Source organism: Pseudorca crassidens, chromosome 16, assembly GCF_039906515.1.
Source record: "Pseudorca crassidens isolate mPseCra1 chromosome 16, mPseCra1.hap1, whole genome shotgun sequence".
Taxonomy (NCBI): Eukaryota; Metazoa; Chordata; class Mammalia; order Artiodactyla; family Delphinidae; genus Pseudorca; species Pseudorca crassidens.
This window is the reverse complement of record NC_090311.1, coordinates 82619156-82690418: the sequence shown is the minus strand read 5'-3', so window position 1 is coordinate 82690418 and position 71263 is coordinate 82619156. Positions and strand designations below refer to the sequence as shown.

Here is a 71263-nt window from a genome sequence, read left to right as displayed (position 1 = left end):
TAGCTGACTTAGTGAGCAGTCTTAAGTCACTGAGCTATAAACATGAGGCCACTTTTATACCAGCCCTATAGCCTCCCTAGTTTTGCCTTACTTTCCATTTCATTCACCATACGGAAGCGAAAGGGAAGGACCAAGTTTCTCTCCAGCCGGACACCCTTCAGTGGCACCGCATTGCCCTTATAATAAAACCCAAACTTCTTCCCCTGACTCCGTAGGTCCTGCATGATCTGGCCCCTGTCTATTCAACTTCATCCTAAGTCACCCCCCCCTTTGCTCTCATCAGCCATTTCTTCCTGCTCACTCAGGGCCTTTGCACCTGCTGCACCCTCCCTTCCCGACTCCCGCCCACCTCTCATTTGCACGGCGAGTGCCTTCTCCTCTCTCCTTCACAACCCTTCAGAGGTGTCTAAGAAGACTACCCCACCCCCTTCTCCACTCTGTGCCCTGTTTATTTCCTTCACAGCCTACCACGACTTGTCATTATTTAGCGCACTTGTTTATTTTGTTTGGGAAGCAAGGAGTCCCCCCGACATGGGGACCCCATGGGGTGGCCGCCAGGACATTCCGCTGCCTGGCACACTTTGTGGCACGCAGAGGTCGCTCCATCGCTGTTTGTTGAGTGATGGAGTCACAGCACGGCCCCGCCGGTGTTTCCTCCAACTCCAGCCCCTCCCCTTGGCATAGAACAACGGCTGAGGAGAAGAGGATGAGGGGCCCCTCCGGTCCCCAGGTGTAACTTGTGCTGACACTGTCCTCCCCTGTGGACCGTGCCTCTTGGTCTCCCAGGTGACGGATGTGCTGGTGAATCTCGACAGCTGGTGGGCGCCGGGGCCTCTGCTCCTGCTTGGAAGTACCGGAGCCGGGCTCTGGCCCTCCCTGCCTGCCGCCCTTGACGCGGCAGCACCTGGACTCCTCTGTCTTGGACAAATAGCTCCTCTTCTGGCTCAACATGGCCTCCTTTCACCTTCTGCCCATCGAAATGTGGGGAGTGAAGGGAACGTTCCCCAGAGGCATTTTGTCTCCCTTCGGAAATGGACTTAAAGCCCCAATAGAAGGCAGGTGTGGTCCCCCCTCGATTTTTCCATTTCCGTCACCACATATCTAGGAAGACTCTAGGACAGTTCAAAGGATCCAGATGCCAGATCTTCACTCTGGTCTTTTCAGAAGCTTTAGACCCAGCAAGGGGAGGGGCGGGGCTCGTGGTCTCAGGGGGAGACACCCCACGGTGCTGTGTTATGGGCACAGGGTCTGCTCAGCATTGGAGTGCTATCATCCTGTCACTTCAGGTGGTTTAACATGCCCGCCTTGACTGCAACAAGTTGTCACATCTCTTTACAGTGACAGCCTGCAGCCCGTCCGTCTGGAAAACGGGAATTTTACATCCAGGTGGATGCTGAGAAGATTGACCACCAAGCACTGCTGGCCACACCTGGCCCGGCGGGAGTTCTTGACTAGGAGATGGCATTGGTGGGCGGTTCTACGCGCCGCTTCCAGGGGACCACAGACAAGGTTGTGGGTACGATGACTGGGAATTTGTCCCTTGACCTGAGGCTTTTCCTGTTCAATCCTGGGTCTTCTGAGAAGGGCATACATATGAGAGAGCCAAGGTTTGCCCTTTGGGATGTAACCTCTGAAACTTAATCATTCCCCTTTTACTGAAACCCAGTAGATTTCCTGGTATAACCCACAAGGCTCCCTAGTCCCCAGGGGACAAGATGTTGATTGCCTGGAGAGGCCCTTGGGAATATGGCCTTTGTACAGCAGTGATTAGTATCAGTCACTTCAGCTTTTTTCCAATTCTAAACTGTCACACAGCCTTAGGGGAGCACAAAAGAAGTGTCACCAACACACCCTGTCCCTCCTACGCTCCTATACCACCACCTGCTTAAACCTCCCTTAGATTAGCTAACTCTACAGCCCTTCACTGGGGCTCTGGAGAGGGTCCTAGCTCGACCTTCATTTATCCTGTGCCCCACTGTGAATGATGGCATCACTCCCAGGCCCCTGCCCCCCAATTCCTGGGCTCCAGCGGGTCATGGAATTTATTGTTTTAAGCCTAGATTCAGTGCTCTGGCTTAAGGCTGAAAAAAATTTTTTACATCCAAAATAAAAATAACTTTACGTGAGCCTCCTAAAATGCATATCATTTCAATTGAATTACCTATCTTATTGAATAAAGGGATTGAAGGAGAAATCTGGGAATGCTCATTAGCCACTAAAATGTCAAAGTTCTGCTTTCCGTGAGAAGCAATAACGAGGAAGCAGTTTTTCTGGGTTTCGTACAGAAATTAGATCTGGACTCTCCCAACACTAGGCTGACTGGTGATAGCCCTTTACTGCTTTCCCTGTTCTCTCTTTTTTTTACTTGTATTCTTATAGTCTTTACTTTTTATTTTTTTTACATCTTTATTGGAGTATAATTGCTTTACAATGGTATGTTAGTTTCTGCTTTATACCAAAGTGAATCAGTTATACATATACATATGTTCCCATATCTCTCCTCTCTTGCGTCTCCCTCCCTCCCACCCTCCCTATCCCACCCCTCTAGGTGGTCACAAAGCACCGAGCTGATCTCCCTGTGCTATGCGGCTGCTTCCCACTAGCTATCCATTTTACATTTGGTAGCGTATATATGTCCATGCTACTCTCTCGCTTTGTCCCAGCTTACCCTTCCCCCTCCCCGTGTCCTCAAGTCCATTCTCTAGCAGGTCTGTGTCTTTATTCCTATCTTGCCGCTAGGTTCTTCATGACATTTTTTTTCTTAGATTCCATATATATGTGTTAACATGCGGTATTTGTCTTTCTCTTTCTGACTTACTTCACTTTCCCTGTTCTCTTGGCAATTACATCCACCCCCGTGGAGTCAGCTGTTAACTGACGATGATGGCTGTGATAACTCCAGTTCCTCAGCTTCAGCCCAAACCTTTCCAGATCTCCACGTGGATGTCCTGTGGAAACAACTGCTCAGCACGTCCAAGTGACCTCATCCCCTAAGCCTTTGGAATCTGCCACCATTACAGCTGCTGCCTGGGTTCAGACTCTCTACCCTGGCATCCTTAATATCTCTCTTACCCCCCCATACGGCATTCTAGCCCCTCGATTCCGCAGCATGGTGGGTGTCTGTGTCCTCCCTGTTGTCTCCTCTTCTGCCAGGAGCCCCTCCAGGCTGCCCAGGACCCCCATGCTCCCACGTCTCTGCCCTGGGTCACAGTTCACTTGTCCAGGGTGGGCACACAAGGCAAGCTGGACCACCTGGACTCCTACTCCAGGATCCAAACTGGGTCACAGAAAGATGATTTCTGGTGGAGGGAGGTGTAAGGATGAAACTCTAGAGAATTTCGCTGCCATGAGGAGGAAATGAAGCCAACACACAGAGTCAGGAGGTGGAAAATCATCTTGGGGATAGTTGTATTTTTGAGGCATCCCCGCCCTTCCTTGGTGTTTGTAGGTTTGTGTGTTTGCTTGCTTTGGGGAGGAGAGTTTGTTGTTACAACAAAAAGAGGAGAGAAATGTCTTATTGGTCCCCCGTCTGCCCCCTGCCCCCGCACCTAACACAGAGCCTGGCACGTATTAAGTACTTGAGTAGCATTCTCAACTGCTTGTCTCTCCCTCTAGGATAAATCTTTGAAGACATAAAGCCATGTCCTGTTTGTACGCCCTGCACCAAGCACACTGCCTGATACGTAGACAATGCTCAAGAATGTTTACTGCCCTTGTCTTAAGGGCAGGAAGAAACAGCTGATGTAGAGTAGCGGGGGGCCGTGATAGAAAAGAGGGTTGACCTGGAGCAGTATTTGATGGTAGAATCAACCCACCCCAATGGGACAACATGGGTGGTCCAAACAGAGAAAAATCAGCAGATCTTCTGGTTTCTGGCCGCCTGGCTTTGGTAGCTGTGTGGATGGTAGCACCCTGCAGTGTGTAGAAAACACAGGGGAGAAGCATGTTTCTTCTTCTTCTCTCAAGGTCGCCTGTGCTTCTCTTTGAGCCCAAGGAATTTTCCAACACTTCCCACTGTGCCCCAGGGACGTAACTGCAGCCATCCTCGTGACAAACACCCATGAATACCTGCTGTTTACAACACAAGTAGCTATTTTTGGATTCCTGTTGGTTAAAAAATATAGCCCTCACATTCTAAATTATCAAAATTCTAAAACTGAATAAAGTCTTCTTATTTAACTAAAATTTTTACTGGGAAATAATGGTTTTTAATGTGAAAGTTCAAATTTTTATCAAATGAATAAGTTCAATTAATTTCATGCACTTGAGATGCAGACTCAGTCCCTGAGAGATGGGGTTAGAGATGGGACTGCAGGCACGTGAGGGTGTGGACAAGTTCCTGCCACCGCATGGCTATGATTGAAACCCACAATTTTCCTGCTTTTAGAGAATAATGAATCTCCCTGGGTGTGTTTTCTATCTTTGTTTCCATCTGTCATTTGGGGTTCTTTGGAGATAAGTCAAGCTACCGTCTCATATGGACAGTATCAATGCTAAACTGAAAAATAATCATAGGCTGAAAGGAAATTAAGACTGTGTCAAGGTGTGTGTGTGTGCGTGCGTGCCTCTGTGTGGTGAGAAAGAAAGAGTGGACCAAGGAGAGACATCCTAAAGAGAGACTCCCATTTCCCAGCCACTTGTGGAAATCTACTTCAGGTCACCTGGGACCAGTTGTGAGTCATGGCCTTGGGCAAAATTCCTGTGTGCAGTCAACAAATGAATGGGTGGCACCTTGAGATGGGCTGGCCTTAGCTGAGTCAATGTCTGATATGGCAATCTCTCCTCAGACCAAATTCCCACTGAGGTTCCTAGGTGGGACCTGACCGAAGGAATGGATGGATCCTTGAACGTCTCAGTCCTCTCATGTGTTCATTAAATGTTCATTTAGTTAAAGAAAAGACAATATTCTCACAGAGTAGCTCTTTGCATTATGATGAAAGTCTTGGTTTGTAGGTGTTTTCATATAAATACGAAATGGCTGTGACTTTTTATTCCTGAAATGCATATTTAACATGCAAGCTACAAAAGTTAGAAAGAATATTAAAGTCATATTTGGGGGGGTTAATGCCATGCTTTGCTAAGGTTAAAGAGTAACTCTCTCCTTCCCTCCAATTTTGAGGCAATTTTTAAAACCCTCTATGGCATGTAGCTAAACTCAAGCTGCCCTTCTAAGACCTGGAGACCCAGAGGCTAGAAACCAAATTATTTTTACCTTAGAGAAATGAACCATCACATAGGTGCACAAGGAGCTTCGTATAAGGATGGTCTTTGCAGCACTTATTTACAGTAGCTAAAACAAACAGCAACCTGAAAGCCACATAAGTGTGGCTTTAGGGGAATGGCTAAATAAACTTTGACTTATCTGTGCCATAGAACACAACAAAACAGTTAAGAAGAACGAGGTGAGCTCAGGCACTTGTTAACAAGGACCCACCTCTAAGGCACAGCAATAATAAAAAAATAATAATAAAAAAACCCATACTGAACTCGTTTACACTGTTGGTGGGAATGTAACTGATTCCTCCTTGTGCACCTCTGTGATAAGGAAAACAGCATGGAGGTTCCTCAAAATATTAAGATCTACCATGCAATCCCTCAACTCCACCTCCGGGTATACCCTCCAAAAAACGAAAGCGGGGTGTTGATGAGATGTGTGCATGACCATGCCCATCACAGCATTATTCACAATGCCCAAGATATGGAAACAACCCAAATACCCATCATCGGATGAATGAATGAAAATGAGGTGGGTTATATATACAATGGAATATTATTCAACCCTGAGAAAGGAGGATATCCTTAGGACAGCATGGATGGGCCTTGAGCGTACTATACAAAGAGAAATAAGCCAGATGGAGAAAGACAAGGAGTGGATGATATCACTTATATGTGGAATCTAAAACAGTTAAACCTGTAAAGAACCGAGAGGAAAATGCTGGATACCAGGAGATGGTGGGGAGAGGAATTAGAGTGATGCTGTTTAAGGTCACAAACTTATAACGAGCAGTAGATAAAACATAGAGATCTAATGCACAGTATAATAAACATAGTACTCTTGTACTATAATTATGTAATGTGATAAATACCCCTATATCAGCCACCATACTACAATATATAAATGTATCAGAGTAACACCGTACACCTTAACCTTACACAATGTTACATGTCAAATTTATTCAATAGTAAAACATTAAAATAATGCATACTATTTACATTAAAAACACACTTACACACGTAAAACAATACTTTATAGTTTCTACGTAGAAGAAGGTCTGTAAAGGAAACTTGATAAGCTGATAAAAGACTCCCTTGGAAAGGGCAGGGGCAGAATTGGGATTGAGAATGGTGGTGACGGGGAGCTTAGCCTTTTATGCAATGTTTTCGTTTTTCACAAAGAAACTGTATCCATGTATTATTTATATAGTTCAAATTTAAGCCCTTGTAAACAATCACAGTATTACGAGGTTAAAACATTTATTTCCTGCCTTGGTCTATTTAGCCAACCCTTAATATTGTCCTGAAACTCAGCGAATCTTCTCCCTGAGGCTTATTTACTCCAGAGGTTCTGTTCTAGCAGAGCAATGGGGGAGGAAGGGTAAGCAAACTAGAATCTGAACTAACTTTCCACGTGGAATAAAACAGTTCAGGAGGGCTTCCCTGGTGGCGCAGTGGCTGAGAGTCCGCCTGCCGATGCAGGGGACGCGGGTTCGTGCCCCGGGAGGATCCCACATGCCGCGGAGCGGCTGGGCCCGTGAGCCATGGCCGCTGAGCCTGCGCGTCCGGAGCCTGTGGTCCGCAACGGGAGAGGCCACAACAGTGAGAGGCCCTCGTACCGCAAAAAAAAAAAAAAAAAAAAGCAGTTCAGGAGAAGCCAAGTCATCTTCAAGGCTGGGTCTTCCCTCCCACAAGACTTCCGTAAGGTGACACGGGAGACAGCTTCTTCGTAGCAGGTAAACATTTCAAGTTCTGATCTTTTGTATATTTCAAATCTCCAGACGGAGGAACAATTGGCCACATTACAGCAGAATGGAAAATGCAGAGACATCCTCCTGGATGTGGGAAGCAAAGGAGGGAATGGAAGTGAGCTTTGCAGCACCGGGTGCCAAGCTGGGGGAACGCCCTCAAACACCTCGGGCCCCAGAACAAGGTGCCGCTGTGTAAGCTTTCACTCCTCACCAAGAAGAGGGGGCCCCAAACCAAGGCCCCTTCTTTATGAGAAATCTGACCCCTTAAAGGTAACCCTATGTGACTTTTAAAGTAAACAGATCCGTTGGAAAAAGTTTCTCTGCTGGATTTGCGACTTTTCACCTTGTTTTCATCAGAGCTTGTCAGGAGAGTTCAAGAAATGCCGAGAAGGCAATAGAATTGAATTTTCTGTGACAAGCACGGAGGACAATACCTGTCTCAAAACCTTGAGTGACAGTAGGTGATGATGTGGTGGAAGACAGGGCATTGCTGTTAGCCAGGCCACTGTACAGATGTGAAGGCTGACCTGGCTGGAGCAGGGCGTGCTTCGAGGAGAGGCAGAGGCAGCCATTGGTAGCCCTCCCCTCACTGCTTCAAGCTCTTCTCCATTTGGCTGAAGTGACTTCTGGGGGATTTTAAGGGCCCTTCCTTTTCTCCCTTCATTTTTCTCTATTTTCCCGTTTGGGAGCCATACATTAAAGACTAGGACATTCAAAAACAACTCCGTATCTGGGGGGGAAAAAAAAAGAAAGAAAGAGAAAAGAAAAGAAAACAAACAAAACTCAAGACAAATAATGAGAACAAAAACAAGTAAAAAACAAAGAAAGCAAAAAACAAGAAAACAACCAACCAAAAAAAGGCCCCCAAACCGAAACAAATAATAAAAACAAAACTAACAACAACAAAAAAAGAAAAACAAAAAATAAATGAAAAATAGCAAAGAGAACAGGAAGCGAACACACAAAAATGACAAAAAAAGAAGATAAAAATGAAACAAAACATCAAAGAAACCAAAACAAAAGATAACAGCAAAAAAGAAAATACAAAACAAAGAAACAAGCTAAAAAGAACACATAATAAAATAAAAATAGAAAAATAAAAATATATTTAAAACTAAAACAACAAAACAAAAAAAAACACAACAACAACAAAAATTCCCTGGAGCCTCCACGATCAGTGTCCTTGACCCCATGGTGAGCTACAGCTAACCACCACCTCCCCAAGAGGCCCTCCAAGGCCTCTACGTAGGTCTCTGGACCCTCTGTGTCAGCCCCACCTCTGTGTGCGTTCCTCCCACCATCGTCTGCTTCTGAAGCCATCCCGGAGTGCACGTGCCTGAGCAGGCGGCAGGGGCGCAGGCATCACTGGGCATGGCTGCCGGGGCTGGAGCAGCTGGAGGAGGCTTTCATGGGGGCTGCTCATGGGCCTACCTGGGCTTGTGCAGAGGGAGCTTTGGTGGGGACAGTGCTCAGGCCCCCTGGGGCCTAGGTGGACAGGAGAGGCTTTGGCTTGAGGGGCAGGTGAGGCCGCTCAGGCACGCACCCCTGCTATTGCCCATGGGGGCCAGGGCTAGCGGGTTGGGAAGGGCATCACAATGGTGGCCCTGCCTCTCGCGCACCACTCAACCATGGCGCCTTGCTTCTATGGTGGCCCGGGCTTCCTCCACATACCTTCCTGGCTGTGGAGCTCCTCACTCCCGTTCTCTCAGGCTGTCTCTTCACCACCAGCAGCTGACCCCTCCCTGTGTCCACTCTCTAAACCCCACTTTCCAGAACCCAGCCCTCCTTCACACCAAGAGACACAAGAATCAGGCTGGGTGCACAGGGCTGCAGCAGGGACCATGCACATGGTCCTTCCACAGACCAGTTGCTGCATTCCCCTCTGATCCCTTCCACAGACCAGTTGCTGCATTCCCCTCTGATCCCCCAAAGGTCTCTCTCTGTCCCAGCTGATACTTGCACCATGAGGGGGCTTTTCTGAATGTGGAAACCTTTCCTCTCCTTCAGCTCCTCCCCAGAGGTGCTGGTTCCATCCCATTTCCTCTTTTCTTTTTTTTCTTTCTTTCTCCTACCTAGTTGCACGGGGATTTTTCTTGTCCCTTTAGGTGTCAGAGGTCTTCTGCTAGTGTTCAGTACGTGCTCTGTGACAATTGTTCCATTTGTAGATATATTCTTGATGTACGTGTGAGGAGAGGCAAACTGCATGTCCTCCTATTCTGCTATCTTGACTCCATGCATGAAGCATTAGCTGTAAATCCTCATTCCAAGTTTTGATCAAGATGTAGCAATGAGATTTTGGACCACATATTGCAACATGTGCAATCATTAAAGGTACTAGGATCAGCTCATTTTGAATTTAATAAATCTTTTAATAGTTCAGTGCCAGAGTTTTTCTACATGCAATGCCCACCCAATGTTACTCAGCAAGCAGAAGGCAAAGCCAGGATTCAAACTCAGGACCTCTGATTCTCCCCCTCGGGATTTTGCCATCAGCCTTTCCATGAAATATGTGACAGCAAAGATTTAGAGGCTAGGAAGTCCAAGAGCAGAGTGCCAGCATGGTCAGGTTCTGGTGAGAGCCCTCTTCCGGTTGCCGACCATTGACATGGTGGAAAGAGTCGTGTCTACTTTTTGTATCAGGATAATGTTAGCCTTGTAAAATGAATTTGGAAGACTTCCCTCTTTTTCTATTTTTTGAAGAGTTCTAAAAGAATTGATATTAATTCTTCTTCAAATGTTTGGTAGAATTCACCTGTGAAACTGTTCCTGGACATTTGTTTGTTGGGAGGTTTTTGATTACTGACTCAATTTTCTTACTATTAATAGGTCTGTTCAGATTTTCTATTTCATCATGATTCAGTCTTGGTAGGTTCTATGTTTCTAGGAATTTTTCCATTTCTTCTAGGTTGTCCACTTTGTCAGGATATGATTGTTAATAGTAGTCTCATGATTCTTTATATTTCTATATTTCCATAGTATCCGTTGTAACATCTCTTTTGTTTTGGACTTTGAGTCCTCTCTCTTTTTTTCTTGGTAAGTCTAGCTAAAGTTTTGTAAATTTTGTTTATCTTTTCAAAGAACCAGCTCTTAGTTTTATTGATCTTTTATGTTTCTAGTCTCTATTTCATTTATTTCTGCTCTAAATAATTTTTGTTATTTCCTTTTTTGTACTAACTTTGGGTTTCTGTATTTGAGACCTTTTTTGTTTCCTGAGGTAAACATTTACTGCTGTGAATTTCCCTCTTAGGACTGCTTTTGCTGCATTCTGTATATTTTGGTATGTCACATCTCTATTTTCATTTGTTTCAATGTATTTTTTAATTTCTATTTTGATTTCTTCTTTGAACCACTGGTTATTCAGTGGCGTGCTGTTTAATCTCCACATATTTATAAATTTTCCAATTTTCTTCTTGTAATTGATTTCTAGTTTCATACCGTTGTGGTTGGAAAAGATGCCTGATAGATTTCAATCCTCCAGTTTAAATTTATTAAGACTTGTTTTGTGGTCTAACATATGGTCTATCTTGGAAAGTGTTGCATGCGTATCTGAGGAGAATGTTTATTCTGTTGCTTTTGGATGGAATGTTCTGTAAATATCTGTTAAGTCCACCTTGTCTAATGTATCATTTAAGGCCAAAGTTTCTTTGTTGATTTTCTGTCTGGATGATCTATCCATTGGTGTAAGTGGGGTACTAAAGTCCCCTACTATATTGCTGTATATCTCTCCCTTTAGGTCTATTAATATTTGCTTTTTATATTTAGGTGCTCCTCTGTTGGTTGCAAAATATTTATAAATGTCATATCCTTTTGCTGGATTGACCCCTTTACAACAAGTAATGCCCTTCTTTGTCTCTTATGACGGTTTTTATTTTAAAGTCATTTTGTCTGGTATAAGTATAGCTGCTCCAGCTTTCTTTTGGTTTCCATTTGCATGGAATAACTTTTTTCGTCATTTCCCTTTCAGTCTTTGTGTGTCCTTTCATCTAAATGGGTTTCTTGTAGGCAGCATATAGATGGGTTTTGGGCTATTCTTTCATATGTATTCTTGTTACTAATTAGCATCCTTTCTTTTCAGCTTAATGAAGGATCGTTAACATTTCTTGTAAGACCAGTTTAGTGGTGATGAACTCATTTAGCTTTTGCTTGTCTGGAAAACTATTTAACTATTCTTCATTTCTGAATGATAACTTTGCTGAGTAGAGTATTCTTTAATGGAATGTTTTCCTTTAGCACTTTGAATATTTCATGCTACTCCCTTCTAACCTACAAAGTTTTTACTGAAAAATACGCTTGTAGCCTGGCTGCTTTTAATCCTCTTTTCTTTTTCCTTGAATTTTGAAATTTTCATTATAATGTGTCTTGGTGTGGATATCCTTGGATTCCTCTTATTTGGAGCTCTGTGGGCTTTCTAGATCTGGATGTCCATTTCCTTTCCCAGCTTAGGGAGTATTTTCATCCATTTTTTCTTCAAGTAAGATTTCTTCCCCTTTCTCTATCTCTTCTTTTTATGGGAGCCCTATGATGTGAATGTTAATCCATTTGATGTTGTTGCATAAATCCCTTTAGCTATCTTCACGTTTTTCATTTTTTTTCTTTTTGCTGCTCTGAGTGAGTTCCACTGCCTCATCTTCAAGCTGACTGATCCTTTCTTCTGCTTCATCTAGTCTGTTGTTGAATCCCTCTAGTGTATTTTTCAGTTAAGTTATTGTATTCTTCAGCTCTGTGACTTCTATTAGATACTTTTAAAAATATTTTCCATACCTTTTTTGAAGTTCTTACTGTGTTCATCCATTCTTCTCCTCAGTTCAGTGAACAACATCTTTATGTCTGTTACTTTGAACTCTATCAGGTAAATTACTTATTTCTATTTCATTAAGGTTTTTTTCTGAGGTTTTATCTTATTCTTTCATTTGGAACATATTCCTCTATTTCTTCACTTTGTTTGACTCTCTGTGCTGGTTTCTATACAATAGATGAAACAGTTACTTCTCCTAGATGTGAAAGTGTGGCACCATTTAAGAGGTGAACCTTGTTGTTCAACCTTGCCCCAGCTCTTGGTTGTCTCTCAAACCTTTGTGTTTTTCCAACCAGCCTATTATATTTTTAATAGCTCCCAGTAGTTGAGGATGTGCTAAACCTGTCAGTGTCCTAAACGGGAGGACCTCAGCACCTAGATTCAGGCTGACTAGAAAGCAGACTCTTAGGCATCAGCTTTTAAAGGTATGTAAGTATATACAGTCTTGTGGGACCACAAGCTTAAGCCCTATTGGCCACTGGAGCCAGGCAATCTGCCTTGGGCAGCAGTTACAGAAATTGGGGCTCTAGATGAGTATATAATCTCTTTTCTGGGTAATACTGGTGAGCTGGGGCAAGGCAGAGAGATGGCACCAAAAGAGCATCCACAGACTATGTTCCTGGAGAGCAGCTCCATATGTCCCTAAATGTGTGCCAAATCTGAAGCCTGCCCCTCCAGCTGAAGCTCCAAGATAAGCAAAGAGACCTCCTTCACAGAAAAACTGTGTAGTATGCTTCATTCCACTGTCTGTGCAGTACTCTGGGGGCATATCCTGCCAAGAACTGTCTCTTCAATTGCCACAGTCTTGTGGGACCCCAAGGAATGCAAGCCCCACCTAACCACTATAGCCAGGTGATCAAGGGGTGTCATTTGGGCTGCAGCTACAAACACTGGGGCACCAGACACATAAAAACCAGGACACTAGACACATAGAAAGCTTCTGCCCCATCCCCCAGAAGACAGTGGTGCTCTGGAGTGTGGCAGAGAATGAGTGCAAAGATAACACCCACCCCCCAAGGTTTCTGGAAAGGATTTCAGTAAGCCCCTAAATGTGTGTTTAATTATAATCCTGCCCCTCAGGCCACAGTCATGGTGATCAGCTAATAGACCTCCTTCAAAGAAAGACCCAGCTCCTGGGTCTGCTGCCTCTTTCTGTGCCCTGGGGATGATAGTTGTTTAAGAACTCTTTCTCCATTGGTTACAGCCCTGGTGACCCATTAGTACAAACCCTGCTATCCACTAGAGCTAGATGTACAGGTGTCCCCTGACAACAGTCATAAAATCAGGGCACCAGACAAGGGTATGAGTGCCTTTCAGGTGACACCAGTTATTAAAGTTCCATGGGACCAGGAACACAAGCACCCCCAGCCTCCAGAGCCAGGAAATAAAGTGGTGTCCCCTAGGACACAGCCACAAGAATTGGGGCACCAGATAATACAATAATAAACTATCAGAAAGAGAAATTAAGGAAACAATCCCATCTATAATTGCATCAAAAGTAATTAAATACGTAGGAATAAATTTAATAACTACATGACATTAACGAAAGAGACTGAAGAAGACACAAATAAATGGAAAGGTATTCCATGATCATGGGTTGGAAAATTAATATTGTTAAAATGTCCATGCTACCCAAAGCAATATACAGATTAAATGCAATCTTTTTTTTTTTTTTTTTGCAGTACACGGGCCTCTCACTGTTGTGGCCTCTCCCATTGCGGAGCACAGGCTCTGGACGCACAGGCTCAGCAGCCATGGCTCACAGGCTCAGCCACTCCGTGGCATGTGGGATCTTCCCGGACCGGGATACGAACCCATGTCCCCTGCATTGGCAGGCAGACTCTCAACAACTGCACCACCAGGGAAGCCCTAAATGCAATCTTTATCAAAATTTCAATGGCATTTTTCATGGAAATATAACCAAAAAATCCTAAAATTGTATGAAACCATAAAAGACCACTAATAGCAAAAGCAATCTTGAGAAAGAAGAACAAAGCTGGAGGTAGTACACTCCCTGATTTCAAACTATATCACAAAGCTATAGTATTTAAAACAGTATGGTATTGACATAAAAACAGACACATAGATCAAGGGAAAAAGGTAGAGAGGCCAGAAATTAACACACACTTAAATGGTCAACTAATCTATGACGAAGGAGTCAAGAATATATAACAGGGAAAAGACAGCCTCTTCAATAAATGGTGCTGGGAAAACCGGACAACTACATGTGAAAGAATCACACTGGACCACTTTCTCTCACCCTATATAAAAATAAACTCAAAATGGATTAAAGACTTAAACATATGACCTGAAACCATTAAACTCCTAGAAGAAAACATAGGCAGTATGCTCTTCGACATCAGTCTTAGCAATATTTTTTGGATATGTCTCCTTAGGCAAGGGAAACAGAAGCAAAAATAAACAAATGGGACTACATCAAACTGAAAAGCTTTTGCACAATTAAGTATTGGGAAAATGAAAAGGCCATCTAATGAAAGGGAGAAGATATTTGCAAATCATATTCCTGATAAAGGGTTAATATTCAAAATACACATCAATACATACAAATAAACATCATAAAAACAAACAACCCCATTAAAAAATGGGCAGAGGACCTGATAAGCCACTTTTCCAAAGAAGATGTATGGATGGTGAACAGACACATGAAAAGATGCTCAACATCACTAATCATCAGGGGAATGCAAATCAAAACTACAATGAGATATCACCTCACATCTGTTGGAATGGTTATCAGCAAAAAGACAACAAATAACAGGTGTTGGTTAGGATGCGGAGAAAAGGAATACTTGTGCAGTGTTGGTGGGAATGTAAATTGGTGCAGCCACTGTGGAAAGCAGTATGGAGTTTCCCCAAAAAAGTTAAAAATAGAACTACCATATGATGCAACAATTCCACTTCTGGGTATTTTTCTGAAGAAAAAAGACCACTAATTCAAAAAGATATATACACCCCAATGTTCATTGCAACATTATTCACAATAGCCAGGACATGGAAGCAATCTAAGTGCCCATCAATAGATGAATGGATAAAGAAGATATATATATATGTATATCTTCTAGTTACAAAATTTCTAGTTACAAAATAAATGAGTCACAGGGATGAAGTGTAAGCATGGGGAATATAGTCAATTGTATAACATTTTATGATGACAGGTGATTACTAGACTTATCATGGTGATCATTTTGTAATTTATAGAAATATTGAATCACTATGTTGTACACCTGGAACTAATGAAATATTGTAGGTCAATTATACTTCAATTTTAAAAAACTGACAAAGTCACCTAAAGCAAGGAAAGTTTGAGAAACTGTCACAGCCAAAAGGAGGCCAAGGGGACATGACTACTAAATGCAATGTGGTGTCCTGGACGGGGTCCTGGAACAGAAGAGGGGCATTAGTCAAAACTAAGGAAATCTGAATAAAGCACGGAGTGAGGATTAAGGGTACAGGAGAGAGGGAAGAAATCTGAAGGGGATGGCTGGCCCCTGCAACCCAGGGACAGGTGTTCAGTCTTTATTCTTCAGTTTTCCTGCTAGTGAAGTGGATGTAGTACTACCTACTTCAAAGGATTTTTGTAAGGACTAAATAACATGAAAGTGCCGCGTACTCCACGAATATTAGTTTCTCTCCTCTCAGAATCTTGTTCAGTTAGTCCTTCTTTGTACCTCTCAGGCCTGATTTATTCGTATCAGAGTTTGGGATCAAGTCTTCATTTCATTCATTCATTCAGCATATTTGAGTGCTTACTGTTAGTTACTAGCCCTGTGCTCGGCTGTGGAGGTACAGGGGCAAGCATCTGGAGGGTGTGCAGACCCAAGTGGGATGTGCACTGCGCTGTAAGGGGGGACAGGGGGCTGGGGGAGCACCTGCACAGACCTCCACGTCTCGGACCCCACAGGACGGGAGGAGTGCGCAGGCCAGGTGAGGGAGGCCAGCACAGCCAGAGTGGGAAGATGCTGGATCCGGTGGAGGTGCAGAGGGAGGGGTCCGCTTCAGGCAGGGCCTCCGTGAGGCTTTTCAGGGAGGTCAGCCCCACAGTCCCCAGTTCAGCGGTGGTGTGGCCACACTGAGACAGCTCAGTGCACGTGGAGTCTGGGCTCTGTCCACAGGCCCTGGGGAGATGCTGCGGGTTTCTCAGCAGAACGTGTGTGACCATATTGGTGTGTGGTGGATGCAGTGTGAGGACTTGGTCACGCAGGCTGCGGCGGGGGCGAGCAGTCAGGACGCTACTGTAATGACCTCGGTGCGCTTCCACGTGACCTGCCCTGGGTGACAGCATGGAGGTGGAAGAGGAGGAGGAGGAGGCAGACTGGACAGGTGTGCGGAGGAGAGAAACACCAGCGGTTGTGATGGATTAGATGGGACAGACGAACACCGGGGAAGTGACCTGGGCCGCCAGGGCGGCCATGGATGAAAGAATGGATAAGGAATTGTGTCATATATTTATAAAGCAACGGGATATTCCTCAACCATAAAAAAGAAATCTTACCTTTTGCAACAACGTGGGTGGCCCTTGAAGGCACTATGCTAAGTGAGATAGGTCAGGCACAGACAAATTACATACGACCTTTTATATGTGGAATATATATACACGTATATGTATGTGTGTATATACATATACGTGTGTATATATATATATTTATATATATATACATGAAAACCAAACTCATAGATGCAGAGAACAGATGAACAGATTGGTGGTTACGAGAAGCAGGGAGTAGGGGATGGGAAAATGGATAAGCTTTCGTTTTTTTTACTTTAAATAAATTGCATCTTAAAAGGGGGGAGGGGACATTATCGACCACTTACTCTCATGGTTTTCACTGCAAATCTTGCAATTTTGGGTCCAGTTAGATAGATGAGAGAGAGAGAGCTAGAGATAGAGACATTAATGCACACACATATATATTTACCAAAGAGAGACAGAGAGATTGATTTATTATAAGGAACTGAGTCATGCGAGTAGGGGGGCTGAGAAGTCCCAGGCTCTGCCATCTGCAGGCTAGAGACCAGGAGAGCTGGTGGTGTGATTCAGCCCGAGCCCAAAGGCTTTAGAACCAGGGGATTTACCACACTATAAATCCCAGTTTGAGGGCAGGAAAAAATGAGATGAGATGCCTTGGCTTGAGCAGTGAGGAGAAAAGGGGTGAATGCCTCCTTCCTCCACCTTTTGTTCCGTTCAGGCCCTCAACGGATTAGATGGTGCCCACTTGCACTGGGGAGGGCCGTCTGCTTTACTGAGTGCACAGATTCAAATGCTCATCACATCCAGAAATACCCTCACAGACACACCCAGAAATAACGTTTGATCTGGGCACCCCATGGCCAGTCAAGTTGACGCATACAATTAGCTACTGCAGTATAAGTATATATGTATGTGTGTAAATATATATATATACCTATCTCTACCTACATGTACACACACAATATGAATACATGTACTGGGTCTCAAAGTAAAACTTATTTCTTACTGTGGATCGAGTTAAAAAACAGAAAGCTGAGGAAATCCTGACATAGCCCCGGACAAGAGGGGCCAGGTTTTTCTGTAGCTCCCATGACACGAAGTCCACAGCCTGGACTAGGTAGCACCCTCTTGTGTCCCTTGGGGAGGGAATAAAGAAGAAAAGAAAGGTCACGGAAAGGGTTTACACTGGGTCAGTGGATGGTGGTAAGATACATTTCACATTTTAAAAGATCCCTTTGGTTGCTATGTAGAGAACAAATAGAAGGAAGGCAAAAATAGAAACAAATTATTCTTTAGTATTTATGCAACACCTGCCCTGTGCCAGGAGATGGAATAAAGAAGAAAAAGTTGCTGCCCCCCGTGAAGTTCCATTTTAAGAGGAGAGCCAGACAATGAGCAAAGCAATGTACATATCTATCAGAGAAGGTGTGTTAGGGAGCATTCTAAGACAGCCTTGTGACAACTCTCCCCTTCTGTTATAGGTCTTTTGAGAGTGGACAGAATCTAGGACTTCCTTCTAACCAGTAGAATTTGGCACAGTAAGGGGCTGTCACTTCTGTGATTACATTCTATTATATAAGACTGTGTTTTTGCTGATTGGAGGGAGAGGCCCTCTTGCTGGACTTGAAGAAGCAAAGAGATGTGTTTCAAACCACCTGTGGAGTGAGCTGTGTGGCAGAGAACTGCAGGCAGCCTCTAGGAGCTGAGGACGGCCTCCACTTAAGAGCCAGAAGAAGGCCCCCTCCGCCTCAAATCATACAGGTCCAAGGAAATGAATTCTACCAACACCCCAAGTGAGTTTGGAAGAAGACTCTTCCCTAGTCGAGCCTTCAAATGAGAATGCAGTCTGGTCAACATCTCCATTTCTGCCTTGAGTGAGACCCTGAGCTGAGGACCCAGTTAAGTGTGCCCTGACTCCTGGCATACAGAAATTATGAGACGCTACACGTCTGCTGTTCAAAGCTACGAAGTTTGTAGTCATTTGTTATGAAGTAACTGTTAAAAACAGGACAGTAGGCCCCCAATGGAGTCGCTTATGCTAAGCCCCATGTCACCAAACCAAAACAACGGAATTACAACTTCTGCTCTCCCTGAAACGGAATCTTAAACCAGTCAGTCAGGAATCACGTGGTCAGCACTAGTGAGGTCATCTGTCCGATAGACCCCTACCCTCCCCTAAAGGAAAGCCACCTTGCAATAACCGATCTCATTTTTACTTAGAATAACTTCCTTGTTCCTGCTCCCTTCTGCCTATAAAAGTCTTTTACTTTGTACAGCTCCTCGGAGCTCCTTTCTATCTGCCTGGTTGGATGCTGTCCGACTCGCAAATTGTTGAATAAAGCCAACAAGAGCTCTAAAACTTACTCCGTTGAATTTTGTTTTTTAACACCACAGAAAACTAAACCTGAAGGCCCTCATCCAGGGCACACCGATGTTTAAAGACCAGGAAGACCAACAAAGAAGACTGAAAGGGACAAAATGGACACAAAGGGAGGGTCAGAAGTGCCAGGTGCACACAATATAATCACATATAGCAAGTTTAAATGAATGGACTGCCTGTCGTTTAGGACCGACAGGTGGAGTCATATGAGACCTGAGAATTAGATCCAGGACCACTGGATTTGGCCCTGTGGTGGTTATTAGTGACCTTGTGAAACACCTGTGTAAGCGTGGTAGCAGGGCCAGAGCCTGACGGCAGTATCTGAGTTTAAAAAATATTTGAACGGGAGCAGTGGCTATGAAGAGCAGTGGCAGAGTCTGAGTTCTGTTTTGGAGGCAAAATCAAGATAAGGGAAAGGGAGGAATCGTCCCGGGGGCTGGGGCTTTGGCCACTAAGCAGGTGGGGGTACCAGGGAGACTGGGAGAAGGCCAGGAGGAGGAGGAAGCAGGTTAGAAATTATGTTGAAGGTAAGATGGCTATTGTGTATTCACATGGAGCCGCGCTGTGGGCAGTGGGGCATACGGGTCTCAGCTCCAAGGAAAGGCTAGGGTTTGAAGTACTAACTTCAGTTTATAGAAAGTACTTCAATCAACGACACTGGGTGGAATCGTCTAGAGCTCAACGACACTGGAAGGAATCGTCTAGAGCAGTGGTTCTTAAACTGGGGGCTGAGGGTAGGGGGGTTGTTGCAGGGCACGTGCAGAGACACTTTGGGATGTCATAGCTGAGGGAAAAGGTGCTAGAGGCATCTGGTGGGTGGAGGCCAGGGACGTTGCTCAACACCCTACAGGGCACAGGATGGCCCCATAACAAAGAACAATCCAGTCCCAGGTGTCAACAGTGCCCAGGTTGTGCAACCCTGATCCAGAGAGAGCACGGCTACAGGAGAAGACCCAGGATCAAGCTCTAGGGTATTTAAGAGTGTAGAGGCCAGTTAGAGAAGAAGGGTGAGAATGAAGGTCCAGATGGTGGGAAGAGAAACCCAGGACAAGAGGGCACTAAGGAGAGAAGGGGACGTGAGTGCCTGGAGCCCCGAGTGCCTCCCTGTGCTTGCTAAGAGACTCTGTGCACCACTGCAAACAGTTCTAGGTTGACGCCTGAAATTTTTCATCACAAACTTTTCATCGTAAGTTTACATATTCTTATTGATTAGAGGTTGAAATATTAAACATTAAAAAATGAAATAGGAAAGGATTGACTTAATTGAAATAAAATTTTCCTGTTACAATTTGAGTTTTTAAAAATACCAACAACCTAGTTTTCTACTGTATCATGTACTAAGCCACACTGAATCTGAAAGAAATCAGTTGAAATGCTTGTTTGGGTTTTTTCCTATTGTATCTGGAAACATCTTAATCCCTCAAAACAATAGAGTTGAAAAGAATCAGTGTCACTGACCCAAACTGAGTCTGCTTTTCTGATTTCACAGCCTTTCAACATCGGCCCAAATGCCCTTTTTCTAATGCTAACTTTCAACCTTAACTAGAAGGAGAGGAAGCCCTAAGGGTGGGAGTCACCAAGATTAACCACTGAAGGAGGTTAGTTGAGATGAAACCAATATTTCAAATTTGGGGTCACCCCAAGGCACACGCTGTAATAAGATTTGGGAGGAAGGGGGTGTACTGCTCTCTTGTAAAGTGAGAGGAGAATTGTGATGGCTGACTTGGGCATATCAGGTTTACTAAAGAGCGTTAGAGGAGTAGAGGATCTGGAAATGGACTCCCTTAAAATGGTCTGTGCACAGGATTCTTTCTTTTTCAGTTGAAGTATAGTTGATTTACAATGTCATATAAGTTTCAGGTGTACAACAGTGATTCAGTTATACACACACGCACACACACATATATATTACATATACATTCTTTTTCAGATTCTTTTTCCTTATAGGTTATTAAAAATATTGAGTATAGTTCCCTGTGCTATACAGTAGGTCCTTGTTGGTTATCTATGTTATACATCGTAGTGGGTATGTGTTCATCCCAAACTCCTAATATATCCACCCCCCCTTTTCCCCTTTGTTAACCATAAGGTTTTTTTTTTCTATGTCTGTGGGTCTATTTCTGTTTTGTAAATAAGTTCATTTATCAGATGCCACATATAAGTGATATCATATCATATGATATTTGCGTTTCTCTGTCTGACTTCACTTAGTACGATAATCTCTAGGTCCATCCATGTTGCTGCAAATGGCATTATTTCTTTTTTATGGCTGAGTAGTATTTCATTGTATATATGTACCACATCTTTTTTTCTTTTTGTCTGCCCTGGGTCTTAGCTGCAGCACGTGGGATCTTTGTTGCCATGTACAGGATCTTCAGTTGCGGCATGTGGGATCTTTAGTTGTGGCATGCGAACTCTTAGTTGCAGCACATGGGATCTAGTTCCCTGACCAGGGATTGAACTCGGGCCCCCTGCATTGGGAGCACAGATAGCCACTGGACCACCAGGGAAGTCCCTGTACCACATCTTCTTTATGCATTCCTCTGGCGATGGGCACTTAGGTTACTTCCATGTCTTGGCTATTGTAAATAGTGCTGCTATGAACATTGGGGTGCAAGTATCTTTTTGAATTGTAGCTTTCTCTGAACATATGCCCAGGAGTGGGATTGCAGGATCATATGGTAGCTCTAATTTTAGTTTTTAAAAGAACATCCATACTGTTCTCCATAGTGGCTGTACATTCCCACCAACGGTGTAGGAGGGTTCCTTTTTCTCCACACCCTCTTCAGCATTTATTAATTGTAGGCTTTTTAATGATGGCCGTTCTGTCTGGAGTGAGGTGATACCTCTTGTAGCTCTGATTTGCATTTCTCTAATAGTTAGCAATGTTGAGCGTTTTTTTCATGTGCCTGTTGGCCATCTGTATGTCTTCTTTGGAGAAATGTCTATTTAGATCTTCTGCCCATTTTTATTAGGTTGTTTGTTTTTTTTGCTATTGAGACTGTATGAGCTTTTCCTATATTTTGGAAATTAATCCCTTTTCAGTTGCATAGTTTGCAAATATTTTTTCCCAGTCTGTAGGTTGTCTTTTTGTTTTGTTGATAGTTTCCTTTGCTGTGTTCACAGGATTCTTTAGAGAGTTTTCAAGTGCATGTTACCCTAGTTGGGCAACCACAGGTATAGGCAAACATTTTAGAAGTTATACTGTGAATGAGAAGATGTTGGGTCAAAGGAAGCTTTTTGGTTTTTTTTAAAGATGGAAGCTGGTTTGTATGCTGATGGGAATGCTCCCTTAGGAAGGAGATGTTGATGCTAACTCTGGGCGTGGAAGCCTTGAAAGGGTTGGAAGGAATGAATCCTAAACACAAGGAGGGCCCCCCTGGTGACAGCTGGGAAACATGCTCCCCCATAATAGTCTATCATGGCTCTTCTCCATCAACCTGCTTTATCTTTAGCAAACACCCTCTTTTTCTTTGATTATGGTACATTTCTCTGATTACAACGTAAACCCATGATGACAGGGACTTTTCCGTATTGTTCATCCCTGAATTACCAACACTCAGGGCAGTACCCAGCACACAGTGGGTGCTTAATAAATATTTCTTGAATAAATGTTAAAAAAACAGACTAAAATGGGTACAGATGCCGCTATAGATTTTATCTGATGGTGAGGATAAGGGAATTCCTGCCTAATTTGCTTTTATTTTCTCAAAGTTGACACTAGGCATGAGCTGAGAGTGAGGGGGTGTTGTTCAGAAGGGGCGGGGTTAGGTGTTGAGGCAAACCCCTAGGTGGGAAATGGTCATTTCCATTGGAAAGGAAGCAAACCACTGGAGAGACAGGGGAGTCTACAGTCAGGGCTGAGCATCCATTTGAGGTCGTGGTACAGCAGGTTGGCTCAGTTGTGTGAATGATTCCTGGGTGTCTGGCCTATGCAGCTGGCATCTGGTGAAGCCATTTATCAAGAAACAAAATGAAGGAGGATAAGCAGGTCTTTCCGAAAAGATGATGAATCAAGGTTTGAACGTGCTGAGTTTGAGGCACCGGTGGGACATCACCATGAAATAGCACAAGTAGGTGGTCCGTTACTTGGCCATGGTGGGGAAGAAAGAAGTGGATAGTGGGGAGGCAATAGGAGAGGAGCTGCCTTGTGGGTGGGAGCTGAAACCAAAGGCATAGTTAAGATCACTACAGGAGAGGGTAGCACAGAAGAGGAAGGTTAACTGAGCCTGGAGGAACTCTGGTGGGAAAGTCACATCATTGGTCATGCACGACAATGACAAAGCAGGTCACAGCTTCCCAGGGCCAGATGCCAGGTCTGGAGCCTCATTCATTCCCCACCTCTGGCGCAGTGCTGGCCACACAGAAGTTAATTCTAAAATTCACCCTGATTTGATTTCTCCGCACTTTCATTTGCTAGAATCCTATCACAGCTTATTATTTGAAATGCTGCTAGGGGAAAATTTTTTTGAAGGTAAAATTATGACTTTCATACAAATATAAAATGAACACTTGTAAAGATATTATTTAATTCATTAATTAACAAGGAAGTCAGTAAGACATTACCACGACTCCAAGGGAGAATCCAAAGAGTAGACACATAAACAAACAGGAATGCTTAAAAGAATTTGCTTTTATAGATGCAAATGGATGCAAAACTGGATTCCTCCAAAGGAAAGAGGGGGTCAGTTGTACTTCCCATGGACAAAATTCATTTGTATAGCTGCAGATAAGAATAATTTGCATGATATCAATTATCTACCGTTTACAGGATTGTCCATAGCTCAAAGACAAGAAAGGCACACAACACTCCCACAGAATCGGCCCAGAAGGGTGTGCTAGAAAACACCTATGTTTCCTTTGAAGACTCTATTTTCTTCCACGTTTATTTCAAAGTCTTTCATGTTTTTCCCTATAATGTTAAAAACAAAAAAAAAGAGTTATCCTTACCACTTTTATTAGTTGGGTCTGTTATAAAATACACATGGAATAATACTCCAGTACTACCATACCCAAACATGGGTACTAATTGATTAGGGAGATGAGGCTAAATTTGGGATACCTTAGGATTAATCTGTCTCTTAGTTGGAATGGGAAATTCTAAGATTCAAACCAAACCACCTCAAATCTACTCTGGAACGTAGTGGGATATCAATCAAATACAGAAGATGTTGAAATGGTCCTGTGAGCTCACTGCGAGCTTGCCAAGTTGGTTGGAGGCCTGGAGCGTGATGCTGGTTCCACCCGCGCCCCTGCCCCAGCCCATGCCTGCCTTCCTCTTGGAATGAAAGAGTGTCAGACTATATACGTAGCCTTCAGTTCAAGCGTATGATCCATATAAAAATGGAAACCCTCCTCTCCTGCGGTAGCGAACAAGGATGACTCCGGTTGCTGTTGGAAGCTTTCGCTGCTCTAGCACAACAGTTCAGGAGGGATCAGAAAGAAAGCACGTTGATGATTACTGGAGAAAATGCTCATATGAATTCCCTGAGCACAGTATTTCTCTTTGCAAGTTTTAAGTGTTCCATGGCAAGTCTGCCAAAAGTGTGAGAAGTATAAATAGGGAAGAGTGGGAAGGAAAAATGGGGACCTGTCACGACGCCACTGAAAATAGGGAACTAAGAACTTTCCTGAGATCCAAAGTCAAAGGGGGCTAATATTTACTTAGAAATGGAGTAGCAGGCATGAGCTTTAGCATGAAATGAAAGGCAGAAGAGTGAAATTAGGGAATAGAAGAGAGAAACTTGAAGATAGAAAAATGTGTCAAATTGAAGTCCTGCTCTTACGAAAAGTACAGATCAAAGAATGAGGGAAAAGGGGACTTCCCTGGTGGCACAGTGGTTAAGACTCCATTCTCCCAAGGCAGGGGGCCCGGGTTTGATCTCTGGTCAGGGAACTAGATCCCACATGCATGCCGCAACTAAGAGTTCATGTGCCACAACTAAGGAGCCCTCGAGCCGCAACTAAAGAGCCTGCCTGCTGCAACTAAGACCCAGTGCAACCAAATAAATAAATAAATATTTTTAAATAAAGGAGAATGAGAGAAGAAAATTAGGATACGCTGACTGCTTATTATGTCTTGCACTGATTAGGAACTTTATATCTACTTTTAATTTAATCTTTCAGTTCCTATTTCCTATGAAATAGCTATCTCACTAAAGACGATATTCAAATGTTTAGCAGCACAGACAATGAACCAATCAGAAGCTGGCCAGAGGACCCCTGCTGAGCTAGACCTTAACCCTTCATCAATCGACTCCCCAGGCCACAGTAGGGATCTTGGGAAGGGCTCAAGGCAGCAAGGGGACAGGAAGCAGGCTCTAGACAGAGGCCACGCACCCACATTTGCGTGAGTGAAATGATGTGTACCGACTGAACATCAGCTCTGAGTGACACCTGTCCTCTGGGCAGGTTCAGGCTTAATCTCCGTCTTCACTTTGTCCTTTCCATGATGCTCCACTAGCATCAGGGGTCTTCCCTGCTGCTCCTGCAGAGGCCGGAGAAAGATGGGCTCCAGACTAGTCATTTACAACCGGCCTCCAGGTCACACCTCCTGGGGTGAGAAGAAGATGGGCCGCAGGCCTACTGTTCACTACCAGCCTCTTATTTACATTTCCTGAGACAAGAGACAAATGGGCTCCTGGCTACGTATTTATGACCAGGCTCCTGTCTGCATTTAAAGATCTGCACTTTGATATAAGAAACAACAACAGGAATAGGGTAGGTAACTGGACATTGGACACTTTTATGGCAGGAGGAGAGAGGGGCTAAAGCCTGTTAAGAGATCAAGAGATCACACATTTCCCGTCCTTGAGGCAAGGGAGACACTACTCATGCCCTAACGGCCTCATGGGGTCAAAAAGGCAGGGGTGCCAGCCCATAATAAGTGTTGCCTTTGCCCATGCCAGACGCCTGTGCGAGGAAATCCTCTTGACTGAGGGGTGCATGCTCACCTAGGGGAGGGTCCCAGGACAAAGTAGCCATGGGGTCAAAGCAAGATGATTAGCCAAGAAGGCAAAGACCCAGAAGACTGACCCCTTAGAAAGGATTTAAACTTCCCAAAGGCATGACTCTCCTGACTCTCTCGCTGAGTTCGCCCGTGCGTCTTTCCGCATGTACTCTGCTTTTCTAATAAACGCTTTACTTTCCTCTATACCTTCCGTCTCCTTGTCAGATTCTTCCTTTCAAGGTAGACAAGGACTGGGGGTTTAAATTCTAGCCGCTGGCCCCTGTGGTCTAGCGCTTAGGATTCCTGGTTTCCACCCAGGCGACCAGGGTTCAATCCCCTGGTCAGGGAACTAAGGTCTCGCTTCAAGCCGCTGCTCGCTCACTGTTGCATGCGTCCAGAATCACGGCGGGCAGTAGCAGGGACCCTTGTTCTCCTTTACCCCCTAATCCCTTCAGCATCCCCATGATTAGCATGCCAGCCTGTATAAATTTAGGTACATTTCTTTACTAAAGGCCTGGGAACAATTGCAGAAGGCAATTATAATGAAGGAAGGAAAGAGTTCAAGTTCTAGTTCATTTAGACTTCTAGAAAAGGCAGGGTTTCTCAGACATTTTTACTTGGTCTACCCAGCACCTTCCCCACAACCCCCCATCTTGGCGCCTTGGTTAAGGGTGGGCTTTGCAGTCTGTGCTTTCTGGGTTTGCAACTGTCACTCAGTAACCTCGTGGCATTGGGCTAAAAGTCACACCTCTCAGAGCCAGTATTAGAACTGGTGATTTTTATTAGGTGTGATGATGGCATTGGGGGCTTGTAAGGAAGTATCTTTTTTCTTCTTTTTCTTTGATGTGTAAACAGAGGTATTTGGGGAGCAGGAAATGATGTGGTGTTTGCAATTTGTCTCAAAATACATTCCAGATGAAAAAACGGGAGTGGTAGTGCCGTGGTAGGAGAAGACAGATGATTGTTGAAGCAAGGTGATGAATACGTGGAAGGGGGTGAGGTATCCTGTGCTCTCCAGACTTTTGTGTGCGCTTGAAAATTTTCATAATAAGAGTAAACAAACCAAAACAAATAATGAGCCTTTCTGGCTCCACATTTTAAAAAGAATAGCAGGATGTACTTTTCATGATTGTAATTTATTTTGATTTTCCAGATAGATCCCACCTCTCATCCTATCCATCAGCTTCTCTAGACATTAGCAGGGAACATTCCCTTTGACAAGACTTGCCAGTCCCAGTGGTGGGGAGTATATTGTTTTGGATTCTATACCTACATTTTAAAAATGTCACCAGTTTCCTATTTGGAGTAACTTGAATGCAAGTGTCTTATCTTAAGGTGTTGCTTTCCTCTGTCCCACTCCCTTTTTTTTTTTTTTTCCCGGTAGGCTTGCCATTTCTTTTTTTTTCATTTTCATACACCTTTATTGGAGTATAATTGCTTTACAATGTTGTGTTAGTTTCTGCTGTATAACGAAGTGAATCAGCTATATGTATACACACATCCCCATATCCCCTCCCTCTGGAGCCTCCCTCCCACCCTCCCTATCCCATCCCTCTAGGTGGTCACGAAGCACTGAGCTGATCTCCTTTTTAAGGACTCTTAGGGGTTAGCATTATCTCCGAGGAGAAAACAGCCTTGGGAGGAACAGCCTACACCCTGGTGTATAAAGGCAACGGGCTGCAGGAAGGAAAGACGTGGCAGGGTGAAGAGTGTTTACTGAGGTTCGTGGTTAGGGTTATCAGGGTCTTAAGGAGAAAAAAAGAGAAATGAATCATCATCATTTGATCATGGTATTCACAGCCAGAGGGAGGGACGATGGGAAAAAGAGAAACACAAAGAAACCGTCAAAATAAAAGTGGGATGTGCAGGAGGAGGGAAAAAGTCTGAGAAATGGGGGAGGGGGATGTAATCGCACCGATACTGGCCACAAACACAAAAATTTGCCCATTCCTGGTTTACATTAAAAATGAATATGTATGCACATGTATTTGCCGGCTGTGTCCCGACTAGGCAGGTGATGAGGCGCTCCTTTAAGAACCTTGAAGACCCAAAGTTGCACTCAGACCGCCCACCTGGATCTGAGCCCAACCCTGGACCTGAGAACCGAATGGCCGACTGCGGCCGTGGCTGTTCCCTCCGCCCTGGAAGAGCTTGCAGGTCGATTTTTGCCAGCGGGTCGAGAGGGAGCCCCGGAGTCCTCCAGCCCGTGCTCTTAGCGCTCAGCCCCCGCCTGGACCGCCCGGTCGGAGCCGGCCCGAGCTGCAGGGCCGCCCTCCGCCGCACGGGGGCAGCAGCACCTGCAGCGCGGCGGCGGCGGCGGCGGCCGTCCCGGCGCCCCTCTTGGCGGCGGCGGGTGGAGGCCGGCCCGCGGCGCGCTCGCTGATTGGCCGCGGCGCGGACGCTGCCATGTTGGCGGAAGCGGCGCCTTCTGTACCTTGGCTGCGGCCGCCGAGTCCGTGCGCGCGGCGTCCTGCTTCCTCGCCTCGTCCGGGTCTCGGCGCTGAGAGGCGGCGGCGGCCGGCGGGATGGAGAAAAGTAGGATGAACCTACCTAAGGGGCCGGACACGCTCTGCTTCGACAAGGACGAGTTCATGAAGGTGCGCGCTGGGGCTCCGCTTCCCGAGCCGGCGGCGGGGGGCCTGCCCTCCTTTCGCTCCGGGGCCTCCTCGGGCCGCGCCCGCTCCGGGCCGGCCCCCGGCGGGACCTCGCTGTTCCTCGCAGTGGGTCTCTTGGCTTCAGGTGTGGCCGGGGCAGCCTGGAGAAAGCACCACTGTGAAATCGTGCGTAGTGAGCGAAAAGGCCTTGAAGTTGTGTGCAAGTGGTTTTGAGCTAAGTATAAAAAGCCCCTATTATTACCCGACCCCGTTAGCATGCAGTGCAGTAGGATTGCCAGTCCCCTGGCCAGACAGAAGCTTGTTGACCAGCGCCTTGCACCTAAAAGCTCAGTACTAATGCATTGACCAGATCTCTGAACCCACGCCCATACCGAGGGATCAGGTGGGGGGAAAAGGCACTAAATCGAAAGTTTTTCCTTAACGTTCATCTAAAGCTTCTGAATGAGATATTTAAAAGATGAGAATCTTCTCATTTTGTTGCGATACAACAAAGCAAGCTATTCTCCTTTTCTAAAGTTGCTCTACTGCTCTTTATAAGGTGACCTCGAAGTTGGTCTGCAGGTCATTGTAGGACATAAACTTACATAAGCAGAATAGCAATATAAACCGAAAACGTTTTATGGATAATAAAGGTTCATCAGGCACAGCCTTGAAAATATCCAAGATTTGAATCAGAGCTAGGAGGAACTTTGCATACCTATTTGGTGTAACCCTCTCGGTCTGTACTTAAACTACCAAGAAACATATTTATGTTTTATATCTAAGGATTGGGGGGTTTGATACCACTAAGTGGCTGTTTTCAGTGTTAAAAAGGTAAACGTTTTGGCTCAGTAGACGCTAAACTTTTAAGGAAGTGAGTGTAAGTCCCTTACTGTTCTTTTTTGATGACTTTAAGTCATACTATGCTTTTTCTTATTTTAGGTTCATCAGTCTCTCTCTCTTTTTGTTATTTGCATTCAGATCACATCTCTGGTTTTTAAAAGTATTTATATCTCATTTCTTTATGGCTGAGTAATATTCCATTGTATATATGTACCACACCTTCTTTATCCATTCCTGTGTTGATGGACATTTAGGTTGCTTCCATGTCCTGGCTATTGTAAATAGTGCTGCAGTGAACATTGGGGTGCACATAACTTTTCAAATTATGGTTTTCTTCAGATACATGCCCAGGAGTGGGATTGCTGGATCATATAGTAGTTCTATATTCAGCTTTTTAAGGCGCCTCTATACTGTTCCTAAAAAAGAACGAAATAATGCCATTTGTAGCAACATGGATGGACCTAGAGATTATCATGCTAAGTGAAGTAAGTCAGACAGAGAGACACAAATATCATATGACATCACTTATATGTGGAATCTAATTTTAAAAAATGATACAAATGAACTTATTTACAAAACAGAAACACACTCACAGATCTTAAAAGCATACTTATGGTTACCAAAGGGGAAACGTGCCGGGGAAGTGATAAGATGGGAGATTGGGATTGACATATACTTACTACTGTGTATAAAATAGGTAACTAATAAGGACCTACTGTATAGCACAGGGAACTCTACTCAATATTCTGTAATAAACTATATGGGAAAAGAATCCAAAAGAGTGGATATAAGTATAACTGATTCACTTTGCTGTACACCTGAAACTAACACAACATTGTAAGTCAACTATACTCCAATAAAAAATTTTTTTTAATGTGGTAAAAAACAGTATTTCCATCTGGATTCTCTCCAGTGTGGCCATATCATTTTTAGTATGCGGGGCTGTCTAGACCCAGGAATAACTTACTCTTGTTCTCGTACAGTGGTGTTTCTGCTAAACCACCGCAAGGAAGAGCATAACTTGTCAGGGATGTGTGAAAGGGACCGCAGAGTGAACTTGCTGATCCAGGAACGCTTTGTTCCACCCCCTGGCTGAGAGCTGCCCTGGAGCGAGGGTAGAAAGAAAGACCATGATGAGAAGAGGCGCACTGGAAGAAGAAAAGGCACAAGCAGAGATCAGGGGCTTTGTTCTGACTTCTGATTTCAGGAGTCTCAATACAGAAAACTTAACTTGTCCAACTTTTGCCTTCTTCAAGGCTTCCTTCAGGCTCAGTACCAGCATTCTTTCGGACTTGCTAGCCCCACCATGTTTCTTGCTCTGAGATGGCAGAATGCCTTTGGCAAGAGCAGCTGCAGAAAGCAGAAACCTCAGAATACAAGTTCTAAAGTAGAGCCTGCAGTAAGGAGAGGGCAAACTGGGAAGGTGGCTGGAATGGCCCTGTTCTGTCACGGCTCCTAAGCCTCTGAACGTGCCCTACAGTTTGTAGTGCTAATAAATGTGACCACTTCACACGTAGAAGAAAGATACCTAGGACAGCTATCCTGTGTTAAACGTTGATTTTCTAGGTGAGACCTGGAGATAAAGGTTATTTGCAATTTGTGTTTCCTTCAAAGAGACATTTTATAAGTTTTAGTTCCATGGCAGAAATGGTGGGTGGAGAGCTTGCTGTCGGGGTTATATTTCTACCTCTGTGTCTCATTCAGCACATTTTGTAATTTGTTCCTGTGGGAAAGTTAGGGAATGTCCTATTTGCATTAGGAGAGTTGAGATTCCTTGAAATCCAGTCGTTGGGTTGGGAACTGTGTCATTAGTCTGCCAGACATGACGAGGGCCTGTTAGGACAGTGGTAGCAGTTGCTCACTTAATAAACAGTCATTCATTGATCACCTGCTTTGTGTCAACCAGCAATCTAGACGGGATAGTACAAGGGTACATAAGATATGGTTTGGGCTGTTGAGTATGGTCACAGGAAGACCACCGTGTGTGCTGAGAAACTGGACCTAGTCCAAAGAGGCTGGAAGGCTGGCCAGGAGTGAGACCGCAAAGGTAGGAGGGCAGCTGGGAGGGTTGCAAGTTGGACGGGGCCCTGTGTGCTACACCGAGGGCCTTGTGCTCGATGAGCTGCCTTCACGGTTAAAGCAGATGACATGGGCATGTCTGTTGCATTGGAGCAGCGTTAGAGGGCGCTGTGCCACTGGTTCCTTCAGGTTGATATCGGGTTCCAGCTCAAGGGAAAATTGTGTTGGATTTGAACTGATGAGCTAATATTTTGATATGGACCGTTCTTGCACATGTGTTTCAGTCCCAACTCAGTGTCTTAGTGGTACCTCAGACCTTTAGGAAAGTATTTAATAAATTCTTAATAAATAGCAAACTACCTTTCTGAACACAGAAAAAAAAGAGACTACTAAAAAGTTATTTCAGTGGTCCTTGTGAGATCTAATGAGAAAGAGGAGGGGACAGATTTGTGGAAGATGGAGGTGATCAAAAGACAGGAGTGGCAGATGGAAGAATCACTTGGGGCAGAGGTGGTGGTGACATCATACCGTTAGCTTCGTCACCTTGCAGAAATCTTTAGCGTGCGTTGATAGCCAGCTATCAGATGAAATAGGACCTAAGATCTTGGTATCAGGGAGAGAAAGCGGCCTGCTAACAGAGATAAATTAGATCCCTTTACCTAGGAGTGCTATTGGAATCGTAGCTTTCCCCTTCTAGCCCAGCGTACGACTTCGCTTCCTGTTTTATAGCAAAAATAGTGCCATCGAATGGGAACTCCTTCATCTTGCTGACGATGACGGCTCATTCTTGTATTTGTGCCCGTTCTCTTTCTCCTCCTCGCCTGTTACGTAGAGGGGTTTTCCTTCCTTCCTTCCTTCCGCCCGTGCTTGGAGCCCAGGCCCTCCTGCACTCTCCCCACTGGCTTTCAAACACGCTTGCTTTGGTCTCTTCCCCTTGACCCTGCTGCCTCTACTCTGTCCTGTCACACTCTTCCACATTACAGCCAAATGGTCCAGTTGTTGTTACTTCCTTCTGCGCTTTTTGGCCATTTGTGTGTCTTCTTTGGAGAAGTGTCTGTTCAGATCCTTCGCTCATTTTTTAATTGGGTTGTTTGTCTTTTTATTGTTGAGTTGTAAGAGTTTTTGTATATTCTGGATATTAGACCCTCATCACATATATGACTTGCAGATATTTTCTCCAATTCAGTGGGTTGTCTTTTCACTTTTTTAATAGTGTCTTTTGACACATAAAAGTTCTTATTTTGATCGCATTCAATTTTTCTATTATCTTGATGCTTTTTGTGTCATATCTAAGAAATGACTGTCTAATTCAAGGTCACACGGACTTTCACCTGTTTTCTTCTAAGAGTTTTATAGTTTTAGCTCTTCTGTTGAAGTCTTTTGATCTATCTTGACTTAAATTTTCGTTTATGGTGTGAGGTTGGTGTCCAAATTCATTCTCTTCCGTGTAGATATTCTCTTGTCTTAACGTCAGTTGTTGAAGAGACTCTTCTTTCCCCATTGAATGGTCTTGGCGCCCTTGTAAGAAATCAGTTGACTATAAATGTATGGGTTTTAAGTTCTTTCTTTTTAAATGTTTAGGAAATCTACAGTGTAAAGTAAAACTATTTCTGAGAAATGAAATGTGGCAGTTGTTACATACCACTGAGTTTGGGGTTGTTTGCTGTCATAGCAAAAGCTTCCTAATCCAGTATTCACAGATGTTCTAAGTAATTTAGTCTTGTGCAATGCAACGCTTGTTTAAGAACAAATATATAAATGGCAAGTTGAGCGCTAATGTTACCTAATAGCATTTGTTTGTGAGAGTTGAGTTATATGATTTAGAATGTCACCATGAAGTTCATACCTGAACTTCATCCATCTGAATTTCATACCTTCAAAGATTATGTACCTGAGGCAAGCAGAGTGCTCTGCACAGTCATACAGCTGGTTAATAGCAAGGCCAGGATGTCAGGCTGAGGCCTGCCCACACGTTCTTGCTGCGATTGCTGTGTAACTATGAATATAAGGTGTTACCTGGGGTCCTCTCAAGCAGCAAGATGTCTGGGCTAATTCTGGCTCTAGGTAAAGAAGCAGATGGTTTTCACTCAGTGGCTGTGAAATTACAGTTTGGTAAGAAATCCTCTTATCTGACACTATCAGAGCAGGTGTCTGGGTGATTAATTAAGAAAGTCAGTTTTTACAAGTACTCGAGGGATGGTGCTCGAGTCCTTAACGTTCTATTTTCACTCATACATGTGTACATTTATTCTCCATTGATGTGGCGCCAAGCACTTCTCTCTGAAAATTCGTCTGCTGATTCGATTTCTAGATTGTCCTTTAAGTCGGTGAGAACCCTAAGGCATCTGCAAAGAATCTGGTATAGAATCCTTCAGGATTTGTATGACCCTCCTTCCAGCTGCCCTACCTGGTTCATGGTCATGTGATACATAATTGAGGAAAAATTGTCTTATCAATTTCTCAGCATCGGGTCTTCACAGAGCATCATAGTTTTCATGAGAACAGTTATCTTCTTGCACTTATATTTTGTTGGTTTATATAATGTTTAATAAAATTCTGTAATTTTGATGATAAGTACAAGTGACCTTAACAAGTTCGGCAATCATCACATCTGATTCTTGATGACTAAACAGCTCAGCTAGTAGCAGAGTCATAGGTGCAATAGACAGTAACCTGCTGGCTGTATGCATGTCTGCCTACCAGGGGCATCAGAATGTTACAAAGGGAGATGGCATAGCGAACCTGTGAGACCAGTACTTGGAAGTTGGTTTTGAAAGATTCTGAACATCTGTTCAGTGGAATACTCACATCCATATAAAATGTCAGTACAAATTTATATGTATTATGAAAAGACATTGAAGTTATATTTCTATATGGGGAAAAGTAGCTTAGAAAAGGCTTATTAAGATTGTGTGTGTGTGTGAACACAGGAAGAGGTCTGGGGTTTCGTGGAACATGGTGACGTAGGAGGATCCTGAACTCACCTCCTCGCATGGACACACGAAATCGACAGCTACTTAATGGAACAACCTCCTCTGAGAAAACCCCCCAAAACTAGCTGAGCAACTCCTGCACATCTGGCAAACAAGAAAAAACCCACATCAGAGTGGGTAGGAGAGGCTGAGACACAGTCTTACCATACACCCCTCCGCCAGCGTGGTGACCCACAATCAGGGGAAACTCCCATCCCAGGCTGCTCCCCGAGGAGCGAAGGGTGTGAACCCCACCCCTGGCACCCCTACTTTCAAGACTTGCACCTGGGAGATGAGCCCCCAAAACATCTAGCTTTGAAAGTCGATGGAGCTGGCATCTGGAAGACCCATGAGGCTACAGTGACCTGAGAAACAGTTCTTGAAGGGGCAGCATGAACTTACCCTCCCCAGGGCCTGACACAGACACAGCAACTGAAAAGGGCCCAGACTTGCTGTGAAAGAGGCTTGTTTATCTTAAAGCATCGGCCTGAGGGGCAGGCTTCTAACTTTGCCCACGTCTGGGGGCTTGGAGGCCGGCGGGGCCATCTGTGCTCTCTCTCTCCTTGCTCCACTCAACAGTATCTCCTGGAAAGGAACGTGTGTACTTGGTCTGGCGCCCTGATTTTTGCAGCTGCTGCCTGGGGACACCTCTTAGGTCACCTGGCTCTGGTGGCCAGTGAGGTTTACGCTTGTAGGTCCCCAGTGTTCATTGCAGTATTATTTGCAATAGTCAAGACGTGGAAGCAGCCTAAGTGTCCATGGATGGATGAATGGATAAAGAAACTGATACACACACCACACACTGGGATGTTATTCAGCCACGAAAAAGAAAGAACTCTTGCCCTCTGTGGTGGCAACGTGGATGGACCTTGAGGGCATTAGTGCTCAGTGACATAAGTTAGAGAAAAGATGATCATGGTCTCACTTGTGTGTGGGATCTAAAAAGCAAAGCAAGAAAAAATGGACCCACAGGTACTGTTCACATGGGTGGTTACCAGAGGCAGCCGGTGGGGAGTGGGCAAAATGGGCGAAGGGGGGCAGATGGTACAGACTTGCAGTTAATTAGGTAAGTAAGCCTGGGCAGGTGGTGTACAGCATGGTGACTGTAGTTAATACCGTGTTGTGTATATGAAAGTTGAAGGGAGTGAACCTTTTTTTTTTTTTCAGTCTGTTTAGAAAAGCCATTAAACAATAACAACTACGATAAGCAGCAACAGCAACAAATCCTAGGCAGCGGAGAGTTGGTACAATTATTATCACCCAAAGTGCATAATTTACATTAAGATTCATTCCTGGTGTTGTACATTCTATGAGTTTTGACAATGGATAGTGACCTGTATGTACAGTCACAGTGTTGTGTGTAATAGCCCTAAAGCCCCTCTGTGCTCTGCCTGTCCATCCTTTTCTCCCTCCGACCCCAGGCAGCCGCTCATCTTTTTACTGCGTCCATAGTCTTGCCTTTTCCAGAATGCCATATAGTTGGAATCCTATAGGATATACCCTTTCCAGATTAGCTTTTTTCACTTTGTAATCTTAAAAGTTCTCATAGCGAGAAAAGGAAATGTGTAATGGTGTGTGATGGATTTTAACTAGACGTACTGTGGTGATCATTTTATAATAGATACAAATGTGGAATCATTATGTTGTGCACCTAAGAGCCATATAATGTTATATGTCAACTGTATCTCAATTTAAAATATAATTTATATTTTAAAGAGAAAGTCAAAAAAATTCTGGAAGGATGTGAATCATGGTGTTAAATAGTGAGAAAAACATTAATAGTGCCTATCTGTAGAGCATCAGGACTGAGTGATTTTTTTTTTTTTTTACTCTCTGTCTTCTGTGTAATTATAGCCCACCCTCCTTCTCCTCGGGTTCCACATCTGTGGATTCAACCAACCATGCATCAGAAATATTTGGGAAAAAAAATTCCAGAAAGTTTCAAAATGCAAAACTTGAATTTGCTGAATTGGCAACTATTTACCTAGTATTAACATTGTATTTACAATTATCTGCATAACATTTACATCTTATTAGGTATTATGTAATCTAGAGATGATTTAAAGTATATGCAAATACTGCGCCATTTTATGTTAGGGACTTGGGCATCCCCGGATCTTGGTGTCCTAGGGGGTCCTGGAACCAGGCCCCCGTGGATGCTGCGGGATGGCTGTATTTCTTTGTTGGTTGAAAGTTTCACAGTGAACATTTGTTACTTTTAAAACTAAGGGAAAAGGAGCAATTTCTGTTTTGTGAGGAGCCTATTTAACGTGTGTAGTTAAAAAAAATTAAATCCCTTGTAGAATGTAGGCGACAGGAGAGAATGCTCTTGGTCAGGGGCCCCCTCTTGGCGCCTCGATAGTGCACAAGCACCTTTATGTCGCGTGTACTGAAAAGGACTTTCTCCCAACGGCAGTAGCCTTTCAAATGAGTAGAATGGCGTTTATCTCTTATTCTTTCTCTCCTTTTATTTCTGTGTGTAAAATGTGATATCGTTGCAGTAATTCTTTTTTCTGGTTTTATTTTCAGGAAGACTTCGATGTCGATCACTTTGTGTCCGACTGTCGGAAGCGGGTCCAGCTGGAAGCACTGAGAGATGACCTGGAGCTCTACTATAAGCTGCTTAAAACGGCCATGGTCGAGCTCATCAACAAGGACTATGCAGACTTCGTCAACCTGTCAACGAACCTGGTAAACTTTAAATCCAGAGTTCCTACCAGTCAGTGTGTTTACATGCGTACTACACACTCTCTTTCTCACTCATGTTTACTCTTAAAAGTGCTGAGTGTTTTTAGAAACCTTTTAGTTGATTTTTCCCCCAGAAACTTGGAGAGATTACTAATCTTATTAATAAAAGAACTAAACTTTCTTGATACACATTTTTTGTTTTGAGTTTAGTTTGATTATATTTTGAATGACTTATTAAGAAGTAGTGAAAAGTAAAGGATAACCATCTCAAGAGTGGTTGTTTTTGTTAGTTGCTAAGTGATTACCGTGAAATCTCACTGGTTTAGACTAATTTGCTAGAGCAGATACCAACGATTCTTAAGGAAGTGCTTAATTTACTTTCAGGTACTGTGCTAGCCAGACATAGGTTGAGGAAACGTTGGCCAATATTGACCTTTAGGTGGCCTGGTTTTATAAAAACATAGGAATGGTTTGTGAGAAGCGCATCAGTTACTTGGAAAAGTTGTTTAGAAATGCTTGAGTTTTAATACTTGGAAAAGTCTTCTTGTTCATACTTTATTTTTTGTTAAATCTGTTTATCCAAAGAAGTATAGAAAGTCGCCATCTCCATGGGAATTTCAGGAAGCACTAAGAATAACGAGCTGTGTTTGCTTTTGGGAAGTACACCAGTAAGATAAATGTTCCAGTAGGATTAGAAACCCTGAAAATTTTATTTCCATTCTATTTAATTTGTATTTTTCTCAAAGGCTCTAATAATACTTAGGAGAGATATAGCTCATCAGACTTTCACATCAGCTGGCTGAACATCATAAGTACAGAGATAGCTATTTTTCCTGTTAAAGTTTTTTTAGTTCATTTAAAATTTCATCCAGAGGCAAACTGTACACGAGGAATCTTTGATTTATTACGACTTTCCCTATTTGCATAGTTTCATGTATATCAACAGATTTTTTCACTTTCTGTGAGCAATATTTGTGGTAAGATAGCATTTCTGTTATTTATCTAGTTATTAGCAATATGTGATTGTACGGAAAGAATAACCTAAGTCTAGTACTGCTTTGCTCGTTAAACAGAAGCTTCAGTGTCACTCCTGACTGACATGCTTGTGCCAACATGATTTTGCCTTTAGGTTGGCATGGACAGAGCCCTCAGCCAGCTTTCTGTGCCTTTGGGACAGTTACGAGAAGAGGTTCTGGTAAGTCCCCAGGTGCCAGTAAACAGTCTATATGTATAAAGCACGTTACGCTCGTTTGCCTTCTCCAAGAAGAACTCCTTTAATGTGTTAGGTTGTTGTGGTGGTGGTTTAATGGTCCATGATTATAGTACTCACCTTCAAAACTGGTGAAAATGATTCTCTACTTTTTGCATGTGATATTACAGACTAAAAACGTGTTTGGTTTGAAGACGACAGATCGTCAAAGAGTAGACACTTTTAAATGTCAGGGCGGAAAAGAAGGGTATTTCAAAATTTAACTTGTTAATACCACCTCCCCCATCTGTAAGTGGTCTCCAACTTAGAACTGGCTGACGTATAGTTTAAAATTTGTAATTTTACAAGTGTTTTCCCAGACAGTGTTTTACATGTGGTTAGGTTCCTGGACCAGTCTACAAAAGCTGTTCAACCCCTGTATGTAACTGAAGGATAATATAAATATCATGTAACGCCTAGTTTCTGGGAGAAACTCTCTCCCGTGGGAATGGGAGTGTCTGCCTGTAAGCCTTGAGGACAGGGACCCCATCTGGATGAACAGTGGAGCGGGAGTTTTGGCATCACCTCTGACAGGAGACCGTGTGGCCTGCCCTCCCCTCACCCACTCGTCTGTGCTAGGCACCCCGGCCTCCATTGTCCCTTAGTTGTGATGCACTGCACATCGCTTCCTGTGTGTGTCACCACTGGACCACGCCAGACCAAGTGGCCTCACGCACCTTGCCCCCGAGACCGCGCCTGGCACGTGCGAGGCTCTCAGTAGGTAACGTCGGTAAAGAGGCCCTGCCTGCAGAGAACTGAAGGAAATGCAGGGTAATGGGAGTGTCAGAGCTGAGAAGTCCTGAGGAGGGGAGGGGTAGGCGGGAAAGACTTCATAAGAGAGATAAGTGTTGAGCTGTGCCTTGAACTAGCAGATGTGTTTGAAAGTGTATGTTTTTGAATTTTACAAAAGCTCATTACAGTGCTTTTCCTTGGAGTGGAAGGAAAGGGGTTTGTGGCCCGCTGCTGGGCTGTGCGGCAACTTCTGCGTGGCTCTCCTGCCTCCTCCTCGGTGCTCCCTCACCTCCCAGCCTCGTGGCTGGCGTCTCCTGGGCCTCAGCCTGTGGTAACCTCCCACTCTTCTCTGTGCGCTCTCTCCGCTCTGCTGACCTGTGCTTTGAACTTCCTGGGCTGCTCTCGCACCTCCGGGCTCTAGTCCTGCCCTGCCACCTGCCAGTACCACGTCACCTCCCTTATTCTGCAGCTGTCTTTATAGCCACGTTTCTCCTCACCAGCCACAGACCTCACCTGCCTTTTTGACCTCAGCTCACGACGCTGCTCTGAGATTCTGCGATCATTGAGGGATAAGACTGTTTCTGTCTAATTCATCATTGTAGCCTCACTGGCTACCACGGTAGCTGACATTTAATAGACATTTCATAATGTTTATTGAATGAGTGAATTCACCTCTCTATAAAGCTTTTGTGATTTATCTAGTTTATTCTGATCGTTTCCATTACCTTCATTTTGGCCTCAGTTCTTCATACTTGGCTTAATTTATTAGCTTCTGGACATGTTTCTCCACCTATGACCTCTGGCTTTTCCTGGCCATTCTGTTCCTTACTTCTTGATTCCTGCCATCCCCCAAACAGCATTTCATCGGGAAATATCAGTGCTCCGGGATTCTCTAGTTCCCTAAAATGTGTAGAAGCTAACGTCCTCCCAAGTCAGCCCCTCCCTGTTTATTTCTACTCCTGCAAAATGAAGCCTGCAGTGCACCGGGTGCATGCCTCACCCACCCTGAGTGAGCGCCGTCAGTTGTGTCTTCCCGCCTTTGTCTTCTGATAACCTCCTCTCCACCATCGTCAGCTCCCACAGGTTCTCAGGGTCAGACTCAAGTCCCATCCCCTGTGCCAGACTCTCCTATCCTTTGATTCAGATGATTTCTTGAACGACGTTGACGGTACATGTATTATTATTCCTTCGGCCGTTAATCCTCCATAACCTTGGCTTTATATGTCATTTTGCCCCCAAACCATGAGTGCCCTCGACAGCAGTTGTATCTGATATTATGTATTTTTGTCACTATCTGCATAATACCGGCCCGAACATAAAATTAAGTTCTGTGGAATTTAATTAAATGTGTAAGTTTTGTAATGTCACAAAACAGTTTCTGCTGTATGTTTTCTTTATTCTTTTAAAGAGTCTTAGATCATCTGTCAGTGAAGGAATTCGGGCAGTAGATGAACGAATGTCTAAACAAGAGGACATTAGGAGAAAAAAGGTAGGTTGCACATGGCTTCATGGTAGCACCTTGGAGTTAACGGCACTTCCGCGCATGTGGTCTGATTTATTTCTCTTGGTACCTTGACAGAGAGGAAGTGTGGGGTCTCTCCTTATTTTTAGGCATCAGTGTTCAGCAAAGTTCGCGAGGGGTCGAGCCAGAGCTGGAGCCCAGGTCTTCTCACTCCTGGGCTGATTAAGGTCCTGTTAATAAGAGAGGTGTGCTAAAGTAACTAATAGGAGAAAAAGAGAAAATCGCGTGTTCTTCTCGTGCGTTAATTTATCCGTGACGGCATTAAAACTTTGAAAGAAAACTGTAGATTTCTTACGCTGCATGCCAGCTAAAGCCCTGCCCTCATGTCTTCTCACACTTCTCAGTACCATGAAAGTGGTTTTTCTCAAAGCCTTTTTCTATGTATCTATATATACTTACACTTATAATGTCACGTCAACTGTTTGAAATAGTAAGACAGAATTTTAGATGTACCCAAGTGGTCACAAAATTAACATTCCTCAATTTTTCCAAAAGAAGAAACAGTAATAACTGGTATCCGTGAAACACTTTACAGTTTAACAGGCATATAACTAATTTCTCAGCACCCCTATAAAGAAAATATTAAAATTTTAGACATTAGGGAGTAAGTGGGCTTTCTAAGACCAACTCTTCCAGTGTTCTACTGCAGGTTGAAAAACTAGTGTGTTGCTCCCATTCTGCCGCGTTTATTTCTTCTTTTGTTTCCACTTGCTAACTGTACCGCTGCATGCACTGCTTTTACATTTTACTGGTCCTGTGTTTTAATTTTATTATCTGACTTTAAGGATGTAATGGCAGAGTTAGGATTAGAATTTGAGACTTCTGATTCTAGCCTGGTGCTCGGTCAGTGTTTTCTAAATTTATTAGCATATTTTCAAAATCTCAAGGGAAAGAAGCCTATTTTGAAACCTTCTGTTTAATTCTCCTTTAAATATCAGCTTTCGTCCAAAGATTTCAAGAATGCAGTGCCTTTCTAGAAAAGATTGTAAGCTTTGTGAGAGCAGGGAATTTTTGCCTGTTTTATTCACCCGTGTCCTCACTGTCTGGAAGAATGTCTGGTGCACAATAGGTGCTCAGGAACTATTGGTTTAATTTTTTTTGTCTTTTTTAAAATTAATTTTTATTGGAGTATAGTTGCTTTACAGTGTGGTGTTAGTTTCTGCTGTGCAGCAGAGTGAATTAGTTGTACATATACCCCCTCTTCTTTCGATTTCCTTCCCATTTAGGTCACCACAGAGCATTGAGTAGAGTTCCCTGTGCTGTACAGTAGGTTCTAGTAACTGTTTGTTTAACGAATGACTTCCTTTTCGTTCTTTTAAGGATGAGAGTTTTTATAATATTCCTCAACCTCTTTGATAATGTTTATTGTGTAATAATGTCTTTAATGAATTGACGCTTAGGCATATAATTGTGTCATATACATGTAAATAGGATAAAGATGATCGGAAACTAAAATTAAAACATGAGAAAAGGGTCATAAGAAAATAAATATAGTGCCTATACAGGGGTTCATTTAAGATGGGGGAAAGAAAGAAGAAATAAAAATGCAGGAAATGAGATAACAAAAAAAGTCTAGTTTTTTTCTTTTTTTAACTACTAACTCGTAATAGAATATTGAAATACGCTTCTTCTGGGCAGCTAACATTAAGTTTTACGTTCTTGGGAATTCAGTGTTATGTAGAAGTATTCAAACTTGTAGAGTGCTCCACACACTTTAAGGTGAATTTTGGCTTTGTATTTCCCTGCATTTAGAAAGGGGAAATAAGATAATTAAGATTAAACATCACAATAACTTCTTTTTGGCTTCATTTTTTTTTTATAGATATGTGTGTTGAGGCTTATACAGGTTATTCGATCAGTTGAGAAAATTGAAAAAATCTTAAATTCTCAACATTCTAAAGAAACATCTGCACTAGAAGCAAGCAGGTAAGTATTTTTTACTAAATATCACATAAATTAGTACTTCACACCCAGGCTACTTTTTTTTTTTAGTTAAAACGCATTTCTGATAAAGAAGAAAAGCCAAGTCTATGGCTCAGTGTTTTTGAACGTAGCTTATGAAAAGTGGAGGGCATGAGATGGTCAAGTTTATAATACATCCTTCTAAAACCTTTGTGGTGATGGACCACTGTTCCAACACATCACCTTACAGGGAGTCAGAGGAGTGTGCTTTCAGTGGAAGATTTTTATCTTTGGAATCGCCTTATGTAAGCACTGGCAAAATCCTTTGACCTTCCAGGTATGGAATGGCTTTTATCTTTCATAAATTTATGTAGACATGCCCAGAGTATCACCATTCATGTATCTTGCACTAGCATTGTAGCGTTAAGAAACAGTACAGGACACATTTAGTCAAAATTTATAAACGGGGAAAGAAACCTTGTGAAATTAGAAAAAAATGACCATTTCCTTTGTTACGCTGTGACCATCTTACTACCTTCCTAGTGTGAATTCTAAATCAGCCAGGTAGATGAGTGGCTCAGAAAATGAGTAGGTCACACCAGCACCATGGTGCCTTGGGAGGAGCACAAGTTTGTGCTGCGTCTACCATTGGGCAGCCTGAGTCATGGCACCTCAGCTCCCTGTGTCGTGGGCAGCGTAAGGCTAATAGGAACTCCGCTGGCAGGGCTGTCTGACAGCTCGGCAGCCCGCACCCGGCATGTCGTAGGCCTTCACACATCTAATTTGGGTCTGACAAGAGCTTCTCCTAAAGTCGCGTGGACAGCCGTAACATTCTTCCCTGAGTAATATTGGATAATCTGCTGCAAAGCCAACCAAAGCCAAATTGAATATACCTATACCAAAGTCTTACCACACGATAAAGGCATGTTGGATTTCTTAATTTTAGGGATCAAAATGTTAGATTTGGGAGCACCTTAAAGGCAGTACGCTCCATATCTCTCAGTGTATAGACTGAGGAACGTGGCATCCAAGAAGGAAGTGATTCTCCTGTCCTGGGTCTCTACTTCCTTTCATAATCAAGATGTACAAACAAGTGGTCAGCACTTGCTGTCTCTGTCCCTTCAGCCCCCCCATCCTCGCGCTCCTGCCCTTACCTCCGCTGGCCAGGGTCTCCGCTGCCGTCCTTTCTGACCCGTCCCTTCTGACCCGTCCGGTGGAGCCGTTTGTCTTGAGCTGCTCCGCGTCTCTCTCACCCTCAGCAGCATTGGCAGCTCCTGCCAACTTGTCTGCACTCGACATCCGCCATACCTGCCTCCCTGTTTTCTTTCCACTTGGGTCCGTTCCTACTCCCTTCCTCACTGATGTCTTTTTCTATGATACTATTCCTTTGCGATGTTCCATCTTTTTTTTTTTTTTTTTCTCCTTTTTGGCCGCACCGCATGGCATGTGGTATCTCAGTTCCCCAACCAGGGATCGAACTGTGGCCCCCTGCAGTGGAAGCGCAGAGTCTTAACTGCTGGACCGCCAGGGAAGTCCCTCAATGTTCCATCTTCAATGTAATAGATATTATGCTGTTTCTTGCTCAGAGTCACCTTTGAGTACTTTTTAAAATTCAGATCAGCAACTTTGAGCTGTAGAGAGAGGAAAACCAGGGCAATGTAAGTGAATGGTAACTACAGCATGCTTCTTAGTACAAGAAACGTTTAGATAATTTATAATTAATAGATCCACACTAGGTTACTCAGGAAAGAGGGATTAACCTTTTGGGTTGGTCTTGCAGGGGAATTGCTCTCCCTCTAAACTAGTTTTTTGTGTGTTTTTTTTTTTTTTTTTTTTGCGGTACGCAGGCCTCTCACTGTTGTGGCCTCTCCCGTTGCGGAGCACAGGCTCCGGACGCGCAGGCTCAGCGGCCATGGCTCACGGGCCCAGCCGCTCCGCGGCATGTGAGATCTTCCCGGACTGGGCCACGAACCCGTGTCCCCTGCATCGGCAGGTGGACTCTCAACCACTGCGCCACCAGGGAAGCCCTAAACTAGTTTGAATGCTACAGATCCAGGACTGGATAGACCTGAAATGGATAGCATTTCATTTCCTTGTGATGTGAACTTTTTCCCCTCACTCACTGATAGGTCACCATTAGATACAGGATGCCTCAAGAGAAGCCCAGCAGACGCTTCAGTGCCTTTACATTTTTCTTCTTTTGCTGTTTAGCTTCCCTTTGAGTGGTATTGTTGCAGTGTATTTTAGAGGAAAGAAGTGCATTTATTACACTTTGTGGCAGATACACAATGAATGTCCTTTCACTAGGACCCAGAGAATACAGGTCGACTGCTCTTTCAGCTCTTTGGTACATGAAAATGTAGAGCTCTTCTGACTTACTTGATGTATTGCCGCTAGAGGGCCGCTTTTATTTTATCAAGGAGACAGCAGTGTTTGGTATTTTAGAAGTACTGGAGGTATTTTAGAGGAAGAGAGAATGAGACAGAGCAGTAGAAGGGGATTCAGGTGTAAATAATAGGATAGGGCAAGAGAGGGAAGGGAGGTTAAAGATGAAGAAGGCCATGGACAGGAGAGCCTGGGGGAGGAGGTGGAAACACCCGTCACACCCACAGTGGCCTGGTCCAGCTCCTGCTTCTTGCTTGGACCCTGTGGCTGAGGCCAGGCAGCGTCAGTGGCTTATACTGAAGTAGTTGCCCACTGTCCTAGAACATGCTGTGCATGTGACTTGTGAAAGCTGATGGCACGAAGGACGCTTTAGCTTCTACCTTGTGACAGGGGGCTGTGGAAAAACACGGTGGGTGCTAAAGCATCAGCATTGCTGATCATGTGATGTGTTCTCTCGGAAACTTAAAACCTTTAGGAGTTAAATTTCTCTAATTGTCTCTACTAGCCCACTTCTGACTGGACAGATTTTGGAGAGAATTGCCACAGAATTTAACCAGTTACAATTTCATGCTGTTCAAAGCAAAGGCATGCCTCTTTTGGACAAAATAAGACCAGTAAGTGTTGTTTTAGATTTCCACACTTTGGTATTTAGGAATTTGCTAAATAATTTTGGTTTTACCTGATACAGGCATACCTCATTTTATTGCCCTTCACTTTATTGCACTTCACAGATATGTTTTTGTTTTGTTTTGTTTTTTTAACAAATTGAAGGTTTATGGCAGCTCTGCATCAAGCAAGTCTGTCAGCCTACCAGTGCCATTCCAGCAGCATTTGCTCACTTCATGTCTTTGTATCACATTCTGGCAATTTTCACAGTATTTCAAACCCTCCACCAGCAAAATGATTACAGCTCACTGAAGGCTCAGATTATGATTAACATCTTTTAGCAATAAAGTATTTTTTAATTGTTTTTTTAGACATAATGCTATTGCAGACTTAACGTACTGCAGTATGGTGTAAACATTTCTCTTACGTGCACTGAGAGACCAAGAGATCCCAGTGCCCCGCTTCACTGTGGTCCTGCTCGATTTACTGTGGCCTGGAGCCACACTCGCAGCATCTCCAAGGCATGCCTGTCATGCCTGTGATAACTGTTGATCTGCAGGATTCTGAAACTAGCTTTGAATTTTTTCCTTCAGTTTTTGTTTTTTGGACCCCTGCCCCCTAAGTGTCACACATTGTAGATTTTGTGTGAAGACACAGGCATATTCTCCGAATCATAAGGGTAAAATTAATTCTAAACTTCATGTAACTTGACACACCGTATGATGTAGTCAGAGTTAGTTTATCCGCAACTGTCGACTGGGCTTTAGATTCATGATGTTTGTCAGATTGACTCTGTAGCTTAAGAGGAAAATAACTTTTTTTCTCATTCTGCAATTCTGTCTAAGTCCTCCTTTGATATGGCAAAGATTTACTTATAGAGAGATGTGGGGTGGAGGAAAGATTCATTGTTGCGCTCCAGAAAATGTTAATATTTCAATTTTACGCATATTCTCTTCTGGTGCCGCCAGAGATTTGTTATGTATATGTTTGAGTCTTTAGAAATTGTTCCAGCTGCTTTCTTCCCTGTTTTTCTTGCAGCGTATAGCTGGCATTACAGCCATGTTACAGCAGTCACTGGAAGGCCTCCTTTTGGAAGGCCTGCGGACTTCCAGTGTCGATGTGATCCGGCACTGCTTACGGACTTACGCCACGATTGACAAGGCACGGGACGCGGAGGCATTAGTTGGTCAAGTCCTGGTGAAACCATACGTGGATGAGGTTTGTGCACCCCCAGGCCTCCATTCGGCAGGCGTTCAGAGAGCGTCTGCTGTGTCCTGGATGCTTCACTGGGCGTGAGGGTGGATCAGAGGTCCTTCTGTAAAGAGTCTCATAGTTACTGCAGCATCAGCTGTAAGAAAAGGTTGGTCCCTGGTGGTTACAACCAGCGTGCAGGAGTCAGGCACCCTCTCTCGTATTTTCTAGTGATGCTGTAGCCCAGGGATTATCTTAATTTAGTAGGGGACAGGTCTTCCCTAGGGAGAAGGTGTGTATCAACATTTTTAGGTCAGTTTTATGCTATGTAGATTATTTGCCAATAAAGTTTTTAAAACGAATCTTTTAACTACTGGTCTGGTGGGTAGAATGGAACAAGTAAAGCAGATGCCAGCACCGCAGCTCAAGTGCCTTGTGGTGGGACAGCGGGCCAAGAGCCCTGAGCGTGGAAGGTCTGCGTGGAGGGCTGTCTTCACAGACTGCTGAGGAGTGTGTGGGCCAGGAAGGTGGGAGGGAGGGAATGTTCACAGATGAAGGGCTTTCATAGGCAAATTAGCAGCGTAATACCTTAAATCCAGAACTTGGCTATCCAGTGTCCTTCACCTACGAGGACACAGTTAAAATTTGGGAAGTAAGCACGTTCTGCCTTTGAGCAGCCAGAATATATTACAGATTGTACCATGTGAAGTTGCCAATACTCAGCATTTTCCGACGCGCAAAAATGGCAGCTTTGTCTGGTTCAAACTGGTGGAAGTCACAGGCCCGTCCTCAGTGTTTGCAGACTTTCTTCAGTGCCACATCAGTGTGGACGCTCTTTCTGTCCAGTTAGTACAAAGCCCTACTCACCATGACTTTGGGGTGAAAGGCTCCCATTTATAAATGGGGAAAATTGAATGTCATTGATAAAAATGAAACTTAAGGATTAATTTCAATAGTCCAGTCAGCTTTCATTAGGATTACTAAAAATAAATGATCTGTCATCTTCCTCTGTTTGTATCCTGTTGTATTTCATAGCTGTCTCTCTATAGGAGTGAAAAAGACAAGTTACCTACACTATTTCTTTATCACTAAGTGAAAATGTTACTAATTTATGCCTTTGTTTTTCATTGAACTGAACCTAATGTGCTAAATTAAAGAAACGTTTGATGTTTCAGTGGCATATTAAATAAACTGTGGCCACATTTTAATTTTATTTAAATTCGTATGTTTGTCATTCACCTCTTGATTCTCAACCTTAACACAAAAGATAAAATAATAATAAAGTAAAATAAAACATACTCCCTTCCATCTTTCTCTGTCTCAAACCTTCCCCTAATCTGAATAATGGTATTTAGAAGAAAAGGCCACGGTCAAGACAGCAAGGAGCTGTTGTCATGGGAAATCATTGTTTTATTTCGTTTTCAAGCTCAGGAGGGAAACAGGCGAATGTGTCTGGCTTTTCAGCTTCAGGCCAGTCTCTGGCACCCAGCCTGTGTCTCCCCCAGGTCAGAGCTATGCACCCGAATCCTGGAACTAGCTCTGAGTGAGGCTGTTGCTGTTAGGAAACATGTCAGCTGGGGAGGAGGGGGGCGAGAGGAAACACACTTTTCAGGTTTTCTTTGTTCTTTTCCCTGTGGTATGTAACTCATACTTGTCTTTTTTAAAAATGATGCTCCTTTTACTAGGTGATTGTAGAGCAGATTGCTGATGCTCATCCGAGTGATCTTCAGCTCATGTACAGGAAGCTCCTGGAGTTCGTTCCCCACCACTGCCGCCTCCTTCGAGAGGTCACGGGAGGAGCCACCTCAAGGTAGTCTGAGCAGCTGTTCTCAGAGCTCCCGCGGCCCGGGACTGCTCCTGGGAGCCGCTCGTGCCCTGCTGGTTCTTGCTGTCTCGTGTGGACCGGGTTCAGATGCCCTTTCCTGTCTGTGTGTGAGCACAGTGCTCTGAGCTGGGCAGGGGCCATTAGCCTCGTCTTACAGAGAAGGAAACTGTAGTGGGTGGGACGGAGGAGAATGGTGTGTCTCTCTTGAATCCACAGCCCATGCTTTGCCCTTTCCTACACTGTCAGTTCCCTAAACTAGGTTTGAAATAAAAGTTGGTTTCTTTCCATTATCCTAATGTCATAATCTGTTAATAAATATCAATTCAGTTTAATTCAACAAGTTTTATAAGATGTTAATTGTGGTTAAAGTCATCTTCAGTTTTCTCTCCTTTTGTCTGATTTCCATGGTTTTCAGTTCTGTTTTGTAAATACCCCACTGCCTTCCACCACTGCCACTGTCCTGGTCCAGGCCTTTGTCATTTCTCTGTCCACAGTAACAGGTTTTCCCCACCTGCTCGCGCGTCTCAGTCTGCCCCTCTGCTGGCCCATTTACCCACAGTGCTGAGATTCATGCCCTGTCTTCCTAAGTCTTTAGTGGCTTCCTATTGCTCATTGTGGAAAATGCAGGCTTCTTGATCAGCACACAAGGCCCCTTGTGCTCTGGCCCCGGTGGTCCTTGGGTGGGGCACTCTGCTCTGTGGTACCCTCGCTCTGCAGTTTTCCAGCACACAGCTGCACTTGCCCGCCCCAGCACACGCTGGGCGGGTCTGTGTTTTTCCTCGGAGTCCCCTCCGCCTTTCCTGATCCCTCTTTTTGTTGACCTGTCACTCCACGTGAAGCCCCAGCTCAGATGCCACTTCCTTCAAGAGACCATCTTTTACCCTGATGTCTACCTTTAATCCTGTTCTCTGCAGGCCATTGCACGTCACCCTCACTTTTTCCATCTCAACAGTGTGCTCCCCTCCCGCACGGCCCACACCTCCCTCCTGGCACAGTGTCTTGAAGGCAGTAACTACCCAGTGTTTGCAGGATGAAAGACTTAACCTATTTACAGCATTAGAAAGGCAAATGAGGTCCCTGTCTTCATGGAGTGAACATTATATTTGGTCTTGAATTTTTGTTCTTTGAAAAGAAAAAAAAATCTGGGGAACAAATACGCTGCTTGACTTGTGAAGTACCCTATTTCCAGTACACGATTTCAGATGAAGCCTTGTTTTGCCACTTTTGCTTAGTAATCATGAAGATTTAGTTGGATTTGGATTTGGGGTAAGAATTTAATAGAAGTCATGGGGTAAATTTAAAGAAGCCACAGTTATGAAACAACCAGTCATTAGATTTGACAGGCCTAGTCTTGGTCCTGAAATGTCAAGTTACAGAGCCTCACGTGCTCTTTTCCGTGGTTTTCAGTGTGGCAGAATTCATGCAGACGCCTCAGAAATCTGAGGAATCTAAACTGTACCTTGGTGGGCCATCTGCATTTGCTTGAGGCCCCGTCGTCCCGCCACTCCTCACCTTCCCTTGCTCAGCTTCTGCCTCCAGGTGCCCTTTAGAGCTGGGGACACCAGCGACGTTCAAGATTTATCTTCCGAAGAATGTGGGTTAGCTTTTCTAACTGTTGATCTCACAGATTTAAGTTTTCTCTTTGGGGCTTTAGTTAGACATTTACTTTGGGAATGAGGTGATCTTGTCCTTCAGTGTTGTTCAGATTATGTGCATTTGTATTTTAAAATCTTCAATTCTGTTCCTTCTTTCTTCCGATACCTTAATAGAGCTACTTCTTATTATGATTAAAAGTATATGATATGATACATGGAATTGGGTATGTGGGACACAGGCATCTTCTTTCCCTCCTGGACCCTCCTCCAATCCCACCAGTAATTTCTCATCAATTCCTACCTATTATAGAATGAGATTATCTGATAGCTCTTTCTGAACAGTAAAGCTGAATAAGCTATTTGTCTTGATAGTTTCTGCTAAGCAGGAAAATTATGAAAACTTTTTACTGTTTATTTTTAATACTTATCAGAATGTTAAATGCCAATTTGTTATCACCACTTAGCTACACAACTCCCCGTTTTGCTAAAAAAATGAGACCGTATATTGCATGGATGATCAATTTTAAAGACAGTTATCTTAATATAGAGCATATCAATAACGGAGCAGTCAAAGTGGGTTGATCGGTGAGATGGTGTTGCTTAAAGCTACTTACAGGTCTTTAAGTTCAAGAGAAACTTAAGGAACCTGCTTTTTTTGTTTATGTACTTGTGTATTTAACCACTATTAACATAGCACTTATTGTATGCTAGGCACCATCCTAAATGCTTTACAAATATTAATCCATATAATGACCCTGTGAGGTACGTATCATTATCATCCCTGTTTTGAAGATGAAGAAACCAAAACACAGAGAAGTTAAATGACCCAAGATTTGAACTCATGTACTCTGGCTCCCAAGTGCATGCTTTTATCTCAGTGTTGTCTCTCATCTAAGTTTGTGAATTAGAAACCCAGAGTCCAGCCTTTTGGCTAAAAATGCAGAATAGAGCATGCACACGCAAAAAACACACAAAAAACATTACCGTTATCAGTTTTTTGTATTAAGATTTGTGATCGAGATTTTACGTAAAATAGTCATAGAGCTTTAGAACTGAGCGCAATCTTAGGGATAGCTGAAGTTGTTAGTAATTGGGCAATTAGCGTGATGTATAGTGCTTTAGAGCTGAGTGGTGTTAAGGTTGAATACAAGACTGCTTTTCTTTTTTTTTTAAATATATGTGCTGTCCTGTAGGCATTATTGTTCCATTTACAGAGCACAGGCAGAGTAGATGTAACATAATTCTTCTTTTTTTAAAAAAATTTATTTATTTTTGTCTGCGTTCGGTCTTTGTTACTGCGTGCGGGCTTTCTCTAGTTGCGGTAAGCGGGGGCTACTCTTCGTTGCGGTGCGCGGGCTTCTCATTGAGGTGGCTTCTCTTGTTGCCGAGCACGGGCTCTAGGCGCGCGGGCTTCAGTAGTTGCGGCGCTCAGGCTCGGTAGTTGTGGCTCGTGGGCTCTAGAGCGCAGGCTCAGTAGCTGTGGCGCACGGGCTTAGTTGCTCCACGGCGTGTGGGATCTTCCTGGACCAGGGCTCGCACCTGTGTCTCCTGCATTGGCAGGCGGATTCTTAACCACTGCGCCACCAGGGAAGTCCCACAAAGACTCCTTTTCCTGTGGTATTAAACTGCTTCTTTTTCAAGACAGAGTATAAACATGGTAGCCCATTTTAGGGGAGAAAATTGTGCCAAGTTAAGTTGGTGTCGTTTTCCATTATCCTTGACCCCAGCTTGCTTACTACTTCATAGATAGATGTAGGAGTCAGGACACAGAGGATGTGTCAGGTTCAAGGTGAGAATGAGATCAAGGAGTGAAATAGAAGTTTGGGTCTAAGAACAAACTAATTGACAGATATCGTTTTTTAAAAAAGGTTGAAATAAATTTTAGGCTGAGGAACTTCTGTTTTAATAAAAGCACCACAGTGGAATTTTGCTTTTTGGAAGTAGAAGATTCTGGTGTATTTGACTGAAATTTTCCTCTTATCTTACAGTGAAAAAGGCAATACTGTTCCCGGATATGATTTTTTGGTGAATTCTGTCTGGCCAGAAATAGTACGAGGATTAGAAGAAAAATTGCCCTCACTTTTTAATGCTGGGAATCCCGATGCCTTTCACCAGGTACCTTTTCCTCCATCGTCTTGATTCTTGAAGATGTTAACCTGAGACTTTAGGATAATCGTATCTTTTCTGCACAGTCTTGGTTCTGTGGTTTTAGGAAAAACCACAGTCTGAGTTACGTAGCAAGCATTTACCTTAAAACACGCACTGTTTTATTCAAGTCATAGATAGTCTCTGATAACTTCAAGGACTAAGAATATTTTTTAGAATGTAAAGTAAAATTCAGTCTAGATGCAATTGGGACTAGATCTGAATATTCTAGTTTTTAAAAAGATCCTAAGGACCATTAAAAACAAGGCTGTTTGCAGTTGTTTTCCATGAAAAATTAAGTTTGTAGATATCTACTGTATCGTTTTGAAGGAAAACGAAGTATTGGATTGGATTTTAAAATGCAATATGTAAGTGTCCTCTATAATTTGAAAGATTAGGAGGCCTCGATATTTTCATTTTTAAAAAAAAAAAATCATTTAAAAGACTTCATGGTTGATATTTCAGTAGACTCGTATGTTAATTTTCCGTTGTACCATTTTTTAAAGACAGTACGTAGTGTCCTGGAGAAGAATAAAGGCTCTCGGCCAGGTGGCCTGAGTCCGTGCCCAGCTCCCCTGCTCAGTACTCGTGTTGCTCAGCCCCTCGGTGCCTCTCCTCTCCTTCCTGCTCTGGATTTTGATTTTTGGGTTTTTGATTGTTTTATTCAACATGACAATCTTTGTCTTTCGCTTAGGTAATTTGTTAAATTTACAATGATCGTAGTGACTGATATATTTGGGGTTTCTTTGGTTCTTCCTATTTGTCCCATTTTTCTTCCTTCTTTTCCTTTCTCCCTTCTTTTTTTCTTTCCTTTTCCGCCTTCTCTGTATTTTGGACTTTTGGGGATTTGTTTGCCTCATTTATTCTGTTTTTCCCTCTACTAATTTGGAAGTTCTACCCTTTATTTCTTTATGTATTAAGTAACCTTAGTGGTTACTTAACAGAATCTAAAGCTCACTGGTGTTCTTCAGCCCCCCAAACAGCACAGGGATCTTCGAGGACTTTGATGCCAGTCACCCCATTCCATAGTATCTATTACTGTTTCCAGGGTCTTATTTCTATTTTGATTTTTTTTATCCCCCAAATTGGGCGTTATTTTTATTGTTTTACGTGGTCATCGTTCTCCTCTCAGAATTATTCCACGTGTTTATCATTTCCTTTGCTTCCTGTTCCTTCTTGGATGTTAGACCTTTTTTCTTGGATCATTTTCCTTCTTCCTGAATTTCATCTATTAGCAGGGCCTGTTGATAATAAGTTTCACTTTTTTGTGATAAACCCTCAGTTTGTATGTCTGACAATAACTTTATACCTTTTGTGTTTGAAAGGTAGTTTTGATGGAAGTAGAATTCTCTGCACTTTGAACATTGTCTCTTGACTTCCGTTATGAAAATAGTTACTGTTGTTTCTTTGTAGTCATCATGCCGTCTCTCCCAGATCTTGCCTGCGACTCTAGTGTGCTTCTTCATTATGGGAATCTGGTGTGGGCTTCTTTTTCTTTATCGTATTTAGGATTTGTTGGCTTTCCTGGATCTGAGGATTGGTGGTTTTTTAATCAGCTCTGTCTCATTTTTATTCATTAACTCTTCAGTTGTGCTTTTCTCTCATTCCTCTATTATTTTCTTCTAGAACTTTTGATTAGACTTCCTCACTTTATCCTTTGTGTTTCCTGAATTCACTTTTTAATTTTTTGTCTCTTTGTGCTCATTCTGGGTAATTTCTTGGGACTTTTCTCCTAGTTCACTGATTCCTTCTTCAGATTTGTCTAAACTCCTTTTCACCTGTTTCCAATTTACCCTTATTTTCGTTTCTAGAAGTTCTGTTTGCTTCTTTTTCTAACTCTGCTTGGTTAAATTGCTTATTAATTTTTAAAGTGTAGAGAGGCACAAGGTGAGTGTGGTGAGCCTGGGGCCTGGTAGACTTCAAAACAGGGAAGACAACAAACTGGGAGCTTTATTATCCCAGAAATACCACCGATCTGTTCTCCTGGCCCATGGTACAGTGTACTGAACAATATGAGGTCTTGAGCATTAGCAGTTTAAGACCCTTTTCATTCCTCTTTAGAGAATCATTTTGATCGTGTTAGGCTCAGGAGATTTTTCAGCTCAGAAACGAAGCTTTCTGCTAGAGTGTCGACTTTAGAATTCTAAACCAATACTTAACGTTTGCGGGTACAAACATTTCTTGCAAGAAATGCTTTCAGCTTTCAGTTTTAATGGGACATGCTTTTGTGAAGAGAAAAATATTTTTGTATTTTTTCAACACCCATTGCAGGGGTATAGTTTTATCCCAAAAGGGATGAGTAATACCTTTCTTTGTCTCAACTCCACACATGTAGACCACACTCAGGGGATTCAGTAAGTGTAGCTCAAAACCAGTTGAAAGAAATTGAACACCTGTGGTAGTGTTACTGCACTAAAATTCCCACATAAGCACAGACATCATCATATTCAGGTGATTGGTTTGGCGACCCAGAACAGAGTCCCTCTTAATGAGAAGTACATGGGAAGTCCTGCAGTGTCCTCCCCAGAGCCTGGGGACTGGGGAATAGAACCCTTGCCGAAGGAATGTGCAACTGCAGTTTTGCACTGCTGACTGGCGAGGGTTCTGTTTCCCCCATTTCCTTGCTTTGTTTCTGGGTAAATTCTCTCTGAGCCTTAGCAGAAGAGGAAGTGTCATTTATAAAATAGGGGATGATATAAAAGTAGTTACCGGGTAGGGCAGTTTTCTGGGTTAAAGTAAGAAAGACAATTTTAAGCACTGTGTGAGGATGATAAATATTAAGTAAGTGTTAGCTTCTGCTCTTAATGGTGTTTTTAGATTCCTCCTGTCAATCTTCACGCTGTGCCATCTATAAAAAGGATGTAATTACTCACATGGTTTGAGTCTTTCTTTCCTTTTTAAAATTTTCTACTTCTTCTTCTTCTGGAGAGGCAATGAAAATTATACCACTTAATCTGCAGTCTCTTGTGATTCCAATGGACTGGGTTAGGGGTGCCCTAGAAGATGGGGGAGAGCTGTCGCTTAAAGACCACTGGACTTAGGATGCCTGGGTCTCCTGACGGGCTTGCCACCTAGGACCTTGAGCACGTCACAGAACCACTTCGGGCATTACTTGATCTTTAAGCGGGGACCTTGGAAGGAAGATCCCATAAGGTCCTTATCAGATCCAGAAACTATGATTCTGTGTGTTGATCTTTATCTTGATTACAGCTTTTTTCGCTATATGATCCCAGTTCTGGTTAGTTCACTTAAAATGAAAATGCCACCTGTTTGTTCTTATTTTAGAAATATACCATAAGTATGGATTTTGTAAGAACATTTGAACGGCAATGTGGATCACAGGCCAGTGTAAAAAGATTAAGAGCACATCCCGCCTATCACAGCTTCAATAATAAGTGGAACTTGCCTGTGTATTTTCAAATAAGGTCAGTAATTTACCCCCCCCCACCTCCGCCCTTCTAAAACAGAATTTGAGCACCAGTTAAGTATGTTGGCTCCAGCTAACAGCCCCTTCTTGATCATCATACTGTTCTTTGGGAAACAAAATGTAGAGTGGAAGTGCACAGAAGTATCGTGATTGCCAAAGTTCTGGCTTGTATGACAGAAAGATAAGTCTTACTCCTTGGTCGTTAGACAGCTGAGAACACTAGACTCAGAGTGAGCTAGACCAGGCCTGGCTTCATTCCCACGTGCTACGTCCTTGTTCGTCCTGAAGAGACAGGAAGAGCGGGTCACCTGGCAGCTCTTTCTCCCCGCTCTCCTCTCTCATCACCTGCTTCGAATAGCAGACCTACCCTGCATTTGTTGTTTTGCTCATCGGGAACATTTTTTGTCCTCAGAGGGAGGCGGGAGAAGTGTTCTCTCTTAAAGTGGTCTCTGTAGCTGATTCCGTCTTAGCAACTGATCGTAATTCTACCTATTGGTTTGGATTCCTTTACGATACTTTGTGACATTTTTTCTCTCTATTCTGGAAAACGCTGACACGTTTCTTCCAGATGTCATAATGATATCACCTGTGTCAGTAAGTGGTTCTGTAGACTGTTTGGGGAAATTTAGGATAAATTCTTAACAATATGTGTTCCCTTAGAAGAATAGGTGATAATAGCCATTTGTGCAGCTTCTCTTGAGTGAGATCACAGTAAGCTCCTCCGTAGAACGGCGTTAACGAGAGCATTTGAGCTAGAATGCTCTTTCAAGACTCAGGCTTTTTGTTTAAATTGTTGGATGTTTTCATTAATTATGATGCAGTCCTTCCCCAGGGTTCTAAGGAATAATTACAGAGGGAGATATACTAAGAACTAGATACCTTGATTTGTAACTACTCGCCATGATTGAGAATGTATGTAATCATCTTTTGATAGTGAAATCGTAGCTGTCAGACTGTTAGTAAATGCCCTTTTACACACAATACTGGGTTTTATGCTTAATTTTTCAAGGTTACATTATCCTGTAGGTAGGAAATTAAGGATTTTTTTTGTGTAAGATACTCATGGACTGCATGGGAAGTAGTCGTTACGTGATGATGAAAACTAAGCCAGGGCAAGAAGCCCTTTTGGTTTGTGAGAAGAATTTAAAATGGTGAAGCATCACTTTATAGCATAAGACTGCAGTAGAGAAATAATGTTTCAACTGTCCCATGTCTTTTGTAGTCAAGGTTCAAAGTTAGATTGCTTTAGATATCCAATGCCATCAGCCCATGCTCCCGTCTACTGCCTCCGAACCCCTCTTTTCTAGTCATTTTCCCCAGACCCCAGGGCCCCATGCTTGGTAATCTTGCACTGTCACCTTGCTTCCTGGAGCTCTGGGCCCCGCAGGGGCGGCACAGCCCGGCCTCGGCAGGTTCTCCTCTCATTATACGTTCTCTCAAAGCTGGTGATTGAGCCTTAAACTCTGTCGGAACTCAGCCAGTTCCCTGAAAGACGTTTTCACCTTCAGCAGATTTTAGCCATAGCATTCAAAGGGATTGGTTAACTTTTCTTTGTAAACAGTTTTATTTAAAATGTATAAAATTTAAAAAAAATTATGTTTGAGTTATGAAGTGTGGAACTTCATAACTTTCAATACATCTGCTTTTCTGTTTAAGAAATAAATTCAAGTAATACTTTATGGGACACCTTTCTGTTGATTTTTATCAGGCATTAGATTGTTTATTCTGAGGGATGACAGAATGTTTTGCGAACACCGCTGGGGTCAGAGTTGTAGTGTTACCTGATTCACCTCAGGGTCATTTAAAGTAAGCCTAAAGCCAGTGGGGTGATGATGTGTTGACATGTTTCTAGGAAGAAGTATTAATATTGCACCCTCAGTAACAGGTGGATGCTCCCGGGTCTGACTCTATGCCTGCATCCCCGTCACCTTCAGGAAAAAGGCAGCCCTGGCCCACACACACCGTTCTGTGAGCACTTGTGCACCCCTCCTGCCCCTGGTACCCTACTGTGTCTGCGCTTCATTTGTTCTTACAGGAGTATCGGAGTAGGGTTAGGACTCCATTTCTCATAGGAAGAGATTAAATGTACACGTGTGCAGAGCAGTCTCAAATGGTAGCGAATCAGTGGCTGCCTGGAAACTGGGCTGGTCGCCCTTTAAATGCCACAGGCAAAGCGTTAGGTCTTTTTTAATTGAAATCTCGCTAGAATGTTATATGCTCCCAGGACGGTCACATGTGTGTTCTGTGTCTGTCACGTTCAGCACGCGCTGAGCATGGCGTAGCTCCTTTATGACATGGAGTCCGTGTGGCACTAACGTACCTTCCTTTCCCTCCACCCTCCGCAAGTGTGTGCCTGCGCGAAGTAGAGACATGCGTTGGGAAGTGCGTCTCCAGACCCTCCCCAAACCCAAATGTAAGAATTTGGGAGTGTTTGTATTTGGGTTGCCTTTCTTACAAATCTCCTATCAAGAGTAGAATAGCATCCCATATACACATGAAGACTACAGCACAACTTTTCAAATTCCACCAAAGTAACATCTCACTTTGTTTCTTTTCTAAGAAGTATAACGTATCACTTCAATCCTGGAAGCTACTGCTCAGCAAGGCTGTGCCAGGGGCTGGTGCTGGGCTCCTGGCCCTTGGGGCTAAGGGGACAGCTGGGTCACGTGACATAGCTTTCCTTTCAAGGGTCCAACAGCTGGTCCCACGCAGTCAGCACGTCTGTGTGAAATGCACTGGTGTCGGGTCTGCTGCATTTTTCTTGCACTTTCTCGTTTGTGTGTTCATCAGAATTGTCACAGACGTACATGTAATTTTATCCCGTGTCTTTCCTTACACTGAACTATACCTGCTCTTCCCATGGCTGCAGAGCTGTGAGCTGACCTCTCTTCATGCTGCGCTCAGCATGGATGTGCTGCACGTTTACAGGCCCTTCCCTTCCTTGGGGCCTGGTGTTCCCGTTGTAAATGGTGCTGTGTTAGCTGTCAGGCCTTTTCCGTGTTTTGCGGATTTGGAGGAAAGGTGGGCTGAGGGTCTGAGGCTGACGCAGGTGCTGGTTTGCTCCCTCCACTGCGGGGCAGCCCCTCCCCGTCCTCACTGTGCTCGGGGCCACCGCCTCCTTCGCTGGGCCCCGGCGCTCTCTTCTGTTCCCCGCTTGCCTTCTATCACTTGCTCTCTCTCTGCCTCTCTCTGCTGCTTGGAGAGACTAGCCTTTTGCGGGGCAGAGGGCGAGTCCTTTCCCTCCCTGTGGTGTAGGGACGCTGCAGGCACCGGCCAGCTCCAGTGGCCAGGGCGGTCCAGAGTCCTCTGCTGTCAGCCACTCGCACCTTTGTGGCGGACGGGGTGGCTGCTCCTTGTGTGAAGTGCTTTTACTCCTGAAAACCAGCCTCTGAACTGCTTTTAAAAAGCACGTGAGTGCTATCCAAAAACCAGAATTACGACTTCAGTAAATTGAAGCATGTGTCAGAATTTATTGCTAGCAAAGGAACTAGCAGGTGACAGAAGAGTGTATGGTAAAGAAAGTATGAAGATGGAAGAGCTATATAGTTGGGAAGAAAGATGCTACGTAAGCAGCTAGTTAAGGAAATACACACGCACACACACACAAAGTTTTCATTTCAGAGTCATAAAAATGTGTCCACACTAGTCATTAAAATAGAAGTCTGTGACAGGATGGTATGAGGGCACAAGTGGGCCAGCAGAGGAAAAAGAAAACCCATCAGGAAGCAGATCTTGAGCCTCGGGGCCGGCGGGCCAGTTACCATGGCAACGTGAGAGACCGGCAGCAGGGCAGCAGATGTTCGAGGAGCGCCAGGCAGAGAGCTGTTCTGGTGTAACTGCCTCTACCTTCAGTGATCTTTCTCAAGCTGCGATCAAAGACACAGAATACAGCTTTCTCATTTCTTAGTTTGGGGGACATTCACTTTCTTCTGATAGGGCTGATGTAAGGGGATTGGAAAAACCAGTCTTGCGGCCTTGAAGTGATTACCTGATTATAGCTGGTGGGACTTGCCAGAAATGGCTTCCTAGTGGATTAATTGAGACACGTTTATTTCCTGCTCGGTAAAAAAAAGTCTGGAGAACAGGCATCAGGGCTCGTGCGGCATCTCTGACAGTGCTGGCCTCACCAACAAGCCAGTGGAGGAAGGTCCTGTTTCGTGGGGAGAGGGGAGGATGGGTGGGACAGACGCCTGCAGCAGAGAAAACAACAGTTTACACTCTTGTTTTTCTCTCAGATTTAGAGAAATAGCGGGATCCTTAGAAGCAGCACTTACAGATGTCCTGGAAGACGCACCAGGTAACTTCCTCAAAGTGACAAATGACAGGCTGTCACTGAGTTAAGTAGGCTCACCAAGTCATCTTGGGGACCTCAGTACCCTGGGGGCTCTTTCACCTTTTCCTGTCTTCCAGTAAGTTAGACCCAAAGGTGTACTTTAACTTCTTTTTTTAAAAAGGGTTTATAGGGCTTCCCTGGTGGCGCAGTGGTTGAGAGTCCGCCTGCCGATGCAGGGGACACGGGTTCGTGCCCCGTGAGCCATGGCCGCTGAGCCTGCGCTTCCGGAGCCTGTGCTCCGCAACGGGAGAGGCCACGGCAGTGAGAGGCCCGCGTACCGCAAAAAAAAAAAAGGTTTATAGAGCTTCTTGCTGTACAGAGATGATAAAAACGCTGCTTTAAGAACACAGGAAGGAGACCTCATTTTCATTCCTCAGTATAACGTGTCAAGGGGATATAACTGCTGCTGTGCTTAAGGGAGCAGCCCTTTTTGTAGCCAAGTGGCCACGCTCCACTTCTCTCCGAAGCTGAGGTGAAGGACCAGGGTGGCCTTCCCTCTGGGCGGGAGGGGGGGTGGGGGGCGATGGCTCACAGCGGGGGCTCCTTGCCCCGGGCCTCCAGAGCCCTTGGGCCAGTCCTGGGACAGTGCGCAGGTGACCGGGGTTAGGATACACTTTGCAGACACGTTTGCATCATTTGCATCCCTACAGCCTCGTTCACCTGTGTCACGTTGTAGCCATGCCCGGTGGCCACTCACCTAGTAGGTGGCTGTTCCTATAGCCGCAAGGGTCTTGGGGCAGCTCCACTCCGCTTTCTGCTCCCTTTCGTGCAGCCAAGTTCCATCTAAACTGCACTCTTTTAGCCTCAAAGTTAGTTTCCAGCTGTTTTTGCCCAAAATGGCCATATGTAATCGACATCCTGTGTTGAAATAGCGTATTCAGGAGGGAAGGAGAAGACAGGACAAATTCAGAACCGAAGGTGAAACCCATGCCAGTGGCTGCCTCTCCAGCTTGTGCTTGTTGATCTGGTACGAAGTGTCTGCTGGCTGGCGATTCTGAACGCCGCTTATGTCTAATGCCTGTCAGATGCCTGGGAGGGGGAGCCATGTAAAAGTAGAAGGACCTCCCTAAAGCTTTGCTGACAAGAAGGCCGCTGCCTTCACCCTTGGGGTGTACGTGGAAGATTTTAGCCGTTGGCCCTTCAGCTGAGATTCCTTAACCGTATGTTTTTTGTCTAGCTGGAAGTTCGTATTGCCTCTTGGCTTCTCACAGGACGTGGAGCAGCCTGCAGAGGTGTTGGTCTGACCAGATGTTCTTGCCGTTGCTGGTGCATCGTCTGTGGAGACTCACTCTGCAGATTCTCGCACGGTACTCCGTGTTTGTCAAGGAGGTGAGGGCTGGCGGGTGGCTCATCCCTAATCGAGGCTGAAACAAATTAAAGATGGGTGAAGCCGAACGTGCTGAGAGTCTTAAAGGCCGTGTTGTCATGAGAGGTTGATGCGGGGACTGCAGGCCAGCTTCTCAGTTGCTACCCAATTTCGCTTCTGGGTTTCCTTTTCACTCGTGCGTGTGGCCTCGAGGGGCGTCTGCTGTCACGTGGTCAGTGGTTTGTCGTTTGGAAAAGCCCTCACCGGCCACCTCACTTTTCCCTTCTGAAAACCAGGATCTTTGCCTCCAGACTAAAACAGAAATGAAAATTTCTAATGAAATGATTCTAATGAAAATGATTTTTAAAATGCGTACGTTAGTACCTAGTCTTTGGAAGTGTAAAAACTCCAAGTGGTTGAGATTAAAAGGTAGTAAAATTAATTAATCTTCCCTCCATTTCAGAAGTAGTAGTTGGATGCATTAAGCGTCCGCACGCCTCTGATGGTTTATTAGATATTGTGCGTAAAGCCACGGGAGTACTCGTGTGGTCCCCTGCTGAGCCCCCAGCCCCGCCAGGCCCTGCGCCCGTGTCTCAGAGATGCCTGCTGCACGGACAGCTCAGTGACAGACGCACCCCCCGGCCACGGCAAGGTGATGAGTATAAAAGAGATGTGAGCAGAAGCTTAGGGAAGACGACACGAGGAAGGCCTCATCCATGGAGAGGAAAGCACTCTGTCATCTGGAGCAGAGGGTCTCAGCGGAAAGAGCGCAGGCTTGTGACAGCGTCAGACCTTGGCTCTGCCACTGCTTATCTAATTTCGTGGTCTTAGGGAAATTGAGTCTCAGATTCTTCATCTGTAAAGGAGGAAAACAGCTTCTGTCTGTGCTTGTCGTGAGGAGTAGAGAGAGGTTTGACCAGCAAACTGATAACCAAGGGGCCTGGCAGACAGGGGCACTCCACGGCAGTTCCTTTCCTCCTCCACCTTTGCCTCTCTCTGCTCAGAGGGGTCTCAGGAGACCACTGTGCTCCATGAAACTGTTCACGAAGACCGTGCCGTTCCTGGGCACGGTCGGGTTGGTACACTTCTGTTAGGCCTGGGCCTGCTACGCCACGCCCAAGCAAGATGCTAGCCAGCAGTTCTTCTCACATCCAGAATATTCCGTTCTTTTCTCGATCCCAGTGCGCGTCTCATAGGTTTTTTCCCCTTGTAGCAAAAATCCATTATGCAAAGAACACTTCTGTCGTTTGTGTTATTTGAAGCATAATTAAGGTTTAGATTTTGATTTTTTTACCCTTATGATGATGATAAATTTATTAAGCAGATACCGTACATTATTTACCTTAAGCAGTTAGTTAATTTTTTAAAACCTATGGTGTTCCACATCTTAATTTTCCTTTAGCTTAGGGGCCTGTGGTTTCATTTCTGCCTGTTACCTAAGGAGGGGAAATGCACAGGGGGTTGCAGTTCGTCCTGTTTCTCTGTTTTCCACGCCTGCCTGGGGAGAGGGCTGTGGTGTTTGTCGTGAGTAAACTTTCACGGGATCCTTTGTAGACAGCTGACATTTTATGGTGAGGCACTGACCTGTATAAGTGCGCATGTGTCTTGCTGGTGGAAACATTTAATCGTTGAAACCCTTTTGTTCAGCTTTTACTCAGGCCCATCTCTAATGAAAGTGCCAAGGATATTAGAAAGCCTTCGGGAACCGGCAGCAAAGATCCTTCCGTCGCCCAAGGAAACTGCGAAGACCGAGGAAGCGGCCCTTCCGAGACGAAGCCCGTCGTCCCCGTCTCCAGCACTCAGCTTGTTTACGTGGTCGCAGACCTGGACAGGCTTCAGGAGCAGGTGAGCCTGTGTCCCGGAGGAGTTCTAAGTACCGGCTTCAATGTTTGCAGCGGCTGGCCTCACGGGGCTTAGAACTGTGGGTCCAGAGCACCCTGAGAGCACGTCCGTTCACCTCGCTTCTGGGTGTTGCTCTCGTTTCCCTGCCCGGCGTGCTCGCTCCCCCGTGCTTGCCAGTCCCGCCTAGGATGTGCTAGCCCGGAGCCTCGGCTTCCCTTCAGCAGTGACGCCACAGTCTAGCAGCATGCCAGGCACCGCCGTTTCTTGCATTAGCTCCGCTTACTCTGTGCAGGCATGACCTTTAGTGGTTGGATTTTAATCGTTTCTAATTCACTTACCCAGTATTTCAGGGTAATATGTAATCTTCAGTTATACTTTGAAAGTGCTGACCTATTAACACGTCTTCCTGTTTTCTCCAAATAGATTCCATGTTCTTGCTTTTACCATTAACAGAACTTTGTGGGATGAATGTGTTTAAGCGCTGTGATATGCAATTCTGCTTTTCTCAAGTTTGAATATTTTGTGGTGCTTGGACAGATATTGTATGTTTGGAGCAAAAACGTGGTCTTTACCATGTGTTTTTTTGGTACTGGGGAGAGCTGCAGAATAGAAAAGGATTTCGCATGTTTTCTGGGTCTGTTAATAGCCGTGAAAATGCTATTTTCCATGCTGTTGGATTCTTTCATAGTGAAAGCATTAATTAGGAATTTTGTTTTCTTCTGATGAAAACCACTGGAAGTTCTGAGTTTAGTTTTATCGTTCATTAATAATATTCTAGAGTTCGTAGATGCATAAAGAATTGACTCTTCCTTTGATTTATAAAAAGTAACTGAATATATAAAGTGCATATTTATTTCAGCTTCCAGAGCTCTTGGAAACAATCAGGCCAAAACTTGAAGTGATTGGCTTTAAGAATTTTTCTTCTATCTCAGGTAAAAATGAATCTTTAGATTCAGCAAATCTTTGAATAAGAAATAATTTACAATAGAATTTTAGAGACCGTAGGATAAATTTTAACTAACCATTTTCTTCTCTAGTTGTAAGTCCTTGGTGGTTTCTGTATTCTGTTCTGTGTTTATAACTTCCTTGGATGAGACATTTTGTTTAATTCTAATGATCTGATTTGATTTGGTTTGGTGTAGTATGCTCTCTAAATATGTTGACGGTGTTTAAAATAGAATTCACCCCTGGGCCTGGATAGTGTGATTAAACACATGCTTCTGTCTGTGCAGCAGCCCTGGAGGACTCCCGGCTATCTCTGTCTGCCTGTGTGCCTGCCTTGAGTGACAGAGTCACCCAGGACTTGAGTGAGTCTTGCTTCAGTCACCTGAAAAGTGCCCTGGAGGTTCCCAGGCTGTACCGAAGAACCAACAAGGTCAGTGCCCTCACTGAAAAGGGTTTCGAGGTTGGGAAATATATATCAGGAAGGCCAGAGAGGGAGGAATTGGTTAGGTGAGGGACAGAAATAGGTGCTCGGGGGGAGAATCCGCCTCCTGGAGAGAAACCCTATTCGTGAGAAGGGGGCTCCTCAGTAGATGTGGCACAGACACAACTGAGGTAGTTGGACTTGCACAGCACGGACTTCTGGCCTTAAGGAAAAACCGTATCTTCAAAGAAAGCATTTTAATAGAATACTTTTAAGTCCGACCCTTGTTTTGGTCTTCATATCTTATACTTGAAAAGATTTGAATTTACCTTATTTCTTTTATATTGTCATTGGAAGTACCTGCTTTCTCCTGTCTTTTACTAGGTAAGGTATAAAAAAAAGCTGCATTAAAAAATATTAAAGGCATTTATAAGGTGAAAAATTAAGCTCACACTGGTGTTCAGAGTCGAGTTCTGTGTCCTCACTTTGTAGAATGGGGATTTGGGGGGATTTGCTTTTACCAGCGTCTTAATTTTCCCTCTTGAACTCCCATTTTCATGCGTTTATTTATGCTCATTTCATTCTTGTCAGTTCTCACTTATTTTCCCTCTAGATTTTCTTTTCTCCCAGTTGGATAGTTGGATTTTAGGCCATTTACAACTGAAATTATTCTCAGGAACTGTGAGAACCTCCTGCAGCATTGTGCTCCTTTGGAACATCCCGGAGTTCCTACAGACACGCCTGGGCGGGGCCGCGTCTTTGTTGTGCGCTGAGCCTGCGGCCTGGTCTGCTGCTGTCTGGTCTGCTGCTGTCGGGGTTACTCGTCCCGCCCTGCCCGTGTTCTGGGTGCAGCGAGCGGCTGGGCTGAGTGCTGAGCTGAGACCCAGCTCACCTCCGCTGGGGCTGTTCTCCTTTTCCTTTTAAAATCTGGGACACTCCAGCAGAATTCCCATTTCTAGCAAGAGTACCTTATCTCCCGATTTTCTGGTCTGAAGTGGGAGAGACCTATTTTATTTTGCCAAATTCATTACTTTTCCTTTAGGAATCTAGCAACTTTTCCTTTTCTCTTCAACGGGGTGTTACATTTACCGAGCGCTTGCATCTTAGGTCAGACACCGTGCTAAAGACTTTATACCCTCATTAGTCCTACAGAGTGAGCATCCGTGTCCTTACTCACGGATGAAGAAACCAAAACTAAGAAAAGTCAGACACCCTAGATCCTAAGCTCTCACGTGGTGGTCTGTTGGCCAGCAGCGGACGGTCGCTGGTGGGAGCTTGTTAGAAATGTGCCATCTCAAAACTTGGCCCCGTTCCCCTCCCTGCAACACACACCGAATCAGACCCGGAATTAACGGGGTGGCCAGGTGATCTGTGTGGACAGCAGGTTAGGGAGCCTGAGTCCAGTCGCTCCGGGCATCGTCCTCCCCGGCTGTCTCTCCACGGCTCCCTCTTGGTCTCCAGGGGTCTTTCTGTGGACAACGCTTGTATGTGTCTCAAAACTGGTACCTGCGTAATGCCCTTTTGAACGTGAGGTTTGGGTAACTTACTCTCTTTCTTCTTTTTTTGTTTTTTCTGTTCATCTTTAACCCCTACCAACGTTATTCCAGGAGGTGCCAACGACAGCCTCCTCTTATGTGGACAGTGCTCTGAAGCCGTTGCACCAGCTTCAGAGCGGGCACAAGGATAAGCTCAAACAAGCCACAATTCAGCAGTGGTTAGAAGGCGCTCTCTCTGACAGCACGCATAAGTAAGTAACTTAAAAGCGGACTATTCTGGACTTGCTTAGAAAAGCCCTAAGTCAGACATCACTGGGACCATCACAGGCTGCTTGTAGATAAGGTAGTAAGAACATCCAGTGGCCTCATCGCTGGACAAGGCAGGGTGCGGGCACTCAGTCCCTCCCCGACTGTGCTCGCTCCACCCCACCCAAGGCTCTGCCTGGCCTCTCCCAGCTCACACACCTTTCGGGGCCCAGGCACATTGCACAGTCCCCCCGGCACACTGCCTTGGACTGTCCTTAACGTCGCTTCATGCAGGAATGTTCTGCGAGTCCAGGCACGCTTTCTCCTTTCAGGTCCTTTCTCTTCAGCTCTGTCAGTCCATGATGGCTCCAGTCATGCCACGTAATCAGCAGACTTGCGCTGGGGAGACCCGTGTAATCAAGGAAGCGAAAACACTCATTGTGCAGTGTAATTACAATTGCTGAAGGATGGGTGTCAAAAATCCTAAAACTAATGAGAACAGGGGAGGTGTTCAGTATCACTGTGGTCGAGCATCTCTTCATTTCCGATTCCCCCTACTTTTCCCCAAATCCAGCGCTGAGTTATGTCAGAAAGTATATTATTTGATTTTATTGTTGGATTTTTTTTAATTATTAATTTTGCAGTACTATTTTGTTTCTTTCGACCAGTTATGAGTTAAGCAGCATTTGTGAGTTAACTTAGAACATAACAATGAGTTATAATACTGTTTCTGTGGGGAAATGTATTCCAAATGCCAAATAACCAGCTTGTAAACAAAATTTTGAAATATAACTCATTTATAATTTGGAAATTATATTGAAAAGATTTAAAGGCAATTAGTTTTATTTAAAAGTTCTGAAATACTTTTTAAAAGATGAGCTGTTCCTAGAACTGATGGTAAATGAGTTTGTTCCTTGCATTGGGGAACGAGCTGCAGCTGTTCACCCTTTATATGAGAAAGACAGTTTGGCCTGTGATTCTCGCTTAGTGTTCAGGACTGAAATTTTAGACAGAATTCATGTACATAGTTGTTATGTTCTGAGAGGATGCAGTGCTAGACAGTCAAGACCCTGTTTTTCTTTCAGTCTTGAGAAACAGTATTTACCGTGGCTGGTTGTTTTTTTTTTTTACTGGAATTGAATTTTTATCTTAAAAATCCCTGTTTTGGTCCACAAAGCTCGCGGGCGTGTTTGGCGTTGTGTCTCTTTCACCAGTCTGTGTGTCTCGTGCTCAAGGTACTATGAGACCGTGTCGGACGTCCTGAACTCCGTGAGGAAGATGGAGGAGAGCCTGAAGAGGCTGAAACAAGCCAGGAGGACTGCTCCCGCCACCCCCGCCGGGCCCAGTGGCGGCGGCATGAGTGACGACGACAAGATCAGGCTGCAGTTGGCCTTGGACGTCGCATATTTAGGAGAGCAGGTGACCTGAGCGCCGCCGTCCTTCCAGGGGGCCTGACTCCACATTCCGAGGGCCTGGCAGCCAGCTGGTGGTGCGCCTGAGCCCAGAGATGCTGGGAGGAGCCGGGAGTCCATTCCCGGTGCTGGAAAAGGGGGCCAGGGCCCCAGACGCTTGAAGGAAGAGGATGGGCCCCTAGGGAACATGAGAAAGAAAAGACAGGCTTTTTGAGGTCCAGGGAATTGACATCCTCTTGGCTCGCTGGCATTCATGTTCCCGAAGCCACTGGGGCTGTGCCCATGGGCAGAGATGGTGTCCTTTTGGTCCACTGCCTGGAACGTGCCTGATACGTCACGGGTGCCAGATGAGGGTCTTTTGAGATATTTGTTAGTTTGACTTTAGGAGAAGAGTTAGGCCGTTGACTTCTCAGTGCGGTGCTTGAAAAATATCTCAGCACAGCTTCTTTGCTTCCCTGCCTGCGTTTTGTAGGTTTTCTATAAAACACAGATTTTTGTGTCACGGCGTGTGGACATTCACGTAGGTACCGTCACGTAGGGGCAGGTGTGGATTCCGCGCACGGCCTTCTGTCCTCACAGACTGTCAGAGCTTTGGGGTGTTCAGAAACTGGCTTTGTCAACTGCTTAGGTTTTCTATAGCAGTAGATCCTCAAGGAAGACCTTTTTGCTAGAGAAAAAGTGGGATCATAACATTCCCATCAGAAGATGCCTTGTTTTCTAGTCACTCTTTCATACGGTTCAGGGTCATCACTAAAAATCTAAATTTTTCCCCTTTCGGGTGAATTTAGAGATGCATTCTGGCAGAAGTCCATTGCCTTGTTTCTTTATTTCTCAAGAGAAACTTAGAAGTCTTTTGACAGGCAGGAAGGTTGGTTATAGACACATGAAGAGCAAACAAGCAAAAGAGTTGTGGGCCGGGGAGGGAAGGAAAAGGCAGTCCTCGACCCCAGCCCCCAGACGAGCCACAGCACGTCGGCAGAGACTCGATACTCTGTCTGGGTTTTTCCAGGTCCGCTTGTGCACGCGTGCGTGTGTAGTTCCTGACAGCTGTTGGGTTAAGGTGGGAGGGACGCTGCATGCTGCGTCTCTGGCACTGAAATAAATCCACAGCAGCTGCTGTGCAAAGCTGTCTGACTGCATCAGCTTCTAAGAAAGGCTTGTGGATGACACACTAAGAAATGAAGGTCTCAGGCCGGTTGTTTTTTGAAAATGCTTCAGTTAAAAAATTACTTTATTATTTCTCTTAGTGTGAATTTTCTCTTCCAGTCCGCAAAAGAGGCTCTTATCCTGGTGAGAGTCTGATTTAATGCACTGAGATAACTTAACACTGGCTTCTTAGAATGACCCCCCGAAATAAATTCTACAATAAGGAAATTTTTTTTTACTGCATTTATTTGAAAGGAAGAAATATCCTACCAGTCACTAGGGAGCTGCCCTTTTCTGGTTCCGTGGAGGGTGAGGTGAGGGTGCGTGTTTTGTTTCCTTCTTTGTAAGGGTCTTCTCCACGTTCAGCTCACATCGCAGTAACTTGATTCATCCCCGTGGCCTTTGCAGATCGAAAAGATAGGCCTGCGGACAAAGGACATAAGAAGCTTTCCAGCTCTTACAGAGCTTGTTGCCGCTGCGAAGGACCAGGCAACGGCGGGGCAGCCTTAAGCATCTTGGAAGAGCCCAGGGGAGAGGAAGTCGGGCCTCGCGCCTGCACGGAAGAAAGCGGCTCTGTTCTCTCACGGCCTGCAGCCAAGAAGCGCTTGCACAGGGTCCCAGCAAGGCACCAGGACGGCCTCCCACCGCAGCGTATTTGGGTTTTCTTTCACCCAAAAAGAATACAAAAGCCTTTTTCCGTTGTATGGAAGATAGTTTTTAACTAAGACATTTGAAACTTTCTACTATAGTTTACAGAGCAAATTATTTTATTTTTATCGTAAATCTTAGCGTGGCAGAGCTGATTTCTAAAATATGATTGAAGGAAATATATATATGAATATAAAAAGTCGTCTCCCTGATCCTGCAGTTAGAAGTGGCCGGCTGCAGAGGGGTGACCATACTGTGTGCAAACGCCCTTCTCCACGATGCAAGTAACTGCCCACTTGCTGACTTTCTGGAAGACGCAGTCCTGGTGGCTCCCCCTCCCCCGTTAGGCGTTCAGGAAGAGTGCAGGTCACCCAGGCCTCTGTCAGGAGCAAGAACCAGCGGGGGGATCAGTCTCCTAAATAAAAGAAGAGTCTGCCAAAGCCTGTGTACCTCTAATGTGTGAATTCCGCACAAGTCAGATGCTCCTCCGCAGTCATGCCTCTGACGACACGTCCCCTCTTCTTGGCACCTGCAGGGTCCTGTCCACCCAGAGCCTCCCTTCAGGCGCGTGGCAGTTCTGGTCCAGGGGAGGGTGACGCGACGCACCTTCCCGGCAACCGATGCCTGCGTGTCGGGGAGGGAGAAGAGTTGGGAGTGCTGGAAAGAGGTACTGAAAGCACGTGGCTGGTTCGTCGGTTCGCAGGTTCACACGCGCGTGCGAGCGCTCGTGCCGGGCCATGGCACGGGCCCCTTCAGCCCAACGATGATGCGAGAGCAGGTACGCCTCCTGCTCTGCCTTTGCGTTTCCTCGTGGCTCAGTCTGGTCGAAGGTTAGCTCTGTGGGGGAGAAGGGTGACCGGGAGTTAAGGGAGCAGACCTGGGAGGCATCAGCGGGGATTGGGCGGCGGAGCCAGAGCAGGGGCGGGGGAGGGGAGGGGAGGGGAGCCACCGGGAGGGCAGCGGGCGCAGCTGGGCAGCGCTCTGGCCTCCTCCGCTCCCCACAGGGAGGGGAGGGCCCCGCCCTTGGACGGATGGGCGTCCTAACTCTGCGCAACATTAGGAAGCTGGTCAGAGGCGCAGGAGGGCGAGTGAGACCGTGGGAGGGACTGGCGCTAAGGGGCTGAGCCCGCTTGGCCGCGGGCGCCGGTGCCCCATTGTGCGGTGCTGGGCCCGTGGGCAGCAGGGGCCGGGGCGGGGAGAACCGGCCCCTCGGCGCCGCCCCGGAGCTGCACGCACACCTGGGAGTTGGGGCGTGGCCTCGTGCCAGGAGGCGAGCCTGCAGCTCGGCGTAAAGGGGTGCGCTGCACGCGCTGCATCACTGCCTCCGCATCGCGCGGGCTCCCTCGGGGCCTCGGCAGCCACGTGGCCCGGTCTCCGTCAGCGATAGGCTCTGGCGCTGTCCCCATCTCCCCGGCTGCTTTGCCTTTATCGGTTGTTTCAGGACGTGGTGGACAGGGATACAGTTTATTAGCCCCTCCAACTCCAGCACTGTTGTTCCCAGTTTGCAGGTGAGGAAACAAAAATTAAGGAGTTGAGTCGGTAACAGGTTTGGGATCTGATGACATCCCTCAGGGGCCGTGAGGCGCGTTCCCTGGCCGTCCTTGGGCCGGGGCTCGTGCCCAGCTGGAACGTCAGATTGAAGGGACCTGTAGTTGTCAGATGATGACCTTGTCACTGGATAAGCACTTCGCAACCCCAGGAAGACGCACGGTTGACTGCAGAAATGTGTAAGAGAAACGAATCCCTACCGTTAACCCGTTAATCCTTTGTGTCAAGTGTGCACAAGACGTCGGTCCTGAGTATCCTTGCAGCATCCTGAGCCTTCTGCGCACCTGTGAAAGAGCTCCGGAGCGGAGAGCGGCGAGTCCGCTAGTGTCCTGCCGGTTGCTTTTGGAAGTGAGGCCAGAGCACAAGCATCCTCGTCCTCTGGCCGCCATGGTGGGGCTGCCCCAGGTCTATCCAGGCGACTTCAGCCAAAGCTGGGCACCCAGCGGCCCTCACAGATATTGGTCAGATGCAGGAAGGCATGTGCTGGGAGGATTGTTTTGAAAGGCAGCTCTGAATCCAGTAGTCAGCACCTGTTTTGAAAATAAAAACCCTTTTTCGTCTGAAGTTGTTTTAGGAATTACAGAAGACACCATGATGGTTGTGGTTCTGATATGCAGATGCTTCTGTCCCCTCGAGACCCTAACTCCAAG

General features: G+C 44.7%; 1 protein-coding gene across 3 annotated transcripts; it reads left to right on the top strand.

Annotated features, from left to right (window-relative positions):
- The first annotated feature begins 27991 nt into the window (after positions 1-27991).
- COG2 (component of oligomeric golgi complex 2) lies at positions 27992-69505 on the top strand. Of its 3 annotated transcripts, none has more exons than XM_067711124.1 (18): positions 27992-28172; positions 36533-36694; positions 37821-37886; positions 40081-40161; positions 42017-42120; positions 44987-45095; positions 46126-46305; positions 47964-48088; positions 51687-51813; positions 55129-55268; positions 59506-59567; positions 60781-60932; positions 62557-62754; positions 63611-63683; positions 63987-64126; positions 65725-65864; positions 67095-67278; positions 68826-69505. In XM_067711124.1, the coding sequence occupies exons 1-18, from the start codon at positions 28101-28103 to the stop codon at positions 68925-68927; spliced, it is 2217 nt and encodes a 738-aa protein (XP_067567225.1). In that variant the 5' UTR covers positions 27992-28100; the 3' UTR covers positions 68928-69505. The 3 variants fall into 3 exon arrangements, with proteins under 3 accessions (XP_067567225.1, XP_067567226.1, XP_067567224.1); XM_067711123.1 differs by having other exon boundaries at positions 27993-28172; positions 63984-64126; XM_067711125.1 differs by lacking the exons at positions 51687-51813; positions 55129-55268 and having other exon boundaries at positions 63984-64126.
- The last annotated feature ends 1758 nt before the right edge of the window (positions 69506-71263 follow it).

What these genes read in the sequence shown, in the direction of transcription:
- COG2 (XM_067711123.1), top strand. Translation starts at nt 28,101, where the DNA reads ATGGAGAAAAGTAGGATGAACCTACCTAAGGGGCCGGACACGCTCTGC. An exon ending in AGGACATTAGGAGAAAAAAG is followed by an intron (nt 40,162 to 42,016) that starts GTAGGTTGCACA and finishes TTTTTTTTATAG; the next exon opens with ATATGTGTGTTGAGGCTTAT. An exon ending in TGTACCGAAGAACCAACAAG is followed by an intron (nt 64,127 to 65,724) that starts GTCAGTGCCCTC and finishes ACGTTATTCCAG; the next exon opens with GAGGTGCCAACGACAGCCTC.